This window comes from Phalangium opilio, unplaced genomic scaffold (genome assembly GCF_054372755.1).
Source record: "Phalangium opilio isolate 3A_F unplaced genomic scaffold, DU_Popi_V2 ptg000344l_1, whole genome shotgun sequence".
NCBI lineage: Eukaryota > Metazoa > Arthropoda > Arachnida > Opiliones > Phalangiidae > Phalangium > Phalangium opilio.
The window spans coordinates 2,642,515-2,703,319 of record NW_028324227.1 but is presented as its reverse complement, the minus strand read 5'-3'; the positions used below and the strand labels follow the sequence as shown (position 1 = coordinate 2,703,319).

Genomic DNA, 60,805 nt, shown 5'->3' with positions numbered 1-60,805 from the left:
TTGCCTACAAATTAATTAAAGGAATTTCCCGAGGCTGCATTTGGTTAAATTTGTCATCGACGCATAGATCGCTGTTTAATAAAACTAAATTCGTCTAGCTATAGCTCTACAACAGTTTCAAATTTATCATCGACATATTAGGATTTAGGAAGCTTATAACGACCAAAGCAAAACGTATATGAGCTCATGGAAATCAAAGATGAACATTTCTATGTTCTCAGGTGCTATATGGGTTCTTTGTTCGGTAGTTACCTAAGTCTGGAATACGGTACAGAATTGATTCATCCAACATATAGATCTTGTAGCAACCGGACTAAGCTGCAACGGAAATCAAACCCGAAAGTTGTCGAGTCGACATCCCTGTGAGTGACACTTCCTCGTTTACCTAAGCACTTTCGTACAGCGAACGACCCTTACTCGAAACCTATTCCTCCTTCATTATATGGAAATTTGGCCTACACACCTAAAAAACACCCAAAGTTTTATACCAATAAGGCACAGCAGCAATAGCAGTCAGTCAGGAGAGGGCTTTCCCGCCAAACCGAACGACTTAAACCCAAACCCTAAAGATTAAATAACAGTTGCGTCACCAAGAGCTGAGTGGGCTATTTTGGATGCTGGAGGATTGGGAAAGGATCTCGACTCTCGAAGGGGAAGCGAACCGAGGGTCTTAGGCAAATGGTGTACGTCGCGTGGCCATGAAAAGCAGAAGCTGGAAGGTGACGGGAAAGTCAACATCAGGTCTCGTTGTAAAGCCCGAAGGTACAGCAGTCCAACAGAAACCCTCCCCGTGCACGGGTTTCGACAAGCTACTTCCGTCGAGGATTGTTATCAAATGGTTCAATTGCATCGTGATTGACAGTCGATTCGTGTCTATAGCGCTTTCTATTTGTCTTTTATTAAGAGAGAAACGCGTAACAATCGTCCAGGTTAATAGCGTTAGTAAAGAGCAGTTTTACTTCCAAGTAATGTACTTTTGGTCTTAGTTAAGATATGGATATTTCATAAGTTCATAAGGTATGTTCCATAAATTTAAAAGTGCTGGTTACTGAGAACTTGTCATGAAGTGACGTAGGTGGTATAAGGCATAGATTCTCGAAAAGCGACGTCTGGTGAGGCGCTGTCAAAGGGTTAGGACAGACCAAATAGGAAGATAGATTGTAAAACCGTGTGTAGTCAATTATCGCGTCGTCCTCGAACTGGCTCTCAGTAAGACTCTAGCATTACGAATTATAGGTAGTGTCTATAACTTATGGAACATATCTTATAAACTTATGATATTTGTTTAGTATTAGTTGTCGTAGAAAGCAGACTAATATTTACCTTAACTTATATAAAAAATAAAAGTCCTTATAAACTTTAGTCGATCATTTAAATGTTTAGTTTTAAAAGTTTATAGACGAACTCTGCAGACTAAATTGGACCGTGTAAGCCTCAGCAACAGGATGATAAATCGAAGAAAATGCGGAAATAAAGTTCGAAAATCCATATACATAAGCGAGAGAGAGAGAGAGAGAGAGAGAGAGAGAGAGAGAGAGAGAGAGAGAGAGAGAGAGAGAGAGAGAGTGAGAGAGAAAAGGAAGGCAAAGTGGAAGTAAGAAGGTGGTAGTGGAGGAGATGAGGGAGAGAGTGTACGCGCGCGCTAGTTCTCAGCTTACTTTTCAAAACCAACTCATCCTATCCCTCCTCCCGCGCTTCCCGCACGATCCCAAGTTTTCTCTCTCTCTCACTCTCTTTCTACATCCTCTCTCTCTTCTCCGCTTTAGCGCGCGCTCCGCGATTTCGTCTACTTCTCGGGCATCAGTCGAAGGCCTTAATGGACGTAATAAGTGCTTCTAGTCCCTGGATAGCTAACTCTGGCGCGCCGCCGAGCTCTAGCATCTCTGGTAATGCTAGGAGGAGAATCCCGACTCCGCGGGATGGAGAGTAGAGAGAAGAGAAAGAGGAGATAAAAGTTAGGCGGAAAAGAGAAGAGAGAGAGAACTGCAGGATGAGGGAGGATGCGTTCGGGCAGAAGCTTTTAAGACCAGTCATACGGGGAGGCAACAAAAGCATATTTTCCAAACCTTAGCTCTTTCAGCCTCCGGGGAAAAAGAAAAGAGGAGAGAAGGAACGGCCCGTGTAGGAAGAAGGAGAGAGAGAGAGAGAGAGAGAGAGAGAGAGAGAGAGAGAGAGAGAGAGAGAGAGAGAGAGAAAAAACCTAATGTTTGAGCTAGCGAGGGAAAAGACTAGGATGAGGAGCTAGCTAGCTAGCTAGCTATGAGGGAAATTGCCCAGATTTTTTTCCCATTCTATAGCTCCTTCTGCCTTCGCTTTCTATCGGAGAGAAAATAAATTTCCAGTTGATGTAGTTATACTTTTATATATATTAGAGGAAGATCTATATTTCTATATCATATGTATATACGGACCCGATTCCGGATATGTTTAATCAAAGAATAAATCATCAGAGACGACTTGAACTTTATATACGAGTTGCGATTCAGAAGCTTTGATGGATCGATTACGACTTTTGAAAAACGTGAAGGGGTATTAATAAAATTTGGACCTTATACGCGCAACCAAATATAAATAATATCTAATTTGGCAGTGTTGTTTGGGTGATTTTGATTCAAAAATGTTCCTATTACGTTTTGCCGTCCGGGCCACAGTTTTCGAGTTAAGATTGGAGTATTTCAACGTTCAGTCCAAACCTCTTTATATTTAAAGCTGAAAGGTTTCTACGGAAGATTACTCTTTAGGAATAGAAGAAAGATTTGGAAAAATGATAACCAGAAAAAGGTAACCAAACCATCCAGACAAGGTAACATCTTTCCTATTTACCTAGTTAAAAAATAGCCTTGCCCGGAAACACTTGCTACTATTTTTGTTTTAAAAAGGGCACCAAGTTTCAATGCCGCGCGCATTTAACGCGCAAATAATACACCCCTCTACACTCTAAAAGAAAAGCTCAGTTCAAAATCCCACTTAGAAAAAGAAAATCGATAGCGCAAAGTGTCTATGTACTTATATTTTCCACCTAAAAATTGGATTTTCTCTATACTGTAAGTGCAAACGCGATTTTTGAGGTCTAAAAAAAGATAAACTAGGTTCGCCTTAACGCGTCTTTGATTGACAAGCGCGAAGAGTATGAGAGACAGAGCCGCCGGTGTCACCCTTAGCGTGGTAACTGCCAGGTGGACTCTCTTAGAGCTAGCCATAGTCTCCAGGCGTATAGAGATTCAATCACTAGACAGGGCGTCCGCTGCCTGCACTACTAACCCAACCCCACCCTGTATGCTCTCAATCCCCTCTTCTTTTTCCCATTGTAGTTGTCGAGGTTTTCCCCAATTTTCACTATGACCTAGCAGAGTGTACGGTGAAGGTGTAACCCGAGGGTTCCTTTTATAAGTTTCAATGGAAAAGGCGCGAAAAACCGAATCGAAGCACTTTCTCCCAATGCTCCAATTTTGGCGGGTTAGAAAGGATATAGTTAAGCCTATTCACGCGATGTTTTCGCACCCAGTGTTTAAGCCAAATCAGAGGCGATTTCAGACCTCTAATAGATAGCTTTGGATATCCGTTCCGTCCCTATAACATAGACCGCCGTGATTTTGTTCCTTTTAAAGGGAAAATTGTTTTTATCCCATGGGCCAACGATGACCGATAAATGACGGGGCCTAAAATACCGTTATATTCAATTGGAACAGTCGCTGAATCACCTTTAAGCGGTCACTTGGAGGACGGTGATCGAGGGAGATTTTAAGAATTCAAATGCTACGAAATAAGTAAGGAGGAAAAAATACCTGGGGTGTGTTTATGCTGGATTATTGGGAGTGTTCCCCCAAGTCTCATTTCTCTTCATATTTTGCGTTAGGAGCATTTTCTCTAACGGCCCATTCGGACTATAGACTAAAATGTTAGGTTCACGTCGGTGGGGTCGCTTTCCTCGCTTATTCAGATTATAAATGTAAAAGATTCGCGGGTTTAGTTTGGCAGTGTAGAGATGGCACCACATCGTTAGCGTATTTTCTTGGCCATAGCCCACTCGATAATGCCTAATTGACGCAAAATCGAGTGAGCTCTACTTTAGCAGAAGATATTGGAGGCTTTCAAAATTATTCGAGCATAAATTCATTGGATTACAACTTATTAATTAGCCATTTGTTATATGGACCAATCATTGCAAACAATGAGGGACATAATAATATAGGCTACGATTAGCCACACTTTGACTCGATCTAACGTACCTGCTAAACCGTATCCCACAGATTTTACTATCCCTTTAATCTTGAACGGTCTGGAATATATATCTTCGCGTATATTTTCGCACTAACTGAATTATCTAAAGGTGGGTGATAGCGTGGATCTTTAAAAGAAAGTTTTACACGGATAGTTCTTAAATTAGTTTTATTCGCACGAAAACAATTCGCGTAGTACACGTTTAAAATGAAAATTCAACTCTGATTACCTTATCATTAACAATCTCAAAGGAAAACTCTTTATCAGTAAAAATAGCGTTCAAAAAGTGTTTATCTTTATAAAAAACCAATAAAAACGAATTCGTCTAATAGGCCTAGATATTATGTTTTGTTTATCTAATATAATCATTTTTTATCTCAATTTTCTACACGGTCAAAGAAGAGGTCACGCGATGACTCCGAGTCGGCGTATAGACTGAAGAAAACTTTGGGCTAATCCATGACGGAGACAGCCCTATAAACCCCCATATTGAATCTATCCAAGTTGGTGAAGCTAAAAGGAACCGAATAATCGGCTTCAAATCTGACATTGGAATCCGCCCTCGACAAGCGACAAGACCCTCATTATTCCGCTCAACAGTGACAGCCAACTATTTTTTTTGTTATCCTCAACCGTGCCGTTTTTTTTCAAAGCCTAACTTCACTCTCGCTAATTCACGTAACAGGGGTTTTTTTTTGTCTTAACTCTTAACATACCATTTTATCATGGATTTCTAGAAAAGTTATATATTACTCAGAGAGCGAAGAAAACTCGAGAAATGACAAAAGTTAAAGGTTTACAGGCGACAAGTTGCGTAAAACTTTGCGTAGAGTTTCTTTGCATACTACTTAAAAAAAGACCCCCAAAAATATAGGGATTTAGAAATAAAAATGAACTTATCAGCGACAAGTGTTATTTTCATATCAAAAGTTTGGAGTACGCAAAAGACAGGAAAAAAAATGACGCTCACTTCGCCATGGATTAATAGACCATTTCGATGTAACTAAGAGGGAAAGACACGGGGGTAAGACTCCGCCTTCCATCTCGCTTTTTGGAACCTGCGCTGTAGTCATTTTGGGTTCAGAGAGTGCGCAGAGACGGGAATGTATCAACCCTCTTGTACGTCCCGATACTGGGTATATTGCCTACCCCCTTAGGTCTAAACGATTACACTCTTATAGATAGTGACGCCGATAAACATCGACTTTTAACAAACTTGTCAAAGTTTAAGGTACAAAAAAAAAAAAAACCCACCTGAGAACAGCAGACGACGTAACCGAGTTATAGATAGTGTGCGCACTAATAACGTTAAAGAAATTTCCTATCCCGTTTTCTTAATTTTAACCAGCGCTTCAGGGTTAAATTCACCTCCTGCAGGTATGGAACTGAATCGAACAGAACTACAAGGTTTTCAGTCTGTTGTAGAAAGAAACACTTGTCCGCACACTATCTACAATTGCTAACAGTTGAAATCCATACTGGAAATGAATGAGGAAAGGAGTTGTGGCCCGGGATGCTGACAATACCCATCTTATTAAGACTTCTGTTACAAATACACAAATATGAAATTAAACAACAATAAAATATTAATCGTGTTATTTTTATACATATAAATATCAAAAAAAAAAAATAATGACAATTGAACTTAATTATACATTAGTCTACACACATCTAAATATATAGGAGGCACTTATATTATTATTATATTTTCTTTTGTCTAAACAAAAACTACATCTATTTCTATATCTCTCTGGACTTGGGAGAGAAAAAAGAGAAAGTTAACTATACATAAGAGTTGGCGGGAAAAATCCTTCCCATGAACAAACTGAAAAAGACTGTTAGCTCTTCATAATAATGGATATAGTATAAAGTAAAATAAAGAGCGCGAGAGATGTGTACTATAGGCAGGGGATTTTTCACATCCCAAGCACCATCGAGTGTGGGATCTCCCCAGATGTACAACACCAACCATAGTAACGTCTCGCCCCTTTAACGAAGGGAACGAGGTACAGCGGAGAGAGAGAGAGAGTGAAACGATAATACGGAAAGTGCATGCTCCAAAATCCAACCTTATTACCATTATCTACAGCATTTATCCGGTTAAAGACGCATTAAGATAAGAACCATGGTGCTTTAACCCGAGATTAACGCGTTACTTTAACGAAAACTAAAGTTTCTAGGCATACAAAGAATTAAGGCTTATCGCAAATATCAATTAAGCTATAACAAACTAAACTTAGCGCGTTTACTATACATATAAAGGGTGTTTCTGATAAATCTGGCATAAATTAAGGGGGATGTTCTTCGGGTGTACGATTTTGAGTCGAAAATGTATGTAACTTCTATCTCCATTTTGTCGTCCGGGTAACTGTTTTCAAGTTAAGATTGTAATTTTTATTTTACGGATGGCCCCTAAAATTTAATTAAGAAACTGATTCAGACAATGATTTCTAATTTAATTAAGAGTCATCCCTAAAACACTCTTAAAATCAAACAGTGTCCCTTGTGGCAAAATGGAGATAGAAGTTACATTTTCGACTCAAAATCGTTCGTCCAAAGAACATCCCCCTTAATTTATGCCAGACTTAACAGAAACAACCTGTACCTATAACTTGTTAATAAAAATGTGTACATAAAGAGATCGAGTTAAATTATTAGGAATGTATACTACTTAGTTAATTAACGGATTAGTTAATTGTTAGCAACAAAAAAAGCTTTGGTGGATGATTCGCGCCTTTAACTGGCCGAGTTTCAGATCAATTCTGAATTTCTGATTAATAAAATGCTTATGGATGGACGTTACGCAGTTAATCTAATCCTATATGAATCCAAATACCATTTAAAAAGTATCTTGGGATTAATGGATATCACTCAGATTGACACCGGTTATAATGTCTATGTGTTAGTAACCATATATTTTGACGAGAAAAAATGTGAACTCAAAAGTTTAGACTTCTCCTATACATATTTTAGGAAACCTTCCAAATGCTATAAGAGTTTTTGGCCGAGTTCAAACCACATTAACTATATATATTCTTAAATGGATATCAGAAAAATTTGGGTATGCTTGAGGTTTTAGATCTTTCAATAATCTGAAGCCTAACCACTAATTTCAAACTTTTAAAATACGGTATAGAATTAACATGATGAAGTGCTAAAAAATTGCTTGGCTGCCGTCCACTTGCTTTTAGGAAAGCGGGAGGACAAACACCATCTCACTTCCTCATCCGAAATACCTTGAGATTCTGAAAAAACGTCATCCAATAATCAAAAACATGTTCTTGAAAACAGAATATTAAAAAAAAACATGTGCAGCAAAAGAACAACATGCAAGCGGTATCATATCATGTCATAAACGAAAATGAACACCACCAAAATTTAAGTAAAAATTGAAGAGAGAGAGAAAAAAATATCCGCGGGAAATATTTTTCAAGAGAAGTGTAAATAAAAATTGCTCCGAATTTTTTAAAGCTATCCCCCTTTAAAGAGGTTTTCCTTACAACCGCGTTCCTTTTCTATGAGTAAGTTGGCCTTTAATAAGAGGGTGCAGGTTGGGTAACGCTGACAAGTGACGTTGTAAACGAAGGAAAACTGAGCCTACTTGGAAAGGAGAGGAGGGAGGAAGTATAGCGGTAATTGTTGGCGCACGCATTAGGAGCTCTCTTCCCGTTGGCGCGATCCTGGTGTTTGTTTGTTACTCAGATTTGTTAGACAAAGAGCCAAAGTTTACGCAGCAGTTAAAAAAAAGAGCTGGAGGAGTTTGAAGGGCGAGTTACTCGAGTTGGAAACCCAACCTTTGCTAAGTATTAAGTGTTAAACGCGTGTATTTTTGCATACTTCAGATTTTATAATGACGTTATGGTATTCTAACATACTTTCATGAAGTACTAATATAAACTAGTTTCAGCAAAAAAAACCCTGAATGTTTTTAAATATTCGCACTCCGGTGTTCAAGGAGAAGTGTACATTCAGGGGCAATAAATACTCAGTTAAAATTTTGGAATTTCTAAGAGAATTTCTCTGGAATTTCTCGTTTAAGAAAGAGAGAAAATAAAGTTAAAATATGATCGGGAGTAAAGCACCGTTTAAATAAATGTAACCGTTTTAGTTAATTTACGGTTCCGCTCCGAGAACTTTTAAAAATGTAATAAAATTTAGCTTTCTGTTTAGCAGCAACTTCCTGACTCTCTTATTTATACCGATTGGTAAGAGAAAAGAAATATTACACAGCCAGGAGAGGAGAGAAAAGCGATTTCGTAACAGACTACCAAGGGGCTGATCACTCTGAATAGTCGGTTTAAACGCAACCTGAAATGATTACGGTATGGTGGAGAAACATCTATGTAATCCAAATTGTTATTGCGTATTTTTAATGTAATTCCCGTAATCTCAGATTAAATAATCGGTGTACATTCGTTAGTATTATAAAAACCAATTTCGAGAACTGTCCAGCAACCTGAACCCAATTGAACCTAACCAAACCTAAACTTGACCATATACAAACCTAACCTAACCCAAACCAGACCATATACAAACCTATAATCTAACCCAAACCAGACCATAACGAAACCTAATCTAACCTAACCACAACCAAACCAAATGTTATCTAACTAAAACTTGACCATAACCAAACCTAATCTAACCTAAACCTGACCATCACCAAATCTAACTATCATTACATAAGCAAAAAAATGGAGGGATGAGGTTGTTGTGTTATCTCCAATTGCGCTCATGCCATGCGGGAGTGTAATCGGTGTACAGGCAAATTAAAAGTGACGAGCCCCTCGGAAGCTACGTGTGGAAGAATGGTATAAAGGGAGTAGGAGGGTATTCCTCGCGAAACACGCTCTCATTACGTATGCCTTGCTAGGCCTTTGTCGTTAGAAACAGCGAGTTTACACAGAAAGACAAAACAAGGTTTATAACACAAAGCTAAAAGCTCTAAGCCCGACTATTTTTTCTTTTCCCTTTCTTTATTTGGCCAATGCAATTTTTCTTTGGGAAAATCGTACTCTATCACGCGATATTTAAAGGCTGCGAGGCAGTCTTGGGAGATTTTGGGCCAAATACAATTTTTATATACGAAACGTAATCACTGACTCGTGAAAATTTAGCGGAAGCGTGATCACGTATGAGAGAACGACTTTCAAAGGTATGGATTTCATTTTGTTTTTACTTGTAGCAAATGGAAAATGGATCTTTCAAGGGAAAATGAAGCCCGTAACTCTACGAGGAGATAGTTTTAAATCTGGCAATAAAGAGCTTTGTAATATTTAACATTCCATGAATTTTAAAGGGTTTTCTCTGATCTATTTTTCTTCAGTTTCCCTTATTAATAAAGCTTAATTGATTAAAATTAACACTAATTTACAACGTTGTGAAGTGATGTTCAAATTTAGAACATTCCTAATCAAGTTCTTAATTATGGGTACATCTAGGCGCCTTGGAGCGAGTTTCCAAAAAGGGGGGCAATAGCCTCGTTAATTAAGTTTCGCATACAACTAACTAATTTAGATAATTAACTGTTAATACTGAAAGTTCCGTGTTCCACAATGCCTTTAAACGAAGAGCAATTATATACAAAAACCAATATCAAGGAATTTCTATAGGGTTTGGAAAATAATTTTTTGGCCAGGTATACTTTATTATTTATTAATATTCAAATTAAGCTGTGAGGCTGCCGAGCGGAAATACCTTGTATTATAATATTAACTTCTTAAAGTAAAAATTAATGGATACGCTTAAGGGACTACAAAAGATTAAAAACTGGGAAGTTATAAATTACCTAAAACATGCAAAGCAATAATGAAAAGTTGTAACTTTTTACGCAAGGTGTTTTGGGAATGTTTTAGAACTTTCTCGCTACCAATTTCTAAATTACGAATTACCATTTAAGCTACGTTCCCACTTGACCGAAACGTTTACAACATGCAAAATGTGGCAATGTTTTAAGTTTGCTATAGATACAAGGTGTTTTTGATAAGTCAAGGGGGTGTTCATTGGGCTATTTTGAGTGGAAAAGGTCCTGTGACATTTAGCCGTCCGGGCCTCTGTTTCCAAGTTAAAAAGGAGTACTTTGCGGAGGACCCCTTCGTTTCCCTGGCATTTCACCCAAGAAAGCGGAGAAATATTATTTCAGTCTCCCCAACTTGTTTTAAATTTGTCTCCCTTTTTCAAAATCTATAATCAAGGTATGCAGAGGGGGATGGGGGTTTATAAACGCTGCAAAACGGGGCTGCATTAACATCATCATTATCAAGGGAAAAAATAATCTAATAGAGATTTTAATCTAAACTTGGATCCAGCAGGGCCTTTTCATAACGGCCCTATAGGGCTTGCTTTTAAGCCTATAATTCTGGGAGCTCTGGCAGGCGACACCCAACGGGAATACAAAAAAAAAAGAAGGTATATATTCCCAAAGTACAACACCATTTTATAGCTGTTTGATGAAAAGCGAGGACGTGAGGCAAAACACGTCCAAAGCATAGCAAGTTTAGGTATACGTAATAATAAAAGAAAAAAAAAAACCACTAGGTACATTAAATGGGTGGGTGTACTCGTTTTTTAATATCTTTTCTTTGGCACGGTGGAGTTTTCATAATCTCTTTTGCCCTCGTGACTTTTTTATTCCCGTTAAATCCTAAAAGGGAATTTAAGTTATACAGGGTGTTTCTGATAAGTCTGTCATAAATTAAAGGCTGCGTTCAAGAAGCGATATCTATTTTACTAGGGAGAAGGTATCAGATGCCTAAGTATTCGCGCGCCATGTAGTCCCAGGCCCCCTTTTCAAAATACAAGGGGGGAGGCAAAAGGAGGCCGGGCTATTTCGCCTCTCCTCAGTCGGAAAATACGTAATTTTCGTCATTCGCGTCGCGCTGACGTAAGTTTTCTTATCAGAAACACGCTGTATATTTTTTTGCTGTTTGGTCCAACGGGACAGAATCGTAAATAGGCTAAACACAATTAAGAGGGGTGTGGCCTCCAGCCAAATAAAAAGAAGAGCGTTATAGTTTGACTGAAGTTAGAGACGTGTTATCCTCACCTATAAAACTGGCCAACTGTAAAACGTTAACCTTACCTAACTCAGTCTTTAAAGGTGTTTTGATATATGGTTTTAGTCTACTGAACGAAAAATAAATTACGAGTTTATGGACCTCTGGAGAACAAGCGGTTCTTTAGTTGCTGAATTTATCGCAAAAACCTTCCACGCGTTTCTACCGATTTCACTCATATTTACTACACTGGCTGCCTACATCCTATAAACCGGCCTTATGGCTTTTGGGCTTCGATTTTACGTCATCTTTAAAAATGGCGGCCCAAAACCTAATATAAATATTCCGGCAGGCAACACCGGGTACTTTTTCTACTCTTAATAAATAATTCAGCAATACTATTTTGTTTGTTGATTGTAAATGAAAGCCAATTAGGTTTCGCTGTTTCTCAAAATATACACATCACATAACGGTACACGAAAGTCGGTGTTCATTTTAATCTCGATTTAATATCAACGAGTAGGAAATGAAAAGAGCCCGGAATCCAAACCCCACACGTAAACGTATACGTATACCCAATTAGTTCACACCCTCTCTCGAGGGATCGTCTAGTGTTGTTTTTTAATAGGGCGGAATGGTTGAACAGGCAAGAGCAAAACGACTGGAAAAAAAGAGCGAGAACCTTTTCCCAAAACTCGCGCGAACGAGTAGCAGGTGCGACTACAAATTAGACCAAACAAATTATTCCCAGTGCGAAGTGGGACACCGCATCTGCGGAGCGCATCTCTAGGTATATGCGCGTGGATAGTAGTATACGCTCGCGACTGGACTACCGAGTAACGTTGACCAAATGAAGGTAGGTGAAAGTATCGCTACAGACATGGTAAAGAGAAAATAAGGATGGTATGCGGGTAGCCTCGGTTATTGGGCTGATTAAAAAACAAGTCGGTTTCATTCCAGAGCAGCGTTTCTCATCGCCCATTTCAGCCTGGCGCAACAGTGTATTTCAGTATCATTTACAATGATTTTCTACAAGTCTACGCTGGAAAAGACCTCCGACTTTTCAAACTCTTCTAGAAAATCACTTTTATCTTAATCTTTCTGACTGGTACCTTTCAGTCTGCAGGACAGGATATTTATGGTACTTACAATAATAACTGCCGCAAATTTTAACTGATTGGACTAATATTTATAAAGAAAGTGTCCAATAAAGGAGGCTAGAAAAATTTGTTTCATAATTCCAATTAGTCTCTAGTAATTAAATAATTTGGCTCTACGCAGGATGTACCAACCCTACTACAAAGGAACAGTTCGGAGTAACACTCGATCGCTTTCGAGTGATACGCAACTGAGAAAAAGAGGAGGCTATGAAGGCACGTCCCTGGTTTGGCGCCCTGTCATCCTTTTTAAGGCGGGAGAGTGTAAGGATCATTAATATTTCAAGCCAAATTAAAGCGTAATCAGGCTGCGCCGGGGATCCACCACGCGTCGGCGGCAGGTTGACAGCGGGCCGGAAGAGAAACGCGGTTAAGAGAAGGTGGAACGAGAGGGAGAGAAAAAAACATCCTCTCGAAAAAATGTTGCGCCATCCGAATAACCAAAAAACATCCCGAGAGCAACGCAACACCCATGAAATCCTATTGCTTTCCGGCACGGTGTAGGGATCAGCTGCGATAGATCGGTTAAAGATAAGGCCTGTTCACGGGCATCTCAATTAGCACTGACGAAGGGGAGCGTGATACCGAACCCGCTTTGTTCTACAGATGCCAATTGCAACGGGTATAGAAGTTCATCCGTTAAAATACTATCTTTAAGTTCAGGCAGGTGCGCCGCACGAGAAATTGGTGCGGGAAGAGCGTGACGATTGTTCGGAGTCTGATTGGAATTAATTTGCAAACAGGCATGCACGTCGAAACTATCACTTTAGGTCTAACACGGTACCGTACACTCGCTACTGTTCAATGACTCCAATTAAAAACGTTTCGCGACATCATGCAAGGGGACGTAGGCAATCTAATTAATAAAAAGGGAGGGGTCGCCTTTACGTCAGGCGTTCATCAAATGACGTAATTTCCAAGTACACTATTGGGTATACGTAACTATTTGATACTTGGGCGTTGCGAAACTAGAATTATTGAGAATTTCAAGAGTTTAGGGTAGAGTGTTTGGGGTAAAACATACTGAAACCCTGCAAAAATATGTGGAATCTTAATAACAAGAAGCATAGTCCTAAATTTCCAGTACGGCCGACTGTTTTGAGGCGAACTTCGTGAAGTAGGACGTAAAAAGGACAGTGGACACCGTCATTCTAGGGTCAAATGAGCAATGATGTCATCCACTCGGACATACAATGATATAGAATCCGGTAAAAGAAACACGTAAAAACAATCCATAGCTGAAAAAGTGAAAATTATGCAAAATATCTGATACAAAAATCGTAAACCAAACATAGATAAAATTCAGAATACACGATCAGCCTCCCGCTAGTGATGTGATCACGAGTTAACAAATAATCTATATCGGCGTGAAAGTGTCGCCTAAAAACATCTGATCAAGGCACGGAGTATATAGAAGAGGCCCGAGTTGTAACGGAGAACATCTCCCAGAGAGAGAGAGAGAGCAGAGAAATAAAATTGACTTTCATTATATCGAAAGAGACCTTTTTCCATTAGGTTAAAGCGAAAACTCCCCCAAATAGAGCTAGAGTCCCTGTTTTGAAAAAAGAAAACCCCCACGGGTGGGGAAATAAATATTCCCAGCTCGGGTCTTTCGTTAATTAATCTTCTATAAGTCGGCAATGATGGCCGGAGGCCGCGGAACGGATGAGAGGAGAGGGGAAGCAACGGAGATAGATGAATAAATCAGCCTTATGTTGTTGAATACACACATTTCCCCTGTATATATACTACTTCGTAAACTTCACCGTATAGCTTTACGGGCCTGCGGGGAGAGGATGATGCGCCGAGGGGTCAGACGCTTTGCTTCTTTTTTTCTACATTTCTGAAGTAATTTCGTAAATATTAAAACAATCTTTAGCTCCAGTTTCTTTAGAGATTTCTTGAAAATTCAGACTAAAATTGCGATTATCTATGAAGGGTTTGAATCTAAAATAGTGTGACTAAGATTAAGCTAGTCTATTAAGTAAGTATCCGATCTCTCGGATTAGGCTTGGAAAATCCACTACTTGTCAACGGGATTTGGGGCTAAATTCGGGGTAAGGAAAGGCGTTTTTATTTGCCTATGACTGAGTGGACGAATAGTCGGATTAAGTCCGTTCACGGGATTATTTGGCTAAGTAAAATTACGTAGTGTCTCGTCCACGTACTTAAGCCTAACTGCGAATAAAACCTAGCCCTTTTCAATACTGTCAAGCGTTTTAAAGCGAAACTCTGATTAGCCCGGCGGGCGTATTAAAGGGGGCAGACGTGAGTCGGAATTATATAAGAAGACCAGGGAAAAAGCGAGCGCGGAGGCGGGTGAAAATAAGTATCTAGGGTTATAATCCTAACGGTATATTTCGGGGGTCTAATAGAAATATTTTAAAATGGACCCCTTTACCTACAAAGGGGGAAGTTTTGGGTTTAAGTTTGCGAGAACACAATGAATGAAGTCAAAGGTAAAGTTAGTACCTACATTCCTTAACTAACTACCGTTAACTTCGTTAAAGGGGTCAACGTGAATGAACTTTGGGCTCCACCGCAAGTAGAAGCTAAAAAACTTGTTGGAGGGTACCCTTTTTCCAATCGTGGTGGAAGCTGTTGCCATGTACTTTCGGAAAAGCTAGGGAGTTAAACAAACTACTCAATGGGGTAAAATAGATGGATGTGGAAGAGTTATCAAAAGTCCATTGCGGCAGGATCACGGCAAACCGCCTGATGTCCCCGTTCACAGGGTATCAATCAAGGAACCTTTTTTTCCCTTTTCTATTTTCGATTCCCCATCATCCCTTCCGTAAGTTTGATTTACGCAATTTAAATCAAATCGTTGTTATAAAACCTTAACCACAAAACGAAGGGAGAGACTGTATTATTATTACTGATGGATAAAAAGGCCTCCCCCTGCAGGTTAAATTGAATTTCAATTCAATAAATTCAATTTTATAAACGAGGTGCATTAATTGTATTCCATTAAATTGTGAGCCATTGATTCTAATTGTGCTCTAAGGAAAGTAATACGTTTTCTTTCAAGTTAAAAACAAAGTGTACAGGGTGTTTTCTGTGTAAGTCTGCCATAAATTAAAGAGTGTGTTCAAGGGGTCAAACTAAGTGGAAAGTGTTAAAGAACATGCATGGGGTCTTCAAAATTTAATTAAGGAGATACGAATGGGCTCACAAAACAAGGAAATGGTCACATACGTGGAGTAAGACATATCAGCCTTCAATGAAATTCAATCTAAGAACGTTATTGAACCTTTATCTAGAGGAAGTGTACTTAAATCTTACGTACAATGGTAAACTAATTACTCCCCATATGTGGCTATATCCTTCTTTTAGTGGACAATTAATGTTTGGGAGCGCATAACTACACCCCATGCATCTTCCTTGCCCCTTTCCACTCAGACACAAAGAACGCAGCTATCAGAAACTCCCTGTATACAGTTATAAAGTAAAAACATGATTAGGGAGAGCTCCGTTTTCTGGAGTATATACTCCTATACTAATCCATATTAATCTAATAAAAGTAACTTGTTTTTCCACTTGAACCTTCATCATTACCGCGAGCGAGTATGTGAGAATGAAATCCTACATTTACGAGTGTTTATCGACTCCATTTTCTTTCCCCCTCATAAGAAGAAAACCCATGCACTCCAACAACAGATTTATGATGATTGCCGCTCGGTATCGAGTTTGGTATAACCCTTAAAACGATCGAAGTAAAGAATAAAGTACAGGACTTGAGAGTGATTCGCACTTACAACAAGACCAGTCTGTTTCTTCCATTCAATTCGTCCCCCATTAAAAAGCTCAACGTAGATGAGTGAAGTTACTAAATTGTACCAAGAATAACCAGCCCTGGGCTTAAGCATTTAGAGACAAAATGGATTGTTAAGCCTAACATTGGCTCAAGTAATTAACTAAGTTAAATGGCAATATTCTTGTCAGTTTAAAACACACTCTGGGCATCAAGAGTTCAGGCGGGAAACCCTCCAATAACGAGTAGTGAGAATACACACCAATCGAAAGCACCCCGGGACCCCATCATGCACTTTACGCCAATTTTCGGAAGCGTATATACAGCCCCGAAAAAAAAACCACATAGCCCGTTATAAACAAAATTATACGGTTATAGTGCATTAGAAATAGCTGCATGGTGCGGGGAGAAGAGTAAAGAACACGCTCTTACCTTTGCTTTTAGCGTTGTTCGATACGTTTCCTTGATGAATATCCAATAGACTGGCCTGTCAAAGAGAAATGGAGAAAAATAAAACACTCTGATAGGTTAGAAAAGGAGGGATTTGTGATATACACGAGCAATTTGATCGTGGTGGGCAAGGGGTAGCATAAGTTCATAAGATATGCTCAATAAGTTTGCCACTAGTTACAAACTGGAGCTTGTCATGAAGTAACGTAGGTCATAGATTCGAGGTAAAGCGACGCCTGGTGAGGCGCTGTCAAAGGTTAAATACAGACTGAATAGGAAGATGGACTGCAAAACTAACCTAGTGTAGTCAATTCTCGCTACGTCGTTCTCGAACTATAGCTCTCAATAAGTCTCTCAGTACGAGGTACAGGAAGTGTCATACTTATGGAACATATCACTTATAAACTTATGGTATTGCGTATATATATAGCTAGGTCTACAAGGGTGTCCTAAAATGTTTCTTACAAAATGGTTGCGATGGTCATTTTCTTTGGGAATTTTCCTTTTACTGTATCGTAAATGGATATGGAGGTGGCGCGCAAAGTAAACTCGACCATTAGGTCTCTAAGTCTCATAAGCTTTATTACCTACAGGTTTTACAGCTAGGTAATAGGTTTTTATTTGTACTACGCAATTTTTAAATCGATGTTCTATATGTAATATGCAATAGGAAAAGGGGCGCATTACGTGAATGGTGTTGTATGTAACTTCCATTACTGCGAACTAAATTTGAACTTATTTCGTTCGTAAATGGTTCTATTTTGGCGCAATAAAATGATATAGCTAAGTAAACACATTAGATGTATTTTGATAACGAAATTAGTTAAATAAGCATCACAGTTGCCACAGATAATTCATTTTAATATAATGTTAATTTTCCCGACTGTCTAAAGTCATTTTCTTTGACTTTTATTTGTAGAAATATCAATAAGTTCTGTTTAAACAAGGCTATTTACTTCAGAAAATAGTTCATTCTAGTTCCGTGCGAAACTCGGCCAAGAAAACCACCTCACCGCATTTTATTGGTCACGGATATACCTGTCCCTATAACTCGGTATGACTTCCTCACAAGTCACACTTGATTCATTTTCAATTGATATAACAATAAGAAACAATTAACAACCAAATGGGTCAGTATGATACATGGCATTTAAAAGTAATATTTTGACCAATACACACCTATAACAGTTAAGAAAAGGAGGTAAAAAAATCAAGAGGAAACAAAAGAGAAGGGGGAGGGGAGGGGAGACGAAATTTGGCGGGAAACAAGTGTAATAAAAAAGCCATAAAGCGGCTTTACACTTCCGAAACATGCCATGGAAATTGTCCCGGCGACTTCCGGACGCGTGACTAAAAGCTTCCTCGCTGATTTCCGTTCATTCTATCGCCACCAAATTATGATCCCGCCGCAAAAATGCCTCCTCCCTTTGAACGATGTATAAAGGATAGGAACAAAAAAGGAAGAAGAGATTCGAGAGAAAAGGGAAGGAAAACAGAGTATATACGCTAGCCAACAAAAAAAACCACCAAACGAATAATAGAAAAACGGAAGAAGAAACGGAACCGTCTGTTCCACACACGAGACCCGGCCGTCAAACCGTGATACAGTCTTTCAACTCGCTTTAAAAAAAATTATTCATGACTCCGGCAACCCGAGAAGGCGTTGTGTTCACGCTTACATCACCAAAAATATATTTGGGCCGACAAAATTTCATAATTTTAGCTTTTTTACTTTCCTAAATATGATCTCCATTTATGCAGCTTCAATATTTTTATCGGTTTTTCCAATTCCTCTCGCAAAACAAACGAAACTATTAAGTAATTGCAACGATTAACAGAGATAAATAACCCTACGACCCATTGGATGGAAGATAATCTTCCACATACCCTGGACCAGACGCGCTTACTTTCAACACTAAGCATAAAAAACCGTACTTTCGCTTCTAAACTAAAGCGTTTAACGATAAGTTTACTGCCCAACTATACTCCCATGCTATACTAAAAGCGGCAAGGCTTAATTCTACAGGACCAAACTAAAGTTTGCGAGAAAAAGGCGGGCATATAGGTATACGTTTTCCAGAATACATCCCAAGTCTAGGACGGCAATGGGATGATGGATGAGACGGTGGCGACCAAAAGAGTGATGGAACGGCTTCAAACCGGGGTATCAAGGGGGTACCCAAAGCCTAGGAAAGGAAACGAGAAGAGAAGAGGTAAAAAAGAAATCCGCGAAATGAAACCAGGAAGAGTGAGGGGAAGCGTATACATAGCGTGCGTGGCTGGGATGCAAAAGAAGGAAAAAGGAATCTTTTAAGGATGAGAAAATGAGGGTGTCCCGAAAAGAGACTTCGGGAATTGATCTAACCCTGGGCGTTGTTGCCTTTAGCCACGGGAAGAGATGGATATAACGAAGGTACGCATTAGTTTTCCCATTTAAAGCGACAAAAAATTGGAGGGGAGGTTATAAGGAACCAATAAATTTTATATTAAACTGACGTAGTTTGAGGCTTGGGCTATGGTTTGGCTTGGCTCTATTTTTTTTCAACCGGTACCTTGAAGGGGGTATCACAGATTTAATATTCGAATTTACACCAGTATGTTCCAATGATTGGAATTAACTTTGACCTTTTAAAAATGTTCCAATATACCTGATAATAATTAGTAGTAACCCAACTAATGAGACTTTGATAAGGGAATAGATACAAAGACGTAACTTAAAATTCTATATGTTAATTGAAACTCGGTATCAATTTTATAACAAAGTATATTTCTCTAATAGCCTTCCTTGTCTGAAAACAAAAATGGGATCAATTAAGTCACCATCCTAGAGACCCATATCTACGGTATATTTTAGCACGTGAGGCCATGGATTAAATATTAAAAAAAAAAGGAAAAAATCACTCGCGGAAGTCAACTGCGACCATATGCGCATTTGCATGTTTCAGCACGAAGTATTTCCGAGTAGCTTCCCCCCCCCCGATTCCAGCCCCCTTTTTTTGAAAACTCGAGCCGCCTTCACTAAAGCAAAAATTTATCTGGCTAAAAGCTTTGGTATACCGTAGAGTAGTAGGGAAAACTCGCGGGCGACTGAGCGCGAAGAATAGGCCGAAACCGAGCCTCATGAATTTTGATGAAAACGATACGGCAAAAAAGGAGAGAGAGAGAGAGAGAGAGAGAGTGAGAGAGAAAGTGTACTACGGAATAACGGTATAAGCTTGGAAAAAAAGTTCCGCCTTGGTTTCGCTTTCGTTCCTTGCATGCGTGGTGTGATCCTTAATTTTGTCAATACCTACATGAATATTGAATAGTAATTGTATAACGTTTAACAAATCGTATTGCTTTCCCAAAATATGAATTTATTATGTTTTCATGATAACTAAGTTTTGATTAGGAGCATAATTGATCTAGAGTCTCGTGATGAGTTAAAGCTTAAAATTTACAGGTTTCGCGGGTATCCAAATACTCAATTTAAGCATCAAGACTATGAATTTGGTATAGAGGCGCGCTCCCAAGTTATCTCTGTATTCTTCCGTATCTTTAATCTCAATAACTTCGTCCAAATACACTAAACTGTGGATCTTAAAAAGCCGATCAAAACGTAAAGAAAGTTTTCTCCGAGTCTTTTCCTTTCATGCTTATTGCGCATGTAGGGAACTGTAGGACTGAGCCAATACTCGGTACCGGTTTTGAAATGTGGGAATACACGGAATTTGGTCTCTCCGAGTCTCCTTCTACAAGCGCTCAAAGTTATACTTATTAATATTCCAGGAAGAATTAAATGAACGTTTGGTGCGTAGTATAAGTGGGGCCCCAGACTAAACAAGAGTCGCCGCCGAGAGTACGTGTTTATGTCTCGGCGGCCTACCCCTCGAGTTTTTCGGGGTAAAAAAATAAAAAAGAATATAAGTTAGCTTGGAGTGAGCGCGAGGGATCAAAGCTAGAAGCAGAAGAGATATTTTTGGGGGCCCGTCAAGACTTCGTCGCCTACTCGATTCCCCGCCATATTTCTTCACTTTGCGAATAGTTGGCATTCAAAAGACATTTTCTTAGTTTTTCTTCCTTCCCTCCCTCTTTTCCCACATAAAATATTCGTCGCGTTATTTGTAGCGGGGAATCCAAGCCTCCTCTTTTTCTTACAAAATTAAATAACCAACTCTACAAGGGGAGGCTCATGATTCGAGATCTACTTGGAAGTCTAGACTGACTTATTCCAAATTAAGATGAGATGAAAATTTAAAATTTAAATTATTCTGGAAGATCATTAACATACCAACGACGCTTCTATTATTGTTAATTGATTAAACTAATTATCAATTGTCATTTGTCAACACCTTTAGAGGACTTAGTTTATCTCTAAGAAAAGATACTAAAGATTTCGAAACACTAAATTTACCGAATATTAGAATATGATAAAGTCTACATTTTCCTAAATTTATAGACTAATAATAAGGTAGTAACGAATGATAAGGCCTTAGTAACACAGAAACTAATTTTAGTTTTAATCATAGATCATTCGCGCTGTAGTATCATACTTCTTTTATACTAGAACATCAATGAAAACGCCCTAGATAAAAGGGTTGATCCCATAAACATCCCAGCTACATCTTGTTTGACTCGATATATATTTATATAGTGTATATATAAGCGAATGGAAGAAAAATAGAGAAATCTCTATCGTAACTGTAAAACGCCTTTTCTTCCAAGGCCCGTAAGAAAACAGCCTGCCCTTTTCCGCCACAAAACTAGGGTTGCAAAAGCAAGGGGGTTGGGTTCTTAAGGCCCTCGGCGGAGCTAAGGTAGAGAAATTGATCGCCGCATTATAGCGAGGGTCGAGGATAGAAAGATTGTCTTGACAGTTGTAAGAAGAACGACACGGCTTCGGGAAGAGCGGCATGCATGCGCTGCCAGGCTGACTGGCTTTTTGCTTTGGAGCTCGAGCTATAGAGAAGCGGCGCGGCTCGTTTTAATCAAGCTGAAAGCTTTCGGCTATCAGGGACGTTCGCCAGCTCCGACGCCACCAAAAGCGGAAAAGTGCAGATGGGAAGAGCCGATACCCGAGCGTAGCCTAGTATATACCAAGCACCACACACACACACAACCATACTCGCGCAATGCACCAAAAACTCCTGAGAAACCAATCTAACATCGTCTACTCTTAAAAATATACGCTTTAAGCCTAACGAAAATAAAACAAGCGAAAGAAGTTCAAGCTGAACCTTCTTTTCCAGTTTTCATGTTTTAGAGACGAAAAAATACCTAAGAGCATCTACAGCTGTAGCTCATTAAGAAATCTCAAGTGGAAAATGGGGGCCAGATATGAAAAACCAAACATCCTGATGCGCTAACCTATACTAACTAACTAACTAACTAACTAACTAACTAACCTTCGTAACTATAGGTACTTTGGTTAATTGAATTTTTCTAAAATTATGATAATTATATATTTCAGGTTAAAGGTCACTTTATAAAAGGTCTAGGGCCAATTTCAATTGAGCCATTTCGTATCACAGCTAATAAGTAATTGTTATTGTTTACAAAAAATAGTTTGAATTAGATAATTTCGAAAAAAAAAAAAAACCCTGAGCTTAGCCATGTGACCTCACTAATTCTGCTCTGCGTTTAAAACGCCATACACATGGGTGATAAAAATATATTAAGTTTAAAGTAATGGTCAAGTAGATAAATAACAATAGTAACTAATTTTAGAAAAAGTGACTTTTGCTGGCAAAACCTGCCACAAATAAATATTTATATTAATTTGTAGCGAAACACGGAAATTTGTTATAGTTTAGCATAACTAAACTAAAACTGCAAATCATGGAAAAGCTAAATTGCAAAAATTACCAACGCAAACTAGCCATAAAAGACACGCATCAAAATAAGTTATCGCTATAAACTAAGTATCCTAAACCAACTATTATATTAGGACTAAAAGTGGCATACATAATCCCAGGGTTACATTGTATACGTGGGAAACTGACAAAAGGCACTTTTCATCGGGACATTTTTTCCCGGCTTAATCATTTAATCCGATTGAATAAGAAGGGGGCATACGCGAATAAAACGTGCGGCCACGGGGCCCCATGTAGTCACCCGCGGATTATACACTATTATACATTGATACGTAAAAATATTTTTGAATAAGGCTCGCCCTAAACCATCGATACAGGGATTTACATTAATACGGGGGAAGAGGTCACGTGACTCACGCAGTTCTATAAAGGTATTTAAATTTAAATATAGCAGGCGTGAAAAGTAGATGTAAACGGCTGTGATTAAATTTATAGAGCAAAATGAAATTAATCTTGTAATTAATTTGATAAATAAAAGTACTAATAAGCATTTTTAACTTTGAAAGTTGAACTAAGAAGCTAAACACTTCATTAACGAAGTATTTCTGCACACCCGTGTTTCGGGAGAAGCATCCATATAGGGGCAAACGTTTTCCATAGATTAACATTCAGCGCCTGTAGAAATGTTTAACCCGCCGCACACCCGAGTTCAGGGAGAAGCATCCCTACAGGGGTAAGCGTTTTCCATAGATTAACATTGTGCCCCTGTAGAAATGTTTTACCCGCTGCACACCAATATTCGAAATAAAAGCCGAACATCGAATTTCAGTTTTTCGTGTCAACTGAGCCAATTAATCTACTTTTATACAAATTGCGAACGTTCCTAAAAGCTAAAACAAAGAAGCCTTAATCTACGGAAGAACAGAAATCTTGTTGTCCATACTTTCGCGTAGGAAATACATAGCTATACAGTCCAATAACTATCTTTGAACGTTCTCTGGTCTTTTAAGTGTTCTTACTAAATAAATTTGCATTTCATTAAAAGTGTAAATAGGGCGTGGAAGGGGATACGGCCAATAAACAATTCATAAGTCGCGTTAAAGTTTCCCCGGCCCGGTATAATAAGTAGCCAAAGGCAATGGAAACAAGTTGGGTATAATCAATAATACCTGGCCATTAGCGTTCAAAATTAAACCGACAACAACTTTGGTGCGGTCCATCGGAATTAACCGCATTCAACAAATAACCTTTTCGGCGCGCGCTCATTTCCCTAAATCTAGCCCCGTTTCAAAGCGAGTGCCGCGCGCCAATCAAATCTTTAAATCTTAAGTTCCCGTTACCCATTAAATCCAAAGAGAACGTTTTGGCTTAGTTACTAAGGGATAAAACGGCAAACGGACCATTTTGATTCAAAATGCGAGCGAGGTTGGTTTGACTTTCATAGACAAACAATATCGGAACTATTCATTAGGACACTGGAGAGAGAATTTTATGGGATGGAAGAATAAGGAAAGCGTGGGTACCCAACCATCAGGCTCTCCTGCCCAAGTGGGTATTCTCGAAAACATTGGAGGGCGCTATGTGGTAATTCGTTTTGTCAACTGACCAAATTTTACCGGGCTATTCATTTTTGTCTGAAGTCATGATTTAATAATAATGATGATAAATCTCTAGACCTTAGTTCAAATGAACCCAGCGCCAGAATTAAATATATTTTCAAAAAATCCGAGTGGAATAGTAGTACGCACGAGCTAAGAAAGATTTTCACCAATCCGTCGCCATCTTGAAGAATGGCGGCCAAAAAGGTAAAAAACGTTTCCTTATGGAATAACGTCCGCGAGTTTCAACCAATTTCACTAATATTTAACATACTGCTTCCCTACATCCTTTGCTACTATAGTACTACATAAATACAACATTCGCAAATACCTCCGCGTCATGTCCCATTGTAATATTTTTGTCTATAGCTTTCTTTACTTCCAAGTTGAAAGCGCAATTAAAGGAAGACACCGTCTGTCTCGCGCTCTTCATAGGAAGTGTCCATACATTCTACAGTTTAAAACGGGTGGGATTATTTCAAATGGGGGGGGGGGACCAACCCGCACATAAAAGGAGTGAGCCGATAAGAGGAAAGCGAGGCTTTATCCGGAAGGGCTTTTACGAATAATTGGACCGTTGATTAATACGGCCGAGAGAGCGGCTGACAGTATATTTAACGTCGGCCGTACCAGGCTAATAGTGTGGGAATCTCGCGCCACGGGCTTTATTGAGATATCAGAGGGAGGAGCTAAATAAAGAGCCTAAGGAATGGAAAGACAACACTAAGAATGCATGGGGAAGGGAATATAAGGATAAGTAGTATGCGGCGGAAATTAGAATGAACCATCGGTATAAGGAAAGCCTTTAAGAACAAAGGGAGATATTTAAAGTGACTGCTGCATTGCAATCTTACTAACATCCGAATCCATTAAACCGTAATTTAAATACTAAAAGGTATGAATATATTTCTAAATAAACAAACCACTTCGCAAAGGAAACGTTCAAAATTCATAAACAGTGCGTATCAAACTGAGTGGCAGGACAGGGTTCATACAACTTTTTCAAACCCGATTTCACTGACATTCCCAGGTTTTTTCCCAAATATATTTCCCTGAAATTTCCAGGGTTTTTCCCCGTATATTTCCCCATATATTTGCCTGAAATTTCTAGGTTTTTCCCCCATATATTTTCCCTGGTACCAGACTTTTTGAAAACCCTGTCCCTCAGAGCAACAAAGGTTGGCGGTAAGAGTGAATTCCTAGTTTTGCACATAAAGATATTTCAACCCGATTCTGACTGTAAGCAGTCACATAGGAAATAGGCAAAATAAAAATAATTAGACGTAATTACTTTCCCGAAAATACGAGAAAGAAAATTGCGAATTATATCCCATTCCACCGGCAATACAAATATAATATAAAATTAATAAGTAAGGGAGAAATCCGAGCCCAGCCAAGTGTGAAAATGCCTAAAGTCAGCAAACAATAGCATAAGGGTAAGGTTATTCTCGGGAAATTATTCCTTCAACACGCGGTAACAACCAGATCACCTTGGTAGTGAGTAGAAAGGACACTAAATTTCGCGCGTTGGCCTATAGGTAATGCAGTGAACTACAGGAATAGAGCTATAGGCTAAATGACGCCATTGCGTGTATCTCTATCTCCCCACCTTTCACTTCATTGCATATAATGCAATAGACACTCAAAAGACCCAACATGATTGCATTTGTACACGAAAAATCAAGGTTATAGTCGAGTTACTCAAAGCGCAACCAGTAAGAAGCAATTTACACAAAATAAATAAGCTTAATTTCTACAATTCCTTTCAGGGAAAATGAAAGAAAACTAAGCCTAAATGACAATGTTAGGGAACTGAATTATACAAAGACTTCTTACCTCTAAGAAATTAGATAGCAACTCGCAGCTCATATCCTGTTCCAAAACCACCTTATTATCGAGATGTTCGTAACAACAAGCGATCAGCGTTGGAAAAAGTACGCGGGTCAAATCGGGGTCACTAAAATACTGGAACGGCAACGAACATAATTGTTGCAGAACGCTGGGACGCTGACCAGACTGGATAATAGTCTGAAATGATAAATAATATTTTCCAAACCATTTAGAAAATATAAAAGTTGATATCAAAATTAAAGATATCAACTCGTAAGTGAATACATTTATTTCAACCCTGAATATTGAACAGGGTATAAATTTATGAAATCCAATCTCAAACATGGGCTGGTTCACGACAGAAAGGGGGCGTCAGAGAGGTTTTTGATTAAAATGAATAAATTCAACGTTTCAATTTAAAAATAAAACTGATATTAATTTAACGATTCTTAACCCCCCCCCCCCTTCTTTTTCGTACCTGTCGTTCCCCTAGATCATATAACACGAAAAAGCTTTCTTGTTTAAAAAACAGGCCGCATTCGTCTCACGTAACGAGGTGAGGGTGGGGGACGGGGACATTAAGAGGTGAACACACTTTCAAATTGTCGAGATAAACCGCGGCTAAATCCCCAAAAACCCAATGGTTCATGCAAAGTATAAAAAGCCCCGGTCAAGCGTCTGAAGACTATTCCTTTATACTCTGACACCACCTATCAACCCCCTTCGCGCCAACTGGGGCGGTTTAAAGGTAGACGAAGAGAATGCGGGGGTGTTAGGTTGCGTTCCCTGCGTCTCTCCCTCTTGAAAAGGGAGAATGAAATGGACAGGGACAAGTAGGTAAGTCAAGCTTAAGGGCGACAAAGTTTCAGGCACTTCTACCCTATAGGTGCCGTCTGTTCCGTGTCCGTAGGTGGTGCCTTGACCCCCAACACCCTTCCGCCACCACAAAAGTAAACATCATTTTCTTTCTCTGAATAGGCATACAATTGAACCCTGAATAATTATAACATCCTGGCCGAGGTAGTTACAGCTAAATAAGATAGCAACCCTGAACAGCAACGCGAAAGGTCTGCAAACTCTGACCCATTACGACCTTGACACACTAAGAAAATGGACAGACAACCATTTTTAATGCCTTAAGATTGACAAAATAACATCAAAGTCATTAAAAAAACTTATGTTTCACACGTAACCAACCCTTTTGATAACCTTTGTTAATCATTTTTAGTCACTTGGTTTCTGTTATCAATCGATTATAAAAACCAACCCTTTTGATAATTTTTCTTTAATTAATTGGTTTCTGTTATCAATCGATTATAAAATTGTGTTTTCCCAGCCATTTCAATATCCCTTTTAGGTTGTCTATCCCTGGCGTCTGTCCGTCACGGACGCAACAAAACCGGGAGGAGAAGCCGAAGCACTTTACCTGATTGTCGGGGTTCATCACGGCGAAGTAGCCCACCAAGAGAATGACTTCGTGCAGAATGCTTTGGCTGTTCCAATGGGAGCAGTACCAGAGTAAATAGCTCGAGATATGACGTAGCTGAAGCGAGAGACCTTCGCTGCCCAACACGCTCTAACGACAACAACATCGAAACAAAAACGCATTTCCAAAATATTTAAATATTATTTCTATAATTTTCGTCCATAACTCATAAATATTCAGAGAGATAACTAACTTCCATAGTAAAAGTTACGTATGAAATTTCTAACAATAAATGGGGTTATGCAACTGTGAATGAAACTTTTCATGGCAATTCAATACAGTTTTTCAAGCTTATGAGAAACTCAAAACAATAGTTCCGAATCTATTCATTTGCATATCTCTTCATAATTTAAGGAAGTGTCTATGATATTAAAAACTCTTATAACACCCAAGAATGAACAAAGATAGGACTGGGCAACAGTGCAAATGTTCTAATGTTGGGAAGAATCATGTTACAATTACCCTCCCGCTTTGTGGTGCACTTCTCTCGAAGAGAAGTATTATATACTACTGGTAGTGTCAAAATATATCAAGCAGAGTATGCCAAATTATAATCAGATTCAATTTCTATAACTTAGTGACTTAGGTATGGGATTAAGGTCAAAAAGGGGAAGAAATCCCAAAATGCTCATTCTCACCTGCACAAGTTGAATATCTAATAGGGCAAGTTGATTCAACATCCGTAAGGCTGTCAACGTCACGGCTTCCGTCAACTGAGAGAGTTGCGGAGGTTTGGTTTCTCCGCGTGAAGGGGCGCCACTATGCAGAAGTGTTCCGTACAACAGTGAAACGGCACCGGCTAATTCAGTAACTCGGAAAGTGGCCAAGAGTTGACTATTGTCTTCCTTCTTGGGTAGAAAAACGCTATCGTACCTATTACACACACACCAAAAGAAAAGCGAAGACGTCTAACTTGTAAATCTTTCAGTGAAACCAAAAATAGGCCAAATTTATCCATCTGGCGATATAAAAAAGAAATACCCTAATGGACTGTTGGGAGATGCTTAAGGGCAAAAATGGAAACACAGTGTTTACTTAACAAAAGCACCTGAAGACTTTTTACCTGCCTGAAGTCCCCTATGACCAGGGCCGGAAATAAGCACAGGACACTGGACATTGTCCAATAAAATTTTAAAATATCCCATAATTTTTTTGAAATCTAAGGGGATCGCTGGACAGTTTGACCAATAAATTTTCCGAAGTTTGTAAAGCTTGGCTATGGAGAAGCGCCACTATTTTTGCACACTCCATTGGACAATGTCCTATAAATTTTCCATTGAAACAGGGGGTCACAGGACATTTGTCCTATAAGAATTTTTTCTTATTTCCGGCCCTGCCTATGAGTTTAATGCGCCGCCATTGATTTAGTGACGTCTGCTAAATCGAACCACTTACCACTAAGGGATTGGTTGAATTTTCACAGGCTGACATGTAAGGGCAGAGTAACGTAGGTAGGAGTATAAGGCTCGGTTTAACAGACGTCACTAAACCTATGGCGGGTGGCGCAATAGTCCACGTTTTTAAGACTAATTAAATGCTAATTATTTTGTAATAATAGATGATTTATATATTTTTCATGTTTTCCCTTTCATATTTAGAAAAAGCCCGTTCTTTTAAGGTATAATGTTACGTTACCTGAACGTTTCCTTTAAAAAATGCTCAATAAATAATGACCATAATTATAATAACGAAATTGTTTCACCTTTTCCCAACAAATAAACCCCCGAAAGATATTTCCAATATCGGAAACTCACGCGGCAAAACCGATTTTAACGTAAAAAACAAACTCCATACAGTATTAAAGAAAACGCCTTAAAAATGGATGAACTTCAACCCCTATCCTCTTACATGAATGGCCAATGGAAAACCACTGCTAGGGCTTTGATCAACGGTACACCGGATACAGGACATATCACTCCCTACCCTACCCTGCCCTGCCACTATTCCCGAACGCAATTTGGCTAAAAGTGGCCCTGGATCAAGGGAGGGGGTGTGTTCTCTACATCTGACATGGAAAGAAGAGAAGGAGAGAGAGAGAGTGGACCAGGAGGATGGGTATGGACGTAATAAAAGGTAGATACATCTAAAGCTGGGAATCTGGTGGTGGTGGTTTTATCATAACAGCCTATCCGACCTATACCGTTTTTACCAGCTGAGAGTATTACGAAAGAGAGCGTACCATACCAGGAGAAAGAAAAGGTCCGTAAAGGAATAAAAGACCCCCAAAATGGCGAGTAAGCTTACATTATTTATGTATGAAAGGTTAAAGGTCATTTATGGGTTGATAAAGTTTAAGGGGGCGTTCGTAAAATATTTCTAAACAGTCTCTAATCAATGATAAAGTGTTTTCGGGGAATGGAATTGTGGTCGAAAAATAGAGATAAGTAAATTTTTCAAATAATTGAGATGGAATAAATTGATTATCAGTTGTCAAAACAAATGTGTTCTAGTAAGAGCGTACTTAAAATTTCAAACTTACCGACTACCCACAAGTTTGGCGCAGGCTATAAGAAATCCGAGTATTTGAAGTATGAAATCGCAGGCTTGTGGCTCGGAATCCAACGGAGCTTGTACATTCTTGAGGTAATGACTAAGTTTATCCACGATACCCATACTGACGGTATAACTATACATAAATATAAAATAAAAACAAGCAACTAATTTAATAGATGTAAATTAGGATCTAAAAAGCTCCCTTAAGGTAAAAAGAATGGATAGTCCGATTTGGTCCTTTAGTTTAAGTTTTGCGCTAATAGAGCGGGATAGCCTGCCATACTCTAAAAGAGGTTTTTTTCTCTTTCATGTAGGAAAATGGTTGAAGAGAGTGGCAAGACCCAACCGACAATCCCCGTTTCAAAAGAGACAAATACAACAACCGCCGAGAATGCAACGTAAATTTATACTAAAACCAGGTTTAATTAAGCATTGACAAATAATGGGGAACGGACCATCTATAGCTTCGTACGTTTTGCAATTTCAGGGTGGAATGAATAATACAATGTCCACTTCTTACGGATGAATCGCGTCAAACGAAGGAAAGATTAATACATAGTTTTCAGAGTAGGGGATTGATACCAATTACACAGGGAGGCGAGGCATCATTTTCGGAGAAGTGCAGTATACCAAGTAGCCTGGCCTCCCTGTGTAAATGGTATCAATCCTCCTTGCCTGAAAACAATGCATAATCTTCATTCAGCTACGAAAGATGGACTTCCAGAATCAAGTTTAAATGACAGCACCAACAAAGATAGGATACCTTTTATCTTCAATCTAGGCACAATAGAGATATAAGGGTGCGTAGCTTAATACGCGCTAACGTATAAACCTGATTGTGAATGTAGGAAAAGGAGGAGAGAGAGATTCTTCCTCGGATGATGATGATAATAGGCGAAAAGTTGCTCTTTTTTTCCCTTCTCCCCCTTCCTCGATAATCTAATCGTTACTTATAATGGGGCGCATGCCACCTTACTCGACAGGGGGGATCCAAATTAGTCATGGCTTTCCTGAAGGCTTTTCTTCTCGGGCGACCCCTTAATGGATGCCCCGTCGTTCCCTCCTTTCCATCTCTCGCTCTCTGTTTCTATATTCTACTCTTTTCTGGTCGCGCATACGACGCGTGCCCCTACGAGGGGGGGGGGGCGATCTGCCCTCAACATCAGATAGATACCCCAAACTATCACTTAATTCAGAAACCCATGTCACAAAGGAAAGTTTTTCTGACATAGTTTGCGTCTTTTTGGAGCATTTTCATCGACAACCTAAATTTTAATCAAGCGCGTCTATGTCTTATTAACCAGGATTGCCACAAAGGTTACGATTCTAAATAATAAAACCCGCTTCTTAAAGGGGATCCCGTGAAATAGTGTGGTCATCTCCGATTGATTTCACATCTCGAAGTATGCCTCGCCATTTCATGGACGAATGTAGCAAGCATTAGTGGGAACAGGTACCATGGTAATTCTTACAACCAGCCCTTTTGTCGAGGATACGTTTCACTTCCAATTATTGGTATCTGGCGACGATATTTTCATTCGCCTTCTCGGAACGCAACATGATGGGGAGGATTTGGAGGGACCGAGATGATACATTTGTGTTTTCAATCGCGTTGGGGAACATTCTTCACTTTAGTCACGATCCCCCTTGACAAGTCCCGCTAGGAACTCAATGAACCGCGCCGAACTTTTAGGGGGTAAAGAAAAAGGACACGTCGGGAATACCCTAGAACACCCCTTACAAGCCCGAATCCCAGTCGCTACGCTCGGTCGACTACGAGTACGCCCGATACTTCCTTCCTACAATCGTAAAAATCCCAGAGCGCTGCGGGAACTAATGCCTTGGGCATCAGCCCAAGCACCTCTATACTCATCGACTGAAGTTCGTGGTCAATCCCGAAACTGCCCTTGGTTATAAAAGAAAGGATAAAATGTGAAGAAACCATTTTCAAAAAACCCTACGTAATTAGATTTATCCTATTAATAAAAGCAGCGAAAGAGGTTTAGGCAAGAAGTTTCTTCTTCTTCTTAAGTCCTAGACCGACAGGGTTTTCTCTTCTTTCTATTTGAATTATCCATTTAAGGTTGCGGCGGCAGGGAGGAAGACATTTTCTTTTCACGTCAACGATAGAAAGAAGAGAGAAGTTGCAACAAAAAAGCAATCACGGAATTTAGGGTAGATTCTTTAGGCAAACGGAAAAAAAGAACCACTTTTCCAAATTCGCCAAAAACCGTTTTCCCATCCCTTTCCCTTTGTCCCTCGTGATTAAATTATAGGATCCATTATCATCAACTTAATTGGGAGCCATTTTAAATAGATTCGCTGGTAAAAATCGTTACTCTACTTAGGCGCCTAATTCAGCAATAATTTATTTATTAACATGAATGTATATCAGGAGTGAGTACCTGACTTCCCAATAAGTGAGCAGTAAAAAATATGCAGTTGGATCACTAGTTTTGTGGGTAATAGCGTGGGGGAACTGCCTTTCCATGGGCGTCTCAACTACCAAGTTAGAAGGGATATTTAACTCTTACACCGATTCAGGTGGATGAATATATTCATGCTAAGAAGGTACATTTTATTTGCCCGAGCGAACTTTCTAAAGTCATTATTGGAATATTTTTTGTACTATTTAAGCGGCCTGGAATGCAAAACCACGAAATTACAGGGTCCCGCACGCAAAATTGAACTGTACACGATATTTTCTAGAAAATAAATGTCCTTTCTGCCATTCGCGTAATCAGAGTATTACCAAGATGACATTTGGATGGATAATACGTGTATTCTTTATGTAATATTCGCGCAGTTTGAGCATTCACTGTGTAATATTCGCATAACTGCGCATTCTATATGTAACATGGTGCAAAACGCGCATACGTTATGTTAAATTCACGTAGTCTCAACATTCTCAACAAAATATTCGCGTAGTCTCAACACAATAGTCGCGTAGTCTCAACATTCTCAACACGTTTATTCGCCTAGTCTCAACATTCTCAACACGTTTATTCGCCTAGTCTCAACATTCTCAACACAATATTCGCCTAGTCTCAACATTCTCAACACAATATTCGCGTAGTCTCAACATTCTCAACACAATATTCGCCTAGTCTCAACATTCTCAACACAATATTCGCCTAGTCTCAACATTCTCAACACGTTTATTCGCCTAGTCTCAACATTCTCAACACAATATTCGCGTAGTCTCAACATTCTCAACACAATATTCGCCTAGTCTCAACATTAATAACACAATATTCGCGAGACCCGTGCGCTTTTCACGTAATAAACTTCATGTTAGTCAGTCCTACCCAAACATCAAAACCATACACACTAAATCAAAGGATAAAAGAAAAATTGCAAACCTGACAACGTCCTGAATCCTCAATGACGTTTCATTCTCCAATTTCAAGTCCTTAATTTCATTCATTTCACTGACGCTTGTTGGTCGTTGCTGTATAAAGGTCATGATAACCGACATCGCCTCCAATAAAGCACCAGCCACGGAATCAATAGGAACAGCGACAGTAATGAAATCGGGACCACTACTATACAATGGGTTGTTGTTATTTGGTAGGAGACCCTGACAAAAGAAACGTCCAAAGGACTAATGAAAACTTGCAAATTACGATACGACAGATTGATAACTACAACAAGAAGGGGATAATAGAAGAAGGATGACACTCTATAGATTCCTCTTTATACTTTAGTTACGCTCTCCTACTCATTTTACTTCAGAAGGGTGACTATCACACCGTGTGGTGAATTCTATAACTGTTTGGTATTTTCAAAATCCTCAGCAATCAACCCACAAACCTTGACTGTCTTGACGTGGGACAAAAACACACAAGCGCATGCGCCTTGACAAATAATTAAGCAGCGCTAATAGAATAATGATGAAGGAACAATTTATCGCGTTTGTGAGTCGGTTTAGTAACCTTGCGCACTCCAAATGTAAAATAATGTGGGAAGAATCATGTCACAATTACCCCGCCCGCTTTGTGGTAAACTTCTCTCAAAGAGAAGTATTATATACTTCCGCTTAGCTACTACTTACATTTAAACGATGTGTAAGGAGGTCTAACAGTGTTACAATCTTATTGTCATGTAAAGTATGAAGGCAGTTTTCAAAGCAGTTTTGGCACGCCAATTTGTATACCAAACACGCTCTTACGAGGGACCTTTAAATTTAAATATTGAATTTATTACAAGTTATTCTAGAATATTCATTACAAACTATTCTAGAATATTCATTACAAACTATTCTAGAATATTCATTACAAACTATTCTAGAATATTCATTACAAACTATTCTAGAATATTCATTACAAACTATTCTAGAATATTCATTACAAACTATTCAAGAATATTCATTACAAATTATTCTAGAATATTTATTACAAATTATTCTAGAATATTCATTAAGAGTTATTCTAGAATATTTATTACAAATTATTCTAGAATATTTATAATAAATTATTCTAAAAAAATGCAAATAAATTAAAAAAAAACTTACTTATTTGGTATAATTTTGGCAACATCATTATTTTGGCTTAAAATCAGCAGCTGGACCAAAGTGACCAATCCACCGTGTCCTCTGAAACTTAACTGATCATTTTTCTTCCCCTTTTCGAGTGACCTTTCAAATTCTCCCAAGGATCTTTCCAAACTGGTAATTGTATTATTTTCCCAGCTACTTGAACTCAGAGCGCTAAGAAGTTTTCTGATGTCTTTAACGTTTTTCTGAAACCTGAAAAAAAAAAATAATTTAATTTCAAGTTAATTCAAAACAAATTAATTTTAGTTTAATCTATTTACTTTTGTTTGAAATTTGATTCGGGGGTGATTTTATTCTTCTCAACGTTTTCTTTCTCCCATTCCGAACCTCTGTAAAATAGTTTTTATAATTAATAATGAAGTTTAAGTAAAAAAATAAAATAATAATAAAAATCTATGACATGTTTACCGATTAATCATTCGTTGTCTTATTTTCTTGCAACGTTTCTTGAGAGCCTTCTGTCGTTCTTTGTCCAGGGTTATTTCAGGATCTAATCTATCAGCGGTGGCGTCAACAATATGCTTCAAATTATAAAGTTCCAAAGCTTCCGTGGGCAGCTCCATTCCTTGATGTTGATCTTTGACGGCTTCTTGATGTTTCTTACCTCGCAGATGACTCAATAAATAAACTTCCGAACCAATCTAAGTGAAAAACATTGTTATTCCCTTCCAGGTAACTTGGTAATTCAATTCTTCTTTGTAATTACCAAAACATTGCACAGCGTGCACATTTTCTTCGTTTCATAAGGAACCAATCTTGGGGCATCGTCATTATTGGAAGAATATCGACACACGTTCAATTCAAAGGCTTTCTGGCGGATTTGTTCGATATTCTCTCCGTGTCGACGCGTAGTTTCTTCCAACTAATTAAATTGAGAAAAAGTTTTAAACTTAAACAACAAAAATAAATTGGTAAAATCATGTCAGGTGAATTCACCTTATGTTGAATTTTCTTCTGAAGTTCGGCAACATTTGCCTCTTGGGCGGCATTAAGCGCTGATAACCTCTGCTCGCGAATTAGCGCTTTCTGATTGGCCATTTCCTGGCGTTCTTTTTCTTTTTCATGTTGTTGCTGTTCAATTTTCATGTCGCGTAGTTTTCTTTTTTCCTGCATTTCAAGAAGCCTAGCTTGTCTTTCAGCTTCTAGCGCTTTTCGTCTTTCCTAAAGTAACGTTATTTGATGTCCAAAGTTTTAACAGGTCACAGATCACGCCCCCAAGACTTAAATATAAATAGCTAAGTACCGTACCTCAGCGGCGGCTTCTTTGGCGGCCTTCTCTTCCAATTTTCTTAATCTTTCCTCCTTTTCAAGTTAATTACATTAATTACGCGTTAGTACAGTTAATAATCAAATAATACGCACTTGTATTTCCGTCAGTCTGGCTTCATGGTCTTTCTCCCTCGAAAGAAGGTCATGGCGTTTGTTTTGAGCTTCTAAGGTGTTAATAAACGCTATTTCATTCACCTGAATGTTGAAGAAATTGTATTTTTTTTTTAGAATAAAATAAGTAGCGGCAAGAAGCGTTTAATTAAAATTAATTAACCTTATCTTCTTCATCTTTAGCTTTGCGTACGCGGTTACGTAATTGCATCTTTCTTTTCTCTTCCGCTTTTTGAAGTTTATTTTCCATCGTTATTCTCATTTGTTCCAGTTGTTCTTCCATTTGAGCTTTTATCTCTTCGGCCTATTATTGATTTAAGTATTAATTAAATTAAAGTAATTAAACCTTAAATCATTAATAATTAACATACTTTCTTGCCCTTTCCAATTAACTTTTGTTTCTTTTCAACCAAGAGTTTCTCACGAAGTTCTTGGGCTTTTGCCTGCTTCTCTTCTTGCAATCTTATAGTTTCCGATAACGTACTACAACCAAATTAATTAAGTGTCTTATATCAATTAAAACGTTAACTATTGCATTATACAGTATAAAAAAAACGATCTTTAGATATACCGCTTTTTAAATGGAGAGGATAACTTTTCATGAACTTGCAAAGCTCTACCGGGAGTTCTAAGTTCTAAATCGAGTTTGTCCATTTGTTCTCCCCATGACAAACCCATTTCATGAACCATATCTTCTTGTTCCTTTTTTCTTTCCAACCAATCATCAGAGAGCTCATCATCATTGTCAAACTATTATCGATGATTTTGGTGATTCATTTTTCAAGCTTATACAGGGTTCGTACAAAATTTTTGGAATGAAATTCCCTGACTTTTCCAGGTTTTCCCTGACTAAATTCCACAAATTTCCCTGACCATTTGCAATAACGTACATGGCGAACGTATATGAAAACCAATCTATATTCACTCAAATAATTTTTGCACGAGTTATGTTTATAAAAATTAGCCAATTAATTCGTTTAAATTTAATTTGAAGTAAATCATAAATAACCTGAGCGAGCGAAGCGAGCTCCGCGAATTTGGGGCTTTTCTCAAATCTCAGACAAAAAATTTTCTTGTCACCATTATACTTTAAATTTCCCTCCAATATATTTTTCCCTGACATTTCCCTGACTTTTTAGGTCCATTTTAAATTTCCCTGACTTTTTAGGCCCATTTTCAATTTCCCTGACTTTTTAGGCCCATTTTCAATTTCCCTGACTTTTTAGGCCCATTTTCAATTTCCCTGACTTTTTAGCCCCATTTTCAATTTCCCTAACTTTTCCAGGTTTTCCAGGTCGTGTACGAACCCTGTTATAATTTCCGCGCTAGGAGGAAATTTGTTTTCACGCCTATAGGATAGACAACTCCCTATCTTCGCCAGCAGATTATTCAATATGTACTCTGTTGCACTTGCATCTTCGGTTGTCAGTATTTCTTTCGTCTGTTGTCAGTACGCACAAAGCTACGTTACATAGAGACCTAGATTCGCTAGTGACAACCAAAACTGGAACAGAGTATATATTGCGCAAACTGCCGTCCGTCGGTGATCGGGAGTTGCCTATCCTATAGCGTGAAAACAAATTTCCTCACCATGCTTATACAATACATACATTATCGCAATCTTCAAATAATTTAAGTTCATCTTCAATATCAGACGAGGGGATTTCATTTTTATCAGTTGATTTCTCCTCTTCATCCTGATTTTCATTTTCCGCCCCATCTTCAGGGTCAAGTTTCTCAGAATCTGACTGAGAATTGGACATAATTTTACAAATGATGGCAGGATCTTCAAATTCTTTATCATCCTTGGAAATTTTTGACGCGCTTATTTCTTCGGCAACTTCACTTTTGGTCAAGACGGATTCCAACAAAACCTCATTTTTAACACTGCCCACGGGGATTTCAATTTCATCTAGCTCGTCAACTTTTTCCGAAAATTTATCGGTAGATTCTTTAGGAGATGATTCCTTCCGCGTTTTTATGGCCCCTCCTACTCTGGGTTTAGAATCAGCACGTATTTTCAAAGAAGAAGAAGAGTTAGAGACTTCCATCTTGCCTTCTTTATAAACAGATATTTTGTTTGTTGCGGATTTATTATCAATGACACGACTGGAAACTAAAACCGATTTCGGTTTAGCGTTATTGTGAGAAGTTTTAAGTTCCTGTCTAGCTAGAGGTTTATTGAACAAACTTTTTTCATTGACTTTCCCGGTCAAGAATGGTTTTTTATTTACAACCTGAGAAGTTGAGGTTGTTTTAATACCACCACCTTTGGTTCTGGGTGGTAAGGTCACTAAGTCACTGTTACTTCTAACTTCCGAAAGTCTCTTGACGGCGGTGTTCAATTTGGTGGACTTATCGCAGACTATGACAGTACTGAGGGCAGTGGCTAAATTGCTTTCAGAGGGCGCCTTTTTAACGGGTGAATTACGGGAACGAGTTCTTCCTCGATGGACAGTTTCCCAGCCGTCATTATCTTCACTGGGGGTAACTTTAGGGGGCGCGGGTACCTCTAAAGATGGTGAAACTGAAACTGCCTCGGATATGGTTTCAGATTGACTGTTGTCCAGAGAAGAAATCCCTTTAACTTTATCAGCCCAACTATGGCAGCTTGATGAACTGCTAATTGAGGACGTTGATCCCGTCTTCTTTTCATCCTTACATACTTTCGAGGGTATGCTGGGTTGAGAATACGTATACGACAGGCTAGGGGTAGGTTTAGTTCCGGCATTTATTTGATTACGTCTCACGAAGTTAGTTCTCGGAGCGGGTTGACTCGATACGATTCTCTTTCCACGTCCAAAGCCTCCTGCAGTAGCTGGATTGTTTAACCTTTTTTCAGCCATTGATGATGTTGCGGAGGTTGTTTTACGATACTCATTGGATTGTCCAGTTTTAGTAGGTCCTGTTGAGGCTGCGCCTTTTGAATTTGTTAAACGACTGGTAGAAATATTGGTGACGTTATTTTTTGAAGTAGAAACATTCGTCAGGCTAGTTTTTGCGCTTTTAGAAGGTTTAGAGTCATTGGTCAAGGGTACTTCATCCACTTTCTTAGGTACCACCGCCTCTTGTCTCGCAATCTCTATTTCTTCTTCACATTTGGCAACAAGTTCATTTATTATTGCGGAAACTTCAATCAATATTCCATCGTCATTCACATTGGTTATCGGTTCTGGCGTTACTTCAACAACTTTGGGCATTTCTTTTACCTCTTTGACCACCTCCGTTGGTGTCAAAGGTGTAGACTCTACTTTGTTTACCGAAGCGCTTTGTTCAGTTTGGGCAGAAGTATTAACATGGGCTGGTTGTATAGAGGATCTAAAATTTGTTAGGAATGTTTGAGGAAATGGCCATCGTATAAAGGCTGCAATTATTGACTAACTTGGAAGACCCTTTGTAAGGTTTTGCCATTGTCATTGACAGCGATGAAAATAAACTCTTAAGAAAACCTTTGGCTGGAGATGATTTTCTAACTTCCCACGCTAAAGAGGTTGGCCTATCGAAAGTTGCAAAGTAAATGGACATACGTAGGTTTTAAAATTAAAATAAAATAAGGAAAAGGGTAAATAACTATCACAATATTTGGTTTAAAACACTAAGAATAAATAGACACATCTTAAAAATATTATAGGGTACAATTTCGGTATGAGTGAATAAGGTCAAAAATCATTTTAGAGCAAAATCAAGCACACCATTCGATAGAGCGTAAAATTTAGATCTAAAATAACCCCCGCTTTCTTCAAATTTCCAAGAAAAAAAAAATAAGAGGCCGAATAGGTTAGGTTAGGTTAGGTTAGGTTAGCTTAGGTTAGCTTAGCTTAGCTTAGGTTAGCTTAGGTTAGCTTAGCTTAGCTTAGCTTAGCTTAGGTTAGGTTAGGTTAGCTTAGCTTAGGCTAGCTTAGGTTAGCTAAGGTTAGCTAAGGTTAGCTTAGCTTAGCTTAGGTTAGGTTAGCTTAGCTTAGGTTAGCTAAGGTTTGCTTAGCTTAGCTTAGGTTAGGTTAGGTTAGCTTAGGTTAGCTAAGGTTTGCTTAGCTTAGCTTAGGTTAGGTTAGGTTAGCTTAGGTTAGCTAAGGTTAGCTTAGCTTAGGTTAGGTTAGCTTAGCTTAGCTTAGCTAAGGTTAGCTTAGCTTAGGTTAGCTTAGCTTAGCTTAGCTTAGCTTAGCTTAGCTTAGCTTAGGTTAGCTTAGGTTAGCTAAGGTTAGCTTAGCTTAGCTTAGGTTAGCTTAGCTTAGGTTAGGTTAGCTTAGGTTAGCTTAGGTTAGCTAAGGTTAGCTAAGGTTAGCTTAGCTTAGGTTAGCTTAGCTTAGGTTAGCTTAGCTTAGGTTAGGTTAGCTTAGGTTAGGTTAGCTTAGGTTAGGTTAGCTTAGGTTAGCTAAGGTTAGCTTAGCTTAGCTTAGCTTAGGTTAGCTTAGCTTAGGTTAGGTTAGCTAAGGTTAGCTTAGGTTAGCTTAGGTTAGCTAAGGTTAGCTAAGGTTAGCTAAGGTTAGCTAAGGTTAGCTTAGGTTGGAAAAGGTGGCAAATTATTGACCCTCTGATGTTTTCCACACTGGTTTTGACCTTTTTCACCTATACTGCAAAATTTTCTTTTTGGTTATTTTTGGAAATTTGAAAAAGCGGGGGTTATTTTAGATCTAAATTTTACGCTCTATCGAATGGTGCGCTTGATTTTGCTCTAAAATGATTTTTTGACCTTATTCACTCATACCGAAATCCTACCTATTATAGGCTTACTTTCTGTGACTGGATTCTAAATCTCTGCTTAATTTTAGCCATTTAACTAACGATCGAAAATCTTTCGTGTAGTTTTCCAAAATGAGGATAGTTTCCTATTAACGAAGATTTCCTTACATGACATACTTTTTTGACATCAGCTAAAGTGAAACTATCTTTCACGTCATCTTACTTCACATTCTAATTCACTTTCATCCAATTCACACGTCTGATATATTTCATCAACCGCTTTTCTGAGATTTTCAAACAGCAATGCCCAGTATCTAGCTCTTAAATCGGGAGTGCGTCCAACTGATGATGACCTGATTCTGGGCTTGGTTGCCTTCGGCTTTTGACCACTAGCCCTGGTAGAAGAAAGGCTTCTAATACTGGCAGGTGGCTCGCAATCAAATAAACTGGGATAAAGTGGTGGCTTCGGAGAAGCCGACTGCGGTCTTGGAGATAGTGGGGGTTTCTTGTCTTTAATTAAGATTAGAAAAGAAATTAAAAAGGTTTACGCATTCTTCTTTAATATTTTGGTTTGTTTAGAGTACATTACTTGAAATGCTTGTTTGAGGAGAACGGTTTCCAAGAGACTCTTCCATCATATAATATTAATCTAGCAATTACGTCAATATTAACTAGTTGTATCACCAAACCTCGACAAAGAGTTAATTTTGAATCAAATGGTCAATCATCACGATTTCAAACTTTCTACTGCGTGACAGCGTGACTAACACCGAAAGAGGGCGGCTAATGGAAAAAATATCTGCATTTTTCCGCCAGGGCTTTACGTACACAACTACACACCGCGATTTTTAAACGCGTAACAGTTCTTCTAAATCATATTTTATCGGTAATTTACTTTGAAATATAAGAGTAATTTCCCAGCCATAGTTTGCCTGTTCTAAATTATAGGAAAATCATGCGCGTTTCAAACAGAAGGAAATAGGAATGTGTTTACCAATTACCCATTCAGAATCCCATCAAATAACTTTTCTAACGTGTCAGCTTATTATAGACAAACACTATTGGCCTAGAAAAGTTGTTCTTAGAATATACTCTCAAGCAGGACTTGCTCTACTGTAAAGAGCATCGCTTTCCTTGGGAATCAATTCCCTTATGATGGGTTTGGCCATATCTGCGAGTCTTTCTTCTCTGAGTTGCCGTTTTGTGTTCCTGAGCTTCATTGCGCTGCTGGAATTATCACCCATTTCTTTTGTATCAGTTAGGGTGACTGATTAAAATTGGACAGCTTGTATGCCTAGTTATTAATTTTTGCTAACTGAGAAATCAGAAAAATTTTGAATATAAACCGCAAAGTAGAAATTAGTTTAATATTAAGCCTAATAAAAAGTTTGAAATGTTGCCGCGCGTGAGCGACAAATGCCCACGTTCCTTTTTTGAATTTCACGCGCTTTTGAGGCAAAGGGGCGGAGCCATGAATTGGCCAATGGCCAGGGGTCTTCCTAGTGTTGTAAAAAGCGTCTGCTTATTCCCCAATTTTATTACGTGTCTTCAAAACCAATGAAAATTGAGATAGATAATATATGCGCCGCATAATTAAAAATTTATGCGCAAAAGGAGTAAATCGTCTGCTTGTTGTCGATTCTCCGAGATTCAGATATAGGCTTAGTGACTTTAGGGCGGAATTTTTCAGTTTTAAAATAAAATAATTAAGTTAATTAAATATAAATCGTTGAAATAATGAGGTGGTATTATATTCTACCGGTTTTAGTCGCGTATTTCGCTTGTTTTCCCTTACAAACTGAGGTAAATAATTTTTCCAAAGCCAAGGCTTAGCGTACAACTTCGATTAAAGCCATATTTAAGTTAATTAAAATAAAAATTAAAGGAAAAGTTCAGGGTACCTAACATTAGGCCTCAAATTAACGGCCTCGTTTAGAAGATATCGAAATGATTGATAAAAAAATTATAATTTCCCTAATTACGATTAAAATCCAATTAATTGACCCAAAAATTGAAGAGAGCAGCCGCGCCATTTTTTAAAGTCACGTGAAAAACTCGCACACACGCCGTTATTGGCCAAATGGCTAGCGAATAGGAAAGTTAGATTTCTCTACTGCATACGACGATATTTATTGATATATTCAAGGTGGACTTTCAGCATAGCCCACTCGATCACGCGCATCACGACGCAAGCTGCTCGCGCTATAGAAGCCCGTTCAATCGGTCAAAAAGTGCAACTTTTGGATTCTTGGCGAGAAATTCGAAGTCAGCGAAAATTAACATTAAGTTCTATGGGATGAGGAAGTTTTTTGGCCAGATCCTCTGTCCTATTGATCGAAATGACCTGAAATTTCAATGAGACGTGTGTTTTGACGCGTTTTATTAATCTTAAAAGGATTCAAGCTTCTAGAGTGGATAGCTTTTTTTAAAAAAATTATTTTCATAGCCAATATGATGGGTCCAAATGACCGGAAATCTTAATGAGAGGTGTGTTATAATCGTTTCTATTATATTAAAAAGGATTCAAGCTTTTAGAGTGGATAATTATTTCAATAAAAATTAATTTCCAATGTCATAATTGTAAATTAAGAACTTAATGCACTATATCTTTGGATCTACTGGCCCAAATGTCCTGAAAATTTAATGAGAGGTGTGTTAAAATAATTTAACTTTCACTCCCTTTCCAAGATTAAACGTATTGCTTAAACATTACGCTAAAAATCTTAGAATGAAACAAAATTATAGGCCCTAAAGCCTAAAACCGAGGGGCTACTCACTTCCCCAAAAAATGTACACCAGATTTCTTATTTCCAAATATTTCCGATTTATTTCTATTATTTTTGTATTTCTTTATTTCCCGATATTTCTCCTAAAATTTGCAATATTTTCACTATATTTCCTTTAAATTTCCAATATTTCCGTTATTCCTTCGTATTTCTAATATTTCTCAGTATTTCTATTATTTTTGTATTTTTATATTTCCCGATATTTCTCCTAAAATTTCCAATATTTTCACGATATTTCCTTTAAATTTCCAATATTTCCATTATTCCTTCGTATTTCTAATATTTCTCAGTATTGCTATTATTCCTTCGTATTTCAAATATTTCTCATTATTTCCCTATATTTCCGATATTTCTCATTATTTCCCAATATTTCCGATATTTCTCATTATTTCCCAATATTTCCGATATTTCTCATAATTTCCCAATATTTCCGATATTTCTCATAATTTCCCAATATTTCCGATATTTCTCATTATTTCGCTATATTTCCGATATTTCTCATTATTTCCCTGTATTTCCGATATTTCTCATTATTTCAGATATTTCCCTGGATTTCCGACAATTTTCAATATTACGATATTTCTCGAAATATTGAAATCTATTTCTTAAGACTTATACACCATATTTCGTAAGTGGCTAGCCCCTCGCCTAAAACACACCTATTTTGGGGAACCCCTGTTTTTCTGCCAAAAGCACTTTATTATGTAAACGTAATTTTAGTTCAAAAATGTATTTATTGCAAATATCACATATTTTACAAAAACAAACCAAAAATTAAACATAGAAAAATCATGATTAAGAAACGAACTGAAAAGGGTTGGTGAAAAGTATCATAATACCAGTTGTACTTGGTAAAAAACAAAGATTTAGTGGAGAGATAGTTTTAAATTATAATTAATTGTCAAAGAGGTCCAAGAAGAAAAAGCTTCCTCGCAGCGATCCTATGCTTGTTCAAAGACATTCTGAAGCTTGAGTGGTGCTTGATCTTAGTTTTGAAGCTTTGTTTTAGCATTTGTCAACTTTTCTTATTTTGACGATATACTTTATATTTAATGATTTAAGAAGAGCCGCATATAAAGCGGCAGAGGAAGCCAAAGAGGCAACAGCCGCATTCAAGGCGGCCATAGCCGTAGCCAACGAAAAAGCCGCTATTTGCGAAGCAGCCCCGCCCGATGCCGCCAAAGCCAAAGCCGAAGTCCAAGAGGCGATAGCCGACGCCAAGGCCGCCAGAACGGTAGCCGAAGATAAAGCCGCCATATCCAAAGCTGCTGCGGCCGAAGCCGAAGCCGAAGACGCCAAGGCAAGAAGAAAACGTTACAACCGGAAAGCTTATGAGAAGCGAAAAGCGGCCGCGCCCGATGCCGCCAAAGTCGAAGGCGAAGCCGAAACCGAAGCTGAAGCCGAAGCTGAAGACGCCAAGGCAAGAAGAAAACGTTACAACCGGAAAGCTTATGAGAAGCGAAAAGCGGCCGCGCCCGATGCCGGCGAAGTCGAAGCCAACGGCGAAGTCGAAGCCAACGGCGAAGTCGAAGCCAACGGCGAAGTCGAAGCCAACGGCGAAGTCGAAGCCAACGGCGAAGTCGAAGCCAACGGCGAAGTCGAAGCCAACGGCGAAGTCGAAGCCAACGGCGAAGTCGAAGCCAACGGCGAAGTCGAAGCCAACGGCGAAGTCGAAGCCAACGGCGAAGTCGAAGCCAACGGCGAAGTCGAAGCCAACGGCGAAGTCGAAGCCAACGGCGAAGTCGAAGCCAACGGCGAAGCCGAAGCCAAGCTAAGAAGAAAAATATATAATCGCAAAGCGTATGAGAAGAGAAAGGCAGCCAAAAACGCTGCCCCCCATTAATTAAAACGTCAAGTTTAAGAACAGAGAAGAGAAGAAACACCTATGATAAACACACCATGCTCAATTAGTTCCACCATTCATTTTAACCAAATTATCTAAATTAATAATAATAATTAATAATAAAAATCAGGGAAATAAATAGTTGACACTATACCTCAGGGAAATTACGAATTTCTAGTGCAATTCAGGGAAATCAGGGAAATTTGCGTCAAACAGGGGCCGAGTAATTAAGCAAAATGTTCGTGAACATACCCTCCATAGGATTAACATTACACTATACTGTGGAGGCTCGTAACTATGGTTCTATTAGAGATACGGGGATCTCCTTTGAAAATGTTATAGTCTGATTTTTGCTCCCCATACAAGGGTACTTTAAACTTGAGGCTACTTCAATATCTTCGTCAACTTATGTTAGTGTCTCACTTATAGAGCTATTTCAGTGGGGGAAAAAATTTCGTCTGCTACGAAAATTGGGCCTGCCTTTGAGAGTGTAGGGCGGATATTTTGTGCGGGTTTTCTCTATGGGCAAATAGCATTGGTGACGTAGCCATTACCCCCTCTGAAATAGCTCTATAGGGACTTGGCAGTACTACGTCATACAACGTCAGGCTACGTTCCACTAGTGCTAAAAAACATACCAGGAGGAGGGGCTTATATACCTTTCATTCTGTTAAAAAACATACCATAATGGCGCTGGGGGCGGAGTTAAGCCCGAATTGCCAAGTCCCTATTTTTATTAGGTTACTTTTGATTTTTATCAATAAACTTTGGAGGCTCGTAACTCTGGTTCTACTAGAGATACGGGGATGTCCTTTGAGTATGTTATAGTCCTATTTGCACCCCCCCCCCCTTCGTAATCATTGGCTCCATAGGATACTCCATATACTGGATAAACCTGGTAAACTCAGGGAAATTTGTTTTCCAAAAGTTGTATGAACCCTTATTAGGGTTTCATTAGATATCTCCGAGTAATTGAACGTTATTTTTTTAAGACTTTTTTAAATTTTGTGAAAATTTTATTTTACATTCTTTAACAATGTCAGTTTGCAACGGTCTACCCCGGGGAAAATTAAACTGGCCGATCGTAAAAAAGGGGGTTTCCGTTACAGGACGTTAGGTAGCCCTAATTTAATTAAGGGGGACCTCGTGACAACGTTAAGTCTTAAAAACGGGGATTCTAAGATAGGCCTAATTCAATAACTTCCTCCCGTTGGAAATAATTCATTCATACCTTCGGCTCATGTTGCAATCGACAAAAGAATTTAATGACTTTTAACTTTTACATAAAAGAAAAACTTCGCGAAAGTTTTCCCGAGGGACGACGGCGCGAGTATCAAAACTTATCGCGGGTCGCGGGAAAGAGCTTCTCCCCGAAGACGGCTTCCGAAGACTTGAAGAACAGGAACGAGAGAGTCAGAGAGAGAGAGCCGTGGGTCTCACACGTGTTTATATACAGAAATCATAAGGGGGTAGAGAGAAGGCAGAAGGAGGTGACGTAGACGACGAAAGGAGCGGACATATTCCGAGGAATAAGTCTACCGCCGTCAATCTAGCAGAATGGTACACCAGCAGAATGAAAAAACCGAGTCAAAAATTCTCCCGGACTCGCGACGGAAAAATTGCTTCAGACCTATGAAATAACTGATTCTGGCAGAATACCAATTCGCTCTTACCCCCCCCCGAGACCTAACTATTGTAAATTCTACTCTTATGCTCTTCATACTCTTAATTGATACTGTAAAATGTTTCATTCGCACTCTAATTAATTAAATAATTAATTTTAAATAAAAAGGGGGAATAACTCGGCCCCCTAACGGTGAATTTCCTTGAAACTTTCACCAATTAATCTACTCAAGCTTACAAATCGAATGAGCCATGCCCCGTTACTGTAAAATGTTTCATTCGTGCGCTAATTAATTAATTAACTTTAAGTAAAAAGGGGGAATAACTCGGCCCCCCAACGGTGAATTTCCTTGAAACTTTCGCCAATTAATCTACTCAAGCTTACAAATCGAATGAGCTATGCTTCATTACTGTAAAATGTTTCATTCGCACTCTAATTAATTAAATAATTTTAATCAAAGGGGGGAAATAACTCGGCCCCCCAACGGTGAATTTCCTTGAAACTTTCACCAATTAATCTACTCAAGCTTACAAATCGAATGAGCCATGCCCCGTTACTGTAAAATGTTTCATTCGTGCGCTAATTAATTAATTAACTTTAAGTAAAAAGGGGGAATAACTCGGCCCCCCAACGGTGAATTTCCTTGAAACTTTCACCAATTAATCTACTCAAGCTTACAAATCGAATGAGCCATTCCCCGTTACTGTAAAATGTTTCATTCGTGCGCTAATTAATTAATTAACTTTAAGTAAAAAGGGGGAATAACTCGGCCCCCCAACGGTGAATTTCCTTGAAACTTTCACCAATTAATCTACTCAAGCTTACAAATCGAATGAGCCATGCCTCATTACTGTAAAATGTTTCATTCGTGCGCTAATTAATTAATTAACTTTAAGTAAAAAGGGGGAATAACTCGGCCCCCCAACGGTGAATTTCCTTGAAACTTTCACCAATTAGTCTACTCAAGCTTACAAATCGAATGAGCCATGCCCCGTTACTGTAAAATGTTTCATTCGTGCGCTAATTAATTAATTAATTAATTAGCGCACGAATGAAACATTTTACAGTAACGGGGCATGGCTCATTCGATTTGTAAGCTTGAGTAGATTAATTGGTGAAAGTTTCAAGGAAATTCACCGTTGGGGGGCCGAGTTATTTCCCCCCTTTGATTAAAATTAATTAATTAATTAGCGCACGAATGAAACATTTTACAGTAACGAGGCATGGCTCATTCGATTTGTAAGCTTGAGTAGATTAATTGGTGAAAGTTTCAAGGAAATTCACCGTTGGGGGGCCGAGTTATTTCCCCCCTTTGATTAAAATTAATTAATTAATTAGCGCACGAATGAAACATTTTACAGTAATGAGGCATGGCTCATTCGATTTGTAAGCTTGAGTAGATTAATTGGTGAAAGTTTCAAGGAAATTCACCGTTGGGGGGCCGAGTTATTTCCCCCCTTTGATTAAAATTAATTAATTAATTAGCGCACGAATGAAACATTTTACAGTAATGAGGCATGGCTCATTCGATTTGTAAGCTTGAGTAGATTAATTGGTGAAAGTTTCAAGGAAATTCACCGTTGGGGGGCCGAGTTATTCCCCCTTTTTACTTAAAGTTAATTAATTAATTAGCGCACGAATGAAACATTTTACAGTAATGAGGCATGGCTCATTCGATTTGTAAGCTTGAGTAGATTAATTGGTGAAAGTTTCAAGGAAATTCACCGTTGGGGGGCCGAGTTATTCCCCCTTTTTACTTAAAGTTAATTAATTAATTAGCGCACGAATGAAACATTTTACAGTAATGAGGCATGGCTCATTCGATTTGTAAGCTTGAGTAGATTAATTGGTGAAAGTTTCAAGGAAATTCACCGTTGGGGGGCCGAGTTATTCCCCCTTTTTACTTAAAGTTAATTAATTAATTAGCGCACGAATGAAACATTTTACAGTAATGAGGCATGGCTCATTCGATTTGTAAGCTTGAGTAGATTAATTGGTGAAAGTTTCAAGGAAATTCACCGTTGGGGGGCCGAGTTATTCCCCCTTTTTACTTAAAGTTAATTAATTAATTAGCGCACGAATGAAACATTTTACAGTAATGAGGCATGGCTCATTCGATTTGTAAGCTTGAGTTGATTAATTGGTGAAAGTTTCAAGGAAATTCACCGTTGGGGGGCCGAGTTATTCCCCCTTTTTACTTAAAGTTAATTAATTAATTAGCGCACGAATGAAACATTTTACAGTAACGGGGAATGGCTCATTCGATTTGTAAGCTTGAGTAAATTAATTGGTGAAAGTTTCAAGGAAATTCACCGTTGGGGGGCCGAGTTATTCCCCCTTTTTACTTAAAGTTAATTAATTAATTAGCGCACGAAAGAAACATTTTACAGTAACGGGGCATGGCTCATTCGATTTGTAAGCTTGAGTAGATTAATTGGTGAAAGTTTCAAGGAAATTCACCGTTAGGGGGCCGAGTTATTCCCCCTTTTTATTTAAAATTAATTATTTAATTAATTAGAGTGCGAATGAAACATTTTACAGTATCAATTAAGAGTATGAAGAGCATAAGAGTAGAATTTACAATAGTTAGGTCTCGGGGGGGGGGGGGTAAGAGCGAATTGGTATTCTGCCAGAATCAGTTATTTCATAGGTCTGAAGCAATTTTTCCGTCGCGAGTCCGGGAGAATTTTTGACTCGGTTTTTTCATTCTGCTGGTATACCATTCTGCTAGATTGACGGCGGTGAAAAGAGTGCTGTTGTGAAAAGTGTGCCTTTTAGGGTCCATCCTTCAAAACCTCCACATTTTTGGATTAAAAATTAATTTTGGCAATATTATTAGACATGAAATTCACCGAAGAGGGTGCAAATAATCTGTTTCAACAGTATACTATAAAAGAAATTCAAGATATTGAGAGAAAGTTGAGGTAAATGTCAAAAACAACTTTTGTAACCAAGGCTTAAGGGGTTCTGTCAAACTGAATTGTCATTTTATTTACAAATTTTCATAATTATTAATTAAGGAATGACATTGAAAAGAAGAAAGAAGATCTACGGCAGATGGTCGGGTACGTTTCATTCGTTCTCACAAGATATCCGAATCAAGCTTTGAAATAAATTCGTTTGGGGACATTTTAATTACAGAGAACGTTATCAAGATTTAATGAGTGCTGCTGATACAATCACAGACATGAAGAACAGTGCTGATAAAGTATTTAGACCTTCTTAATGTAACTCTCAACTGATTTATTTAATAAAAATTCATGAAAAAAGGTAACTCATCACCTTAAAGTCATGGAACAAAGATGCACCAACATTTATAATGAAACAACTCCGAGTGGCATTCTTCAAAGCTTGTCTCTTAAAGCTGCTAAAGAGTATGGCATGTTAACCCTGTAAGGAACTGTCCTTTTTAATGCAGATTTTTACAAATTTAGGCAGGAACCTGTTGAGAATGTATTTGTTATTGGTTCTCAAATGAAAATCCTCATGGATATGCCAAATATAGTATTATAATAATAACTATAATTTAATTTGGAATTTGATATTTAATTATTTTACCAAAAATAATAAATTTACTTCAAAGTTATGGAGTGCGATGGATAATGGACATTATCTTAATGCTGCTCAGCTGTATCTCTTGTCTTTGCACATAAGTTCTTCTTTAAACTTTGATGTAACAAAAGGAATGGATATGTTAAAGAAATTTCCCGTCATTACTAATCAAATATCTCAAATTCAAAAATTTCGAAATACAATTTTAAGAGTAAATATTTTTTTTTGTTGTTGTCAGATTTTATATAATTTTATTAATCTATAATTAATTTTATAGAATTTTATTAATTTATAATTAATTTTATTAATTTATAATTAATTTATAGTTAATTTTATTAATTTATAATAAATTTATAGTTAATTTTATTAATTTATAATTAATTTTATATAATTTTATTAATTCATAATTAATTTTATATAATTTTATTAATTTATAATTAATTTTATATAATTTTATTAATTTATAATTAATTTTATATAATTTTATTAATTTATAATTAATTTTATATAATTTTATTAATTTATAATTAATTTTATATAATTTTATTAATTTATAATTAATTTTATATAATTTTATTAATTTATAATTAATTTTATATAATTTTATTAATTCATAATTAATTTTATAGAATTTTATTAATTTATAATTAATTTTATAGAATTGTAAAGACTCTATGAAAAACGAGAATTTAACTGATGTGAAATTAGCTGACATTTTGTCATGCTTGTTGTTACTCGATGATGCCAGTCCTAAAGCATTATTTGAAGAATTTCTGGATATGAAACTGGTAAATTAACTTATTTTCAATTAATGTAGTTTAAAATTAAATTAATTTTTATTTTATAAATTTAATAGAATTCTGTGGATGTAATGTTAAAATTGGACAAAGAAGGTAAAAATCAAAAATAATTAAATGACTAATTAATATTTAATTATTTTATTCTTTCAGATTCTAGCATAAAATATCAAGTTTGTGATGTTGCTGGGCTAATTTGTAATACCATTCATTTAATAAATGCGGTATTTTCTCAAAAAGGTAAGATTTATATAAATTTTAATCATTTAAGACTTTTGAATTAATTTAAATGAAATTTAATTTTAAATAGAGGGTGGAAATACTCTTCTAAGAGAAATATACTCTAGCGTAGCTTTTTCATCATTAGGAACATTAATCAACTTAGATCTTTCACCCGTATTTTCTTTTTTGCCTCAAGATGTTTTAGGTACTTTATTATTATAATAAAATCATTAATAATTTTAATTTCACGTTTTATTTTTAATTTTTGGTTAATTTTATTTAGAGTTTAAACCTAAGATACACGAAGATCTTCCTTCAATATCCAGTGAAATGATGCAAAAAACGTGTTTGCGTTGGCTTGAGAAGTAATTAATTAATTAATGATTTTTTACTAATTTAATTTTAAAGGGAATATAAACTTTTTCAATAACTAAATACCCAATTTTTCAATCAATTGGCCTTATTCCTGATCAACGCCACCGAGGCGTAGCGGCGACTTTTGGAACTATAATAATACGGTAGCCAATTACAGGTGGCGCTGGAGTCGATGTACTCTGATGGAGATCTGTTATTTTCTATGTTTTGATTATATCCGCTTCAACTTCAAAAAGCATGTTTTAACTAATTATTATTAACCTAATAATCTCCAAATAGACCAAAATGGAATGAAAACTTACTCCGAAAGTCTTATTTCATAATATTAGACAGAATAAGAAAGGTAAAATCAACTTTTAATACTTTTGAAACCATATCGCTTGTTAAGCCTTGGCTATTCACATGATTCAGACAGATCAACAAAACATAGAAAATAACAGATCTCCATCAGAGTCCATCGACTCCAGCGCCACCTGTAATTGGCTACCGTATTATTATAGTTCCAAAAGTCGCCGCTACGCCTCGGTGGCGTTCATCAGGAATAAGGCCAATTACCCGTAGTTGCCACCATTACACCCTTTTATGTGTTAAACCTGGCGCTAGTTACCAACCAAAAAACAAGTTGTCCCATGACAATCATATTTTATTATTGAATTTTTTTCTTGAGTTAATATAAATTTCTTTTTTATTCTTTTTTTAATTAAATTATAGCGTGGTCAATTTGGTTCAAGACAAATTAAGAAGTTTATTGCAGTATGTCAACACTGTCAAAGGTTTAGCTTCAATTTGCAACAGTTTAGATGAAAAACTAGAAAAGGTAAAGACAATGCCAATTTGACAAATTATCAAATTTCTTCCTTCTAATTAGGAATGAATCAATGAAGGAATGTAATTAATTATTTTAATTTTGGTTTTTGACGCAGATTCTTGATAGTAACTGGGATGATACTTGTATTCGCGTCTTTGGAAAACCTTTCTCGCCTTACGACGGCATGTTGAAGTTGATCATTATTGAAAGAATTAAGGTGATATGGGATAACAATATGGAAAACGTATTTTCAAACTGCGAGGGAAGTTTAAAAGAGACGTTAAAGGCCTTAGTTTCAAATGATTGGTAAAATAATTTAGCTAATATTGTAAAATTATAATTATTTATATATAAGCTGTTATTTGATTTCTTTAATATAATTTAATGTAATTTTTTAGGCCTGATTCGGAGCTGGTTTTAACAAAATATATTTGGACTGAATCTCCGAATGATCTCTCTGTCCAACCAGGATGGCTTCTTTCAGATTCCTCCGATCCAAATTTAGAAGGAGGGATATTTTTAAAATCGCGAGGATTTACTCCAAAGATTCGGAAGTAAAATTCAAAAATAATTATATTTTTTTTAACATAACATTAATTTATTTCTTAGAAAAATGGCCTTTTTCTAAATATAAAAGGAAAAAACATTAAAAAAATAAATAAATTAATTATCTCTCATTACAAAATAATTAGTACATTTAATTAGTCTTTAAAATAATCAAGGACTACTGCGCCAACCGCCATTGGTTTACTGGCGTCTGCTAGCCTGAACCATGACCTTACCACTTACCAGCCTGTGAGAATTGAACCAGTCTGGGAAATAGCACACTTCCTCTGGTCCAAAACCAGTTTATTAATTGCTTGGACTAGTTTTTTAATTCAAGAAGTGGGGATTACTGGTCCTCGGGACCAGTTTATTAATTACAAACCTATAGGAAAACAAAGGCTGGGACCACTCGGGAGACCAGTTTATTATTTCGGACGCTAGAGGGGTCACTGGTCCCAAGGACTAGTATAAAAAATATCCTTATTTCCCAGACTGAATTCAACCAATCCTGTGGGGGTAAGAGGTTCGGTTTAGCAGACGCCACTAAAGCAATGGCGGATGATTATTTTTAAGACTAATTAAATGCTAATTATTTTGTAATAAGAGATCATTTATTTATTTAATTAATATTTTAATTATTTTTGCTTTGAAGTCTATGCAGCTGCTTAGACAATTCAATTAAAGATCTGTTGGAGGATTTGGAAACATTCGCAATTTCGAACGATAAACCCAAACACGAAGTTGAAATGAATGATTTAAGGGAACATGTTAAATATTCAAGTCGAATTAGAATCCAAAAAATGCTTTCATTTATAACAAAGCTTTTGAATGATAATCAACTTCATCTAACAACATGGTAAATAAATAAATCTTTTTAAAATAAACAAAAAAAAACCCCTTAAAAATACGTCATAAATAATTAAATATTTAAATCCAACACTAGGTATCCATTTCTGGGACGTTTTTGTACAGCCTTAACTGAATTGTGCATTCACTTGAAACAGTGTTTCTCTGACAATACTTTGAAATCAAAAGTAAGGTTTTTAATGTTTATTTTATCAGGTTTAATTGATTTTATCAGGTTTTAATTGATTTTATCAGGTTTTAATTGATTTTATCAGGTTTTAATTGATTTTATCAGGTTTTAATTGATTTTATCAGGTTTTAATTGGTTTTATCAGGTTTTAATTGATTTTATCAGGTTTTAATTGATTTTATCAGGTTTTAATTGATTTTATCAGGTTTTAATTGATTCTATCAGGTTTTAATTGATTTTATCAGGTTTTAATTGATTTTATCAGGTTTTGATTGATTTTATCAGGTTTTGATTGATTTTATCAGGTTTTGATTGATTTTATCAGGTTTTAATTGATTTTATCAGGTTTTAATTGATTTTATCAGGTTTTAATTGATTTTATCAGGTTTTAATTGATTTTATCAGGTTTTAATTGATTTTATCAGGTTTTAATTGATTTTATCAGGTTTTAATTGATTTTATTAGGTTTTAATTGGTTTTATCAGGTTTTAATTGGTTTTATCAGGTTTTAATTGGTTTTATCAGGTTTTAATTGATTTTATCAGGTTTTAATTGGTTTTATCAGGTTTTAATTGATTTTATCAGGTTTTAATTGATTTTATCAGGTTTTAATTGATTTTATCAGGTTTTAATTGATTTTATCAGGTTTTAATTGATTTTATCAGGTTTTAATTGGTTTTAGTGCTTCTTAATTGATTTTCTATTGGTTTTTTTTTATTTTTTAATCTTTTTTTAGGAAAATGAAGAATGGTCAGCAATGAAACTGGAAATATTGAACTGCGGTAGTGATACTCTCAACAAATGGGGTGTTGAGATTGTATCCAGAGAACTAACTCCACTAACGAATATTTTACAATCCACTAGTCCAATTAATATGTTGGAAAATGCGCTGGTAAAATTTTAAACATTATTAATCTTACATTAATTAGCGTAATTAATTTTTTATTATAGACATGGGATGAACGTGAGATAACTGAAGAAACTGAAGATGGTAAAACTGTAAAATCTACTATTCGAATTCCTATGCAGGCTTCGGGGTTTCTTCAAATTGCTCTATTCAATATTTGTAATATAATTAATCAAACAATGGGACATACATTACCAAGGTAACTAAAACTAATTAATTATCCTTTTCATTATATTTGTCTTTGCTAATGTGATAATTATAATTTTGATTAAGGAACATTATAAAATCATTTTCAAAAGAAATTCTGCAATGTTGCGTAAATTCTTATAAAAATGCGGCGCAAAATCTTCATACACAAGCAATAGGCAGTCCACGTTACGCGCAAACTTTTGCCTTGCAATTATTATTTGACCTTCAATATTTAAATGGCTTGTTTGCGTCATCACATCCCGAGTTTAGAACTAATATTGAAGAAACTGTTGCCTCTTTTGAGTCTTTAATTGATCCGTTTGATTTGGATGTATTTAACCCGGTTTTAAAGAGTAATTTATCCAGCGCTATACATCGATCGGTAGTAAGTTGTTCTGGTTTTCTTTCAATTTAATTTAATTAGCCTTATTCCTGATCAGCGCCATCTACCCATAGCGGTGACTTTGAGAACTACTGTAAGCGGCAAGCCAATCAGATGTCGCTAAAATCTGGTGACGTCATTTTTGGTAAGACCCGAGAGTGCCAGTCAGTGACGTCACCAGATTTTAGCGACATCTGATTGGCTTGCCGCTTACAGTAGTTCTCAAAGTCGCCGCTATGGGTAGGTGGCGCTGATCAGGAATAAGGCTAATTGGCATTAATTTAAAGGAAATGATTCAGGTAATGTAACATTATACCTTAAAAGAATTTCCTTTTTCTAAATATAAAAGGAAAATGATTTCTGATTACAAAATAATTACCATTTAATTAGTCTTAAAAACAGGGACTACTGCGCCATCCGCCATTGGTTTAAGGGCGTCTGCTAGTCAGAACCTCTTACCCCTACGTGATTGGTTGAGAGAGGTAAGGTAGGTCCGATTTAGCAGACGCCACTAAAGCAATGGCGGATGTCACAGTAGTCCTTGATTTTAAGACTAATTAAATGCTAATTATCATATTGTAATAAGAGATCATTTTTTTAATGTTTTTCCTTTTATTAGAGAAAATCAGAAAATTCTTTGATGGTATAGTGTTATGTTAGCGGAACTTTTTTCTTTAACCATCCATTTTTTTTTTAAATTTTGACATAGCTATTATTTGGATTGGTATCCAATGATCGTGTTGGAGCGATATCGGCTCAAAGATTGGCTCCTCAAAATCAGCCCTATAATTTATTAATGGCCAATTCCGGAGTCGGAAGATTTTTACTTCTTCCTTCAAATTCTAAAACGGAAAAACATAGCCCTGTTGAAGATATTCAACAGAAGGTATAAGCAGTTTATTTTTATTCTAGATTGTTAGTAATTAATTTTACAGATTAATTGAATTAATTATGAACTTTTTATATTTTAATAAATTTATTCAGAGTCCGTCGCAAAAAATGTCTCGCGGTTATGGTTCTAGCCCTAGTTTGGGTCAAATGGCTGAAAGTGATAGCGTTGCAAAATCATCTTCGTTTTATGACAGGTTTTCTGCAATGGGAGCTAGTTGGTTTCGAGGGAATATTAATTAAACAATTCATGTATATGTATAATTATTATTATTATTAAAATATTTTTAGTAATTTGAATATTTAGTACTATTTTTTAATAAATTTTTGGTTTTGAAAGACAGACAAATGTAACGTATAAGTAAGCCTACCATATATTGGAGTATTTTTTTAGATTCAATCGGAATTTGCTCCGTTATCGAACAAACAACGCCACTAATTTTAGACTAATAGCACCCCATGTTATTTCCCCATAGAGCTTAATACAGTCGAAGGTAGAGGGCTGCCATTACCCTATTGGTGTATTTTTTGAGATTCAATCGGAATTTGCTCCATTATCGAACAAACAACGCCACTAATTTTAGACTAATAGCACCCCATGCAGGCTGGGAAATAAGGATATTTTTTAAACTAGTCCATTGGACCAGTGACCCCCTAGTGTCTGAAATCATTTACTGGTCTCCGGACTGGTCTCAGCCTTTGCTCTCCAATAAATTTGCAATTAATAAACTGGTCCCGAGGACCAGTAACCCCCACTTTTTGAATTAAAAAACTAGTCCAAGCAATTAATAAACTGGTTTTGGACCAGAGGAAGTGTGCTATTTCCCAGCCTGACCCCATGTTATTTCCCCATAGAGTGCTGTCAGAAGCGCCAGTGTGACGTCACCCATGCTGTTTTCCCATAAAGAAAAAACGGTAACTGTCATGGCCGCCCATTGCTAAAGGCAGACTCGTGACGTTTAACCTTGGATCTGACGTCACAACTGACAGCACTCTATAGAGCTTAATACAGTAGAAGGCAGAGGGCTGCCATTACCCTATTGGTGTATTTTTTGAGATTCAATCGGAATTTGCTCCGTTATTGAACCACCAACGCCACAGATTTCTTACGTAGAAATCTGCAAAATATGGCTGGATTGATTGGCTCAGAAGTTCAAAGGCTTAGCGTGTAAATTGTTGTTTGCTTAGCTTAATTTCTAAAGTCTCTTGGCGTTCGAACGAAGCTGTCATTAACTTTAGCATTAAATTTATCTTAATTAACTAGTTTATTAATAATGGAATGTACTGCATTGCCTAAAGGATGGAAAAGAGAAGAGATTATCAGAAAAACGGGGCTTTCGGCGGGAAAAATTGATGTGTATTACTACAGGTAAATATGGAATATACGTGTGGTCAACTGGTCACTTGTCCACAAGTAATTTTTGACAGTGGTTAAATAACTAAAATGGACACTAATTATTTCAATTAAAAAATATTGGACTCTGTTCTTTCTTATTGGGCATGTGGTTTTGAAATATTTTCTTACATTTACACAATTTGGTTGCAATGATCACGCGGAGCAACGGTTAACGAGTAGATCAACAGACGTGGTTGGTTGATGGTTTTTGATACCTTTGTCTAAATTTTACAGTCCAGCCGGCAAAAAATTTCGTAGTAAACCCCAACTCTCAAGATATTTGGGCGACGCGATAGATTTGAGCACGTTTGACTTTCGCACTGGAAAAATTAATTCACTATTATTACGGAAAAGTAAACGTCAAAGAGGCACTCAATTTGATTACAGCCGTGGAATGAGAAATGACGCTTCATTAGTACCGCCCATCAGACAAACCGCTTCCATTTTCAAGCAACCAGTAACTGTATTTAAATCGCAAGAAAGCAAAGTTAAAAGCGACTTTAAACATGGCACTCAAGAGAAACCAAAGCAGGTACTTTATTGTGAGGTAAAACATCGTAAAACTTCCGTTTTAATAATATTTGCATTAGGTTTTCTGGGAGAAACGTTTGCAAGGTCTTAAAGCTTGCGATCGAGATGAAGAAGCCTTCCAAAGTTTTGAGTTGCCTCGTTACGTTAGAGGTAACTTTAGAGAGATTGTCTGCCTGGATGGTGTAAGTGAACATTGTGTTCATTTAGGTGTAGGACCAAATTTATCGGAAGAAACATTACTAAGAAGTATCGCGACTGCACTACACGTAACTTCTCAACCAATCACTGGTCAAACTGCCAGTAAAACGTTGTTGGACAAGAATCCTGGTGTTTTTATCAATCCTGAGCAACCATTAGTTCAAGCACTAATTGTATCGGAGGATGATATACAGAAACAAGAGGAAAGAGTTTTGGATGCGCGAAAACGCTTGGAAGAAGCATTGACAGAAATCATGCAAGGAGCGTCTTAATCCACATATTTTTATTTACTTTTATTCATTGTATTCTTTTTCACATTAACTAATAAACATCTTGTATCTGTGTGTAATAAATGGTCATTTCTATTATGTTCAATTTGTTATATAAAAGCCTGGTCTCCTTGTGTGAATGGTATGAATCCTCCTAGTCTGAAAACTATGTATCATAGAGCTATTTCAGAAGCCAGCCTTAGTGTGACGTCACCCATGCTATTTGCTTATAGAACCAAAGCGGTATCAACATGGCCGCCAACTGCCAAAGGTAAGGCGGTGACGTTTTACCAAGGCACTGACGTCAGCTTAATATTTTTCAACAATTGATTCACACTTTTGACATAGTTGGAAATGAGCAATATAATTATGCACTTAAATTGATTGTTGGGAGGGGGGGGGGGTCAAATGAAAGTTTTGAAAGTATAATTTTATGGATGTGACACTTGGCGCTATCTTTCCATAGAGGCTAATACAGTCAAAGGCAAGAAACTGTCGCTTTTCTATAAATAGTGGTATACTTCTTACCAAAGTTTAGTACAACGCTAGTCTGATAGAGGGAAGCATCTATTCCAGTCTCTGCCCAAGTTTTAGTTCCGTATCATAAGTTTATATCATAAGTAATTTACCTGTAGTATTTTTTATTTTCTTCTAAGGCTAGTAATAATTCACACTGGAGTTTTATTCCATAAAATGACGTGCTCGAGAGCTTTTGAACCTACTTTTATTATAATTTAACGTAGTAATGAACCAAATTAACTAGTATTAATTAGTATTGCCGGCTTTTAACAGTTCATCGAAGTGCTAATCACTTTGGAATTCAGTTTATGTGTTCCTAGTAATCATTTTAGCATTCTCAATGTTAAAGTTATTAAATATTAAAATCACGTATCCTTCATGTACAGCGTATTGGCCTATGACCCCGAATGACTCGCAGCTTGGTAGTAACTCTACCCCGCTTTTAATTCAAATAATCAATCAGCATTTTTTTCTGATAAATTATGCAAAACAAGTAAACAATTAGGAGTTTCCCCGTATAAAATGACAGATTTGTTGCGAGAAACCGGAAGCTATAGGCCTACTTCCTCTTCTCGCATCCTCATCAATAGACCATTTCGGAAATTCCATACAGAGAAACACACTCAAAGGGGCGAGGCCGCTATTGGGGTATAGAGCTATTTCAGTGGGGGAAAAATTTCGTCTGCTACGAAAATTGGGCCTGCCTTTGGCGGACCAGGGCGGCCATTTTGTGCAGATTTTCTCTATTGGCAAATAGCATTGGTGACGTAGCCATTACCCCCTCTGAAATAGCTCTATTATCCCTCGCGTTGCCAAGAAGCCACGCCAGACGTTGTCCGAGTTCACGACACGTGGTAGGCTAGCCAACTCGCTCTGCTTCTAGCGGTGGTGCCATGTCTCTGTGTGTTGGTTTCTCTGTATGGTCTATTGAAATAAAATCCTAGAAACACCCCTTTAATTTTACAAAAACAGTGCCATTACAACAATTCATCTTCAAGCGTTACAAACAGATCTTAAATTAGTTCCATTCACGTAAATTGTATCATTTATTGAAACCGAACCAACTCAATCCCCTTTTTAGATCTAGGAAATATCGTGGAGTAGCCCGTCAGTCAGGCACCCAAAATTTTTGGCAAGCTTTTATAAATACCGAAAGTCCATTGTCTAGCTAATTTCGTAGCCAAAAATTATTTTTAGCGAGTCAAATGTGACGAAATAGACTCTCCCCCCCCCGTTCCTACCTAGGATACCCTCGTTAAGGGGCCTTTATGGATGAGTATCTCTTAACCGTGGGTAGACTTGGGGCTTTTTTTGTGTGTGAAAAGGGAATAAACGAACTATATTTCTTCACGAACGACTGTATGGCGTGCCAAAAGCGAATTTTTTTCTTTCTTCTTGTTATTCTTGTATACTGTCGGCAGTGCCAAAGGGTTGTTTGGCTTCTCTATAGTATAGGATAGACTATATATGGAACGCATCTCCTCCTCTCATCATTGGAAAAACGTATTATTTTTTTCTTAGCCAAGCTTTTTTCTGACGTTTGTTGTTG

General features: G+C 37.4%; 4 protein-coding genes across 5 annotated transcripts; 3 read left to right on the top strand and 1 right to left on the bottom strand.

Moving 5' to 3' along the window:
* Positions 1-5,785: 5,785 nt before the first annotated feature.
* ssp3 (SCAPER domain-containing protein short spindle 3) lies at positions 5,786-41,175 on the bottom strand. The gene is made up of 23 exons (XM_089859814.1): positions 40,978-41,175; positions 40,612-40,898; positions 40,440-40,534; positions 39,091-39,204; positions 37,319-39,026; positions 36,280-36,458; positions 36,080-36,191; positions 35,872-36,012; positions 35,691-35,792; positions 35,577-35,630; positions 35,265-35,489; positions 35,035-35,190; positions 34,737-34,969; positions 34,589-34,657; positions 34,287-34,520; positions 33,828-33,951; positions 33,136-33,353; positions 29,760-29,906; positions 27,919-28,153; positions 27,221-27,370; positions 25,801-25,992; positions 16,557-16,611; positions 5,786-7,466 (listed from the first exon to the last, which is right to left on the bottom strand). The coding sequence occupies exons 1-23, from the start codon at positions 41,024-41,026 to the stop codon at positions 7,360-7,362; spliced, it is 4,986 nt and encodes a 1,661-aa protein (XP_089715940.1). The 5' UTR covers positions 41,027-41,175; the 3' UTR covers positions 5,786-7,359.
* Positions 41,176-41,978: 803 nt separating this feature from the next.
* On the top strand, positions 41,979-45,857 carry LOC149610077 (uncharacterized). Of its 2 annotated transcripts, none has more exons than XM_089859817.1 (2): positions 41,979-42,875; positions 44,240-45,857. In XM_089859817.1, exons 1-2 carry the CDS (start codon positions 42,853-42,855, stop codon positions 45,015-45,017), a joined length of 801 nt encoding a protein of 266 aa, XP_089715943.1. In that variant the 5' UTR covers positions 41,979-42,852; the 3' UTR covers positions 45,018-45,857. The 2 variants fall into 2 exon arrangements, with proteins under 2 accessions (XP_089715943.1, XP_089715942.1); XM_089859816.1 differs by having other exon boundaries at positions 44,237-45,857.
* Positions 45,858-45,999: 142 nt separating this feature from the next.
* Cog1 (conserved oligomeric Golgi complex subunit 1) lies at positions 46,000-56,643 on the top strand. The gene is made up of 22 exons (XM_089859815.1): positions 46,000-46,577; positions 49,373-49,565; positions 49,662-49,706; positions 49,783-49,849; positions 49,912-50,015; positions 50,076-50,145; positions 50,225-50,404; positions 50,853-50,981; positions 51,050-51,086; positions 51,144-51,230; positions 51,301-51,417; positions 51,496-51,577; positions 52,299-52,404; positions 52,511-52,701; positions 52,794-52,949; positions 53,594-53,797; positions 53,885-53,975; positions 54,714-54,869; positions 54,929-55,083; positions 55,158-55,458; positions 56,165-56,341; positions 56,440-56,643. Exons 2-22 carry the CDS (start codon positions 49,483-49,485, stop codon positions 56,584-56,586), a joined length of 2,685 nt encoding a protein of 894 aa, XP_089715941.1. The 5' UTR covers positions 46,000-46,577; positions 49,373-49,482; the 3' UTR covers positions 56,587-56,643.
* A 742-nt stretch (positions 56,644-57,385) lies between these two features.
* On the top strand, positions 57,386-58,821 carry MBD-like (methyl-CpG-binding domain protein 2). The gene is made up of 4 exons (XM_089859818.1): positions 57,386-57,712; positions 57,974-58,271; positions 58,330-58,420; positions 58,478-58,821. Exons 1-4 carry the CDS (start codon positions 57,618-57,620, stop codon positions 58,738-58,740), a joined length of 747 nt encoding a protein of 248 aa, XP_089715944.1. The 5' UTR covers positions 57,386-57,617; the 3' UTR covers positions 58,741-58,821.
* Positions 58,822-60,805: the final 1,984 nt, after the last annotated feature.

Coding starts and splice junctions, on each gene's coding strand:
- ssp3 (XM_089859814.1), bottom strand. CDS start 41,026: ATGATGGAAGAGTCTCTTGGAAACCGTTCTCCTCAAACAAGCATTTCA. Junction 39,205..40,439: donor TTAGAATCCAGTCACAGAAA/GTAAGCCTATAA, acceptor AACTTTCGATAG/GCCAACCTCTTTAGCGTGGG. Junction 25,993..27,220: donor TGATGAACCCCGACAATCAG/GTAAAGTGCTTC, acceptor TTATCATTTCAG/ACTATTATCCAGTCTGGTCA.
- LOC149610077 (XM_089859816.1), top strand. CDS start 42,853: ATGACCGGAAATCTTAATGAGAG. Junction 42,876..44,236: donor ACCGGAAATCTTAATGAGAG/GTGTGTTATAAT, acceptor TAATGATTTAAG/AAGAGCCGCATATAAAGCGG.
- Cog1 (XM_089859815.1), top strand. CDS start 49,483: ATGAAATTCACCGAAGAGGGTGCAAATAATCTGTTTCAACAGTATACT. Junction 50,405..50,852: donor TTCGAAATACAATTTTAAGA/GTAAATATTTTT, acceptor TTAATTTTATAG/AATTGTAAAGACTCTATGAA. Junction 55,084..55,157: donor ATGGGACATACATTACCAAG/GTAACTAAAACT, acceptor ATTTTGATTAAG/GAACATTATAAAATCATTTT.
- MBD-like (XM_089859818.1), top strand. CDS start 57,618: ATGGAATGTACTGCATTGCCTAAAGGATGGAAAAGAGAAGAGATTATC. Junction 58,272..58,329: donor CTCAAGAGAAACCAAAGCAG/GTACTTTATTGT, acceptor TATTTGCATTAG/GTTTTCTGGGAGAAACGTTT. Junction 58,421..58,477: donor GTTGCCTCGTTACGTTAGAG/GTAACTTTAGAG, acceptor GTGTTCATTTAG/GTGTAGGACCAAATTTATCG.